Here is a 72,089-nt window from a genome sequence, read left to right on the forward strand (position 1 = left end):
GTTGTTTCTTTAATTTCTTTTTACAGATTATTTTATGTTTTCTTTTTTGTAAAAATGAAGTTTTTAATTATTTTTATGATGTTATGTTCGTTTGAAAATTGAAATGGCATTGCAGGTTTTTGAGGATTCTTGGTTGACAATACGCATCAAATTGCTGAAGTTATTTTTTTGACTGTTTTGTGAATTGAAGTTTCTATGAATGTTTATTGTAAGAGTTCAAATGGATAGGAAGTGCTTTTCAGCCAATTGGATCACCATCATTAATTGTTAATATAAAAGTATATAGTTATATAGTAGTAGAATTTGCTTTACAGTTACATTTGGATCACCACTTTTACTAGTAAAAGAAGCGGCAAAAGAATGGGCAAAACAAGTTCAAGTGGACTTGCCCCCCTAATGACCCGCTTTAATTTAAGCCTGACCCACACCCGACTCTGATCCTTTAGACCCTAACCCTGACCTGCTATGGACTATGACCGACCCTCAACTGACCCGCCCCGCTAATGACCCGCCCGACCCGGCCTGACCCATCCAATAACCAGGCCTAATGTCTACTTTACAGATTAAAAGGGCATATCGAACATCGATACCCAATCTGAAAATTTGGGTGCCCAAAATTGAAGTATATAAACTATACCGTTCAGAGTTTATGAATATATGCAGCTCTGTTATGCAGGTCGTCGAGCACATTCATCTCTCCCTTGTTGTCTTAAAGTGAGTTTGAGTGGTTTGCTGGGGGATCTTTGGAGTTGGGCCATCTTACAAGATAACTCGTTTGCGGTCTCCCTCGACTTTGGACTGTCAGTTGAAGTGTCCACATAATGGACTTCACAAATCATGGAATGTAATTCGCCCAAGTTCTAAACTAATTATCGACATTTGGGGGGTGGGTTATGGGCTTCACAAATCATCCAAGGTTATCTACATAAGCTACAGAAAAAATGGGTGCAAATTATGATGGTTAGAATTCCAGGAATAGTTTTATACTATATCACGCCCCCTCATGCAAAAGCCCATTGGGGTTGAAGTGTGGATGCATCACAAGTCTTTTTCATACCTGACGCTAAATATTTTACTTAAAAAGGAGGAGTATATGAGATTTGAACCCGCAACCTTTATGGCACGCTGGTTCTAATACCATGTCAAAGGATCAACTCAACCAATAGCATAAGCTGATGGTTAGAGTCCCAAGAATAGTCTTATACACTACTGTCAAATGACCAACTCAACCAAAAGTTAAGATGATGGTTAAAGTCGCAGTAATAGTTTTATACTATATCAAACCATATTTAATGGAGGGACCATGAGGTAAGCAATAATATCTCATTGAAGAATCCATCATTTAGGACTGAAGTTGATCCAGTCAAATTCAAATTGTTAATTTGTTTGCTAGTTTCACTAAAAAAAAATATTATTGTTTAAGTTTCTTTCTCCCTATCCATCATATTTCAATCAACCACCCTCTTGTTTTGATAATGGATACCCATCACCAGGGGCGGATCTACTAAGTAACAAGGGGTAGCATATGCTACCCCTAAAAAAAAATTTAAAAAAAAAAAAAAAAACTGGCTGGAAAAAAGAAAAAAAACAAAAAACTAATATATACAAAATCCCGCAATAAGTTAACGAAGAAATCTGCTTGCCGCAGTGGTAGGATAGTTTTACTCAGTTGTGTGAAGACACGGAGGTCTTGGGTTCGATACCCTGTGTAACGTCTTTGATGTTTTTTCTTTTTTCTTTTTTCCTCTCTTTTTTTTTTCTCTGTCTTTAATTTTCCCTATGCATTATAAGAGAATCTTTTTGGGTTTTTTTAATAAAGTATTCATGTATTTTTCCATTTTTTACATTATATTCTGAATATTTCTTTCTTTTCAAAATGTAGCATTGATTTTTTTAATTATTCTATATTGTGTTCCTCTATTAAATCAACGTTAAGTTTTTCATTAGTTTCTTATTTTTAGTTCTTCGGACTTATACATTATAAGGGAGAGAAAATTCTTCGGCTTTAAAACGGTTGGATACGATAGAGTAGTAGGGTACGTAGAGTTTTTATGGGAAGAACTCTCTCATAATGTAAATATAAAGAATATAGTATTATGAGCCATATAATATTATAAATACATCACACTCCTTTAACTTCGAACAAAAAAGGTTCAACCTTTCATACAACACATATTATAAACTATAAAGCGAATCTTCTTAGATTTTTGTTTTATAAAGTATCCATGTATTTTTCCATTTTCTACATTATATTCTTAATATTTCTTTCTTTTCAAAATGTAGCTTTGATTTATTTTTAATTATTCTATATTGTACCCCTCTATTAAATCAATGTTAAGTTTTTCATTAGTTTCTTATTTTTAGTTCTTCAGACTTACATTACAAGGGAGAGAAAATTCTTAGGCTTTAAAGCGGTTTGATGCGATAGAGTAGTAGGATACGTAGAATTTTTATGGGAAAACTCTCTAATAATGTAAGTATAATGAATATAGTATTATGAAACATATAATTACAATATAATGTCGTATTTTTAAGAGGGTTATAACTTATAAGTGTAGTTTAACGTGAATTATGTTCAAGTATTATGAACGGTTATTTGATTAGTTAACTTATGCTACCCCTGATTGAAAATCCTGGCTCCGCCACTGCCCATCACCTTGCCCGAGAAGTAGGATGCTGGGTCGCCAGTGTTGGACTCTTGGTTTTCTTTCACAACTGCCAAAAAGTGGGAGTATAACTGTATATAATTTTGAATTGGAAGAGATTGTATGGAAGAAAGAGTATCTTTTAGAACCCCAATTATAGCTGGCATAAATTGATGAAATTAAAATCGACCCAAGAATTGTACATTTAGGGTGCGTTCTGTTCAACTTAAAAAATTAAGTTTCAGGTCCAATAAGTTCAGATAAGTTCAGATAAGTTGTAATAAGGTCTAATAAGGGCAATAAGTTCCAATAAGGTCTAATAAGGTTCAATAAGTTCCAATCAGGTGCAATAAGTTCCAATCAGGTGCAATAAGTTCCAATCAGGTCTAATAAGGTCCAATAAGTTCCAATCAGGTCTAATAAGGTCCAAATAGTCAATGTTTAATAAACATTTGTATTATTGTTCATTATTTTGTTATTCATAATTTCATATCACTATTAGCTGATTATGTTATTATTAGAATTTTAATTAAAGTACCACAATGATTATATAGTATTATACTTGTATTAGTGTCTATTATTTATTATTTATTTGTATTATGTCTATTATTTTATTATTTATTTATATTATGTCTATTATTTTATTATTCATATTACTATTAACTGATTATGTTATTATTAGAATTTTTTTTATTAAAGTACCACAATGTATAGTATTATACTTGTATTATTGTCTATTATTTGATTATTCATATTGCTATTATATAATATTATAATCATGGTCAAATAATTAAGGTTAACAATAATAATAATAATTATAATTACAATATTTTGCAATTCGTCTTTAAATAACTAGAGATAACATGTTTTCGTTACTAATAACAATGAAAGATATAAAATTTTGATTTTATACTAGTGTTTTATAAAACCAAAACAAGACTATTAGATATATTAGAGGTGAAAGTTATGTATAGGCAAATATATAAATAGTATATTTTTTTGTTAAATAATTAACATAACATAAGAGATAATTAATAATCATTATTTTTTAAAGGACGAATTATAATAATTATTACTCCATAAAAAATTTTGAGGGGTAGTATTTACGTTAGTGGTAATATTTATCTATCTCAATAAGGTCAATAGTTTATAGGTCTAATAAGGTCAAATAAGTTTCAATCAGGTCCAATAAGGTCTAATAAGTTTCAATCAGGTCCAATAAGGTCTAATAAGTTTCAATAAGGTCCAATAAGGTCTAATAAGTTTCAATCAGGGCCAATAAGGTCTAATAAGTTTCAATAAGGTCAATAAGTTCCAATAAAGTCCAATAAGTTCCAATCAAGTCCAATCAGGTCCAATAAGTTGAATCAGGTCCAATCAGGTTTAATAAGTTCCAATAAGTTCAGTTCAGGTTCAATAAGTTCAGTTCAGATAAGTTCCAATAAGTTCAGGTCCAATAAGTTGAATAGAACGCACCCTTAATGCGAAGACTAGGATTGCAGCAACTGCAAATATATCATTTTGTATGCAATTAATATTAGGGCTGGCAAGACAAAGATTATGTGCTCCTGTTTCTATTCTTGAAATTGATAAGGCTTTATTTAGCATTGATGGTAACAAAGCCCCTGGGCTTGATGGGTTTAATGGGAATTTTTTTAAAGAAACTTGGCATTATATTAAACCTGACATCTACGCTGCTGTCTTAAATTTTTTTGAAACAGGCCATATGGAAGACAAAGTGAACATAGCTTCTATAACTTTGGTGCCTAAAGTCTCTAATCCTACTCATGCTAGTGATTTTAGACCCATTGCTTGTTGCACTATGATTTATAAAATTATTGCTAAAGTTCTGACTCATAGGTTGCATGATGTTATTGGTAGTATTGTTGATACTGCTCAGGCAGGCTTCATTCCAGGAAGGAGCATTACTGATAATATTCTTCTTGCTACTGACCTCATCAAAGGTTATACTAGGAAAGGTATTTCTCCTAGATGCACAGTAAAGGCAGACCTTAAAAAAGCTTATGACTCCATTGAGTGGCATTTCCTTCACAGTATGCTTATTGAATTAGGATTCCCTCAGACTTTTACTCAATGGATTATGGCCTGTGTTACTACAGTTTCATATTCTGTGTTACTTAATGGTAAACCTTGTCCTCCCTTTCATGCAAAAAAAGGTCTAAGACAGGGAGATCCTCTCTCTCCCTTCTTGTTTGCTATTGGTATGGAATACTTATCTAGATGTCTTAGTACCTTGAAAGAGAATCATAAGTTTCACTTTCATCCTAAATGCTCTAGATTTGCTATTACTCATATGATGTTTGCTGACGATTTGTTGATGTTTTGTAGAGGGACTTGACTCTATAACTGAATTAATGAATGCTTTCAATAAGTTCTCAAAAGCTTCAGGTCTTGAGGCTAATCTGCGAAAAGCAATATCTACATTGGGGAGTTAGGAATGACACTATAAAGAAATTGAAGAGGTTGTGAGATCCCTAAAGGGAATTTCCCTTCAGATACCTTGGTGTCCCCTTATCCACAAAGAAGCTTTCTTATGTTACTTGTAAACCATTGTTGAGAAAATCATGGCAGAACTAAAGTTGGGCTGCTAAACTTCTATCTTATGCGGCAGAGCTCAATTGGTGCAATCTGTTTATTAAGTATGCAGGTGTACTGGTGTCAAATTTTCCTTCTTCCTAAGAAGATTATAAAAGAAATTCAAAGCCATTGCAGATCCTTTCTTTGGACAGGTAAAGACTCTCTTTCAAGGAAGACTCTAGTTTCATGGGAACAAACATGCTTCCCTAAAACTGGAGGAGGTCTAAACTTCATCAACCTAGAGAACTGGAACAAAGCAGCCATAGCTAAACAATTTTGGGCTATAGCTTTAAAGCAGGACAAGCTATGGATCCAATGGATTCACTCTTATTATATCAAGAGTAACAATGTTTGGAACATGAGAATCCATGTTGGTATGTCTTGGGTTCTAAAAAAAAAATCATGAGTTGCAGATCTTACTTTGATGATGGTACTAAACTTCATGATTATGAACACAATGGGAAGTTCTCTATTAGCAAATTCTATAAAGCTCTTAGAGAACCTATTGCCCAAGTAAGGTGGAAGAGGCTACTATGCAACAACAAGGCTTCTCCAAGAAGCTTATTTATCACTTGGTTGGCTGTACTAGGCAGACTTGCTACCAAAAGTAGACTTGCCCAATGGAATATGATCAGTGATACCACTTGTGTTCTATGTAATGATGCAGAAGAAGATATTCAACATCTATTTTTCAACTGTCCCTTCTCTACTGATATATGGATGAAATGTTTGAATCTCTTAGGTATAGGTAGAAGACCTATGGCTTTCCTAGACGAAATCTCTACAGCAGCTATTAAGTGCAGAAAGAAGAACAATAAGAACCAGTTATATGGCATGCTGTTTGCAGAAGCAATCTACAACATTTGGATTCAAAGGAACCATCCAGTGTTTGAAGGCAATCACAAGTTACCTGATCAGACAATGGACTTAATTTTATTCAATGTAGCTTGTAGAATTCCAGATTCCATGAAAGTTCAACTATGTAGATAATCTGTTGCTTTTTTTACTAGGCTGTTAACTAGGTTTAGTCGTGCCTTCAGGGTAGCACATGAAGGGTCTACCTTACAACCCTTCCTAGAAGGTGGGTCAGGTTGGATACTGATGCTTTTATGCTCTGAAGTTGGAGAATTGGTGTTTGTACTACCCTATTTTTTTGGTTATCAATAACAATTTTGAATTTCCAAAAAATATTAGGGCTGGCAAAAGCCGACCCAATCCGATAATCCAACCCGACCCTAACTCGAAATAAGCGGGTTTGGGTTTGGATTTTTAATCTATTTAAGTTAATAGGTTGACATGATTAACCCATTTAATAAAAGGGTTAGATTCAAGTTGACATTTTCGACCTGAAAATGAACTACTTTGACCTTATTAACTTAAAGATATAGAAAATTCTCGAAAAAATATATTGATAAATCTAAAATTTGGTTTAAAAAAAAGTAAAATATTGCTAAAATGGGTAATAATCATTCCAAGAAACTCTAACACATGCATATTCTCAATAGTGAACTTGCTCATTAAGATTTTTAAGAATATAATTGTTTGTCAATATAATAATAATTATAGTTAAATGGGACAAACGGATTATATGAATAACCAGTTTATTAAATGAGTCGGGTCAGGGATGAGTTTTTCGACCTATTTATTAAATGGGATAGGTTTGAATTAAGGGATTTCTGACCCATTTATTATCGACCCGAGCACGAACCTGACCCAACCGACCTAATTGGCAACCCTAATTAATATCTTAAATTCAGCTTTATTACTCATTAATAATTAGTGTTATTAAGATTATAAACATCTGTTACACTACAATTTCATTAGGGCATTAGGTGGCTTGAGATCTTATACCACACAATTATAAATATAGATTTATGATAATTGATAATTATTGTCCACTTGCTTTCTCAATTTTCTAGAAGGGATAGTATATTGTTAAAATATATGAAAATAAATCGGTAGCAATTATCTCACTTAGTGACGATACAAATTTCTTGCAATTGGAGAAAAATAGAGTGATTTTTGAGATTCATTTTTAGAATATCTTGGATTTTTAAAAAGGATTTAGTTGTACGTGTATGATTAACAATAATTTTCGAAGATAATCTTTGAAACAAAATTTTAAAAAAAATCAAAGAAATTAAAATGAGAGAGGAAGCATAGTGTTGATATTTTTGACCAAGACATACATTTTGGCCATCTAATCGCCACATTTCAACACTAACATAATGATACTAGGACAATAGCAGTGAGCTAGTGGATGTACTATAAGGTAGAATTTTCAAACGCAACTACTACAAGTTTCCAACTACTAGGACATTCACATAAATCTTATAACAAATTCATTATCATAAATAGGCAACAGTCTCTAGCAGAGTAATCAACCAAATTAAATCTTGAAAAATAGTTGGAAAATTACTTAAGAAATATGGAGAAAAACAGTCTTTTGGTGATGGTTTTGGTGTGCCTTGCACTAGCAGTTGGCACTGCAGCACAGAGTGCAAATAATGTGAGAGCAACATACCATATCTATAATCCACAAAATTTTGGGTGGAATTATTTCACAGCAAGTGTATATTGCTCAACATATGATGGCAACAAGCCTTTGGCTTTTCGCAAAAAGTATGGTTGGACTGCCTTTTGTGGCCCTGTTGGTCCTCGTGGCCAAGAATCTTGTGGCAAGTGTCTCAGGGTAAGCATTTTCTATTCTCAATCTTTATCTAGTGACTTAGAGTAATTTCTAAAAAGTTGGGAGGTTATTCTACTTAATAATAAGAATGGCATTCTTTGACGTGGTTCCATATGTGACTTGGTATAGGGCACATTTTGGACATTTAGGTCTATATTCTTAAAGAAGAAATTGTCAATATAAATTTCTAAGTTTGGGTCATCTTTCCATATTAATTCCAAGTTTTGATTATCTTTAAACAATCCCAAGTTTGTTAATAGTCTTAAAACGTGCTTGTGCGTGCAGGTAACAAACATAGCTACAGGAGCTCAAACAACTGTGAGAATAGTTGATCAATGCAGCAATGGAGGGTTAGACCTGGATGTCAACGTATTTAACCAAATTGACACCAATGGTCAAGGTCATGCTCAAGGTCACCTTCGAGTCAATTACCAATTTATTAACTGCTAAACCAACTAGCTGAAATAATCAATAACTTATAGCCAATGAGCCTATGCTGTTTTTCTTATGTTTTAGATAAATAAGTCACTGGTTGTTGAGGGTTTACTTTGTGAACTTGCTCCAGTAGTCCAATATATGAATAAAGACCATTTATTGGTCTGTTGTCTAATTTTATTGTACTTTTTTTGTCTCAATTGCTAGACTTTTATTTTACTCTTTTTCCTATTGTTTGAATTGAGCCGAAAGATGTTGTCAAATTATTCTATCCCTCTTCTATTTATGACCCGGATAGGCTCAGTATAGTTCTTATTCATGGTAAAAAGTAACATTAGGTTGGAAATGGTTGATGATCAACCAATATATACCTTTCTTCGTTTATGCAGTAAAAGACTGAAAATCAGTATACGGAGAAACTTGACCACCTACAAAGCTACATACTACTATTAGATCAAACATAATGTTTTGACTACCAAGTTAACAATGCAGACCCAAAAGAAAGGCACAATTACTTAGTAACATCCCATTAGCCAAGAGTAACTATACTAATACACTATATACTAAAATACATAATTAGTCATTAAGTTAACTTTTCCCTGATCCTAAACATGTTTAAATTGTCAGGTAATTGGTTTGGAACTCTAACTAGATTAACCTGGTAGGAAATTGATCTAATTTTTCTATTATTAAATATGTTAGTTCACATTGTCCATTTCCATTTTGTTTTTTGTTTTTTAAGATATTATATAGTCAGATGATATTTCTTGTACAATAAGCTTATTCAAATCATATCAAATTTCAAAACTAACAACAGAGATCTAGGGATTACTAGTTTTTTAAGATATTATATAGTCAGATGATATATCTTGTACAATAAACTTATTTAAATCATATCAAATTTCAAAACTAATAATAATAGAGATTTAGGGATTACTAATGTGGTTTCCATATTTTGATAATTTTTTGAAAGTTGAACATAAAAAATGATCATAAGAAACAAGCCCTTGTTTAGTTAACATAAATTATCTAAATAACTACATTGAAAATAAGATTTGCCTTTTGAAGGAAAAAAAGAATTTTAAATAATAATAATACAATATTAGAAAAAACGAACATAAGTACATAACTCGAGTACTACCTAATAATGTTACACAAATACACAATAATACTCAAACCTTAATGTGTTGATCCTTCTATTTTTCTGTTTTGATTGTTAGATAAATCAACCCCTTCCATATTAGTTGTCGATGGGTTTCCATGATGGATTTTTATACCTCTAGTATCACGCTTAACCACGGATAACCTTACCAACTTTTTCAACTTGTTTATAGCAGTAACAGAACACCCACCATATTTAGCGACCAACTTGATTGAAAATTCCCATGTAAGAAGGAAGGTAAGGAAGGAGAGTCCACATACTAAGATAGCCAACCACAAACACTTTTTTACAGTAATCACAAACACCCCCAGTGTCAATGCCAATAGGGTGAGGTATAATGCGAACTGAAGAAGGATTATAGAGATATCCAATACCATTAGAGAGCCGTGAATTTTGCCAATACCCATTACTCAAAGGAGTAAGAAAAGGCAATGCATAGAACAACACATTGCAATGGTGTTGGCCACGACAAAAATTGTAAATGCGGGGTTTATCAAGAGAACGGGAGACCATCATGACTGTCAAATCCACCGAGAACCGGCATGATAAATTATAATAGTACTACTATAACTTCATGAGAAATTATATGTTGATATGATTCTTCGGGAACCTGCACGACAAAATTATAAGTGCCAATACCCATTCACAATAACAATTTCTCATGAAGTTATAATAGTACCACAGATCATTATAATTTCTCGCTGGGCGACTTATTCGTTTATTTTGTCGTCTGTCATTAAGAGTTTGGGGTGGGTACGGTAAATTTTAAGGTGATTGATTTGCCTATTAGTATACTTACTGGAGAGATCATAAAGTGTACCAAGTTGTTTATAGATTTACCTATGAAGATAGGATAATGTGTATTTCCTTCTGATCTAATAGAATTCAATGTTGGAGACCTAAATGTTATTCTTGAGATGATTTGGTAAGGTTGCTACAAGGCGAAAAGAGGTTGTAAAGCTTAAAAAGTAGTGTTGAGAAGCCCTTTGGGGAAGTTGACTTCATATCGATGTTTTGGAAGCCTAAGAACTTTTTGGGTTAATTCTGCAATGCAAGTGAAGAAGTTGATGAAGAAGGGGTGTGAGCTATTCTCCTGTAGCGTGCAAGATGTGAGTAAAGAGGTTGGATTGAAGATCGAGATGTTCCGATCATGAATGAGTTTATGGATATGTTTCCAAGTGAAATTTCGGGTATGCCGCTTGCAAGAGCTGTTGACTTCACCATAGACTTAGTTATTGGAACTGCACCCATATCTAAGACACGTTATAGAATGGCACCTCCTGAGATAAGTGAGTTGAAGACGCAGTTGCAAGAGCTATTGCATAAGGGTTACTGTAACAACCCGAATTTTCCCGACCAGCTTACAAAGGATTAAGCACAGTGAAAGAGACGCTAGTCGAGATAACCCAAACTATTAGCATCACACTCACCCAACTACATCGGAGAGTGTGTAACTCAATTTTCAATTCTATTTAATCAAATTAATTATTACAATACGACCTTGAATCTCAAAATCCGTTCTAATAAATTTCCATAGAAAATCTGGCACAATTTCTTTTGGAAATAGGACAACCCTAAAGCGGGAAATAATTTAAACCTGTTTACAATTTCAATTTATAAAATCCAAACTCAAAAACCTCAACATTCTAGCGGAGCAACAACCAACAAAGAATCAAGAGCACTAGCTAGCGACTCTTAAATACAGATCTATGTTATTACTAATTTAATTGCTAACTATTACAACGTCGAGCGTCCTCACTTCAATAACGACTATAACATTGCCCAGCTCATATTAGTTTCAACTTGCAAAAGATTAACTTACGACATCAACCTGAAACATTTAGGATACTGCCACCCACCAAGTGACAGGCCACAAAAATTGACAAAACAACATACACATCAGCAAAGATGAGTACCAAACCCGTAAATAACTTTAACAAATGCTTTGCTGGCTTTTACTTAAAAACGACTCAACAGTCACCATGGTCATACTATTACAACATGCATCACATCAACTCCTGTTGACCACATACTTATTATATCTTTATCTGATTATTTCTTTTGTACTACACCACCATTCACATAACAACAAATGCAACAAGACAACTTCAAGCAATCACAACAGATACATATATCATATAAAACCTGATTAGTTAATCTTTCAACATATCACGATCCCTTACAAGGAATCTGAGTTTACCAACTTTGATATAAGCAATATAGTTTACTTCCTTTAGTTAATTTCTTATCAAAAATCGAAACTTATGCTTTCATACTCTCTAAATCATTTTCTTACACTCTTATACACAAACTCTTATCAGGCAATAAATAACATAGCAACTTTCAAATACTATATTAATCATTTTGTTATACCTTTACTACCAATTCCTTATCAAGAATTAAATAACATGACAACACTCCATGACATGATTCCTTATCGAGAATCCAATACAAGATACGATTCCTTATCGGGAATCCAATACAAGATACGATTCCTTATCGGGAATCCAACATCAGTATAACTTACCATGATAATAAAGATTCATTACTTACCTGATATGATTCCTTATCGGGAATCCAATAACGAAACAACTTACCATGATACGATTCCTTATGGGGAATCTAATATCGAAATAACTTTCTTCTAACTAAAGGGAAAGAGAACGTGGCGGAGGAGACAAAGCTTACACTCCAACAGTGGGGGTCGTCACCCAACAATTCGCTTTACTTTTGGTAAATAACTGCGACTAGTCCGGAGTACATTTTTTCGGTGATTTAATCAGCCGTCCACAAGTTTCACATTACTTGATATATCGCCCAATTATCGCCTCACAGAACAATGGGCAAGTTTCCCTATGGGAACCCCCCTAATGTTCACATTCCATGGGGGTACTGTTCATGTCACTTCATCTGTCGACTCATACGAGGCTACTTTCCTCTTTAAATCACTTCTCAGTATCATTCATAACACAATCATCATTCTTGGAACTCATCCCATAATAGTAGTAATTCTTATCATCTTTTGAACAACTAACCACACTAACGAACTTTACATTAATGAACTATACTCATTTGTCATAGTACCTTCATACGCATTTCAAGTTAAATATATTTAGGCATTTAGGTTCAATCCGATTCCAGTCATAAAAATTACATCACAATTAATCCACGATCATATTCAATAGCACATCCATTACAATGACAAAAGTCTCTCAGTTAGGATTAAATAACCAGAGTTACAAAACCACTTACACACTAACTTATACTCTTGTATATAACTAGTTTATACTCTTTTATACTTCATGATTATTAATCGACATTTAACTCAACAATGATAACAACCGTTATCAAGCACCAACAACAATTACCATAGGTCTCTCTCTTAGAATTAACTAAGGAGAGTTAATAAGCCAATTCCACACAACACATGCTTATGCATATAGATAGGTTACTAGTTTTCTTTTCATATTTATAAATCCATATTCATCTCGACATTAAAATTAGTTATCAAATCCCAACAACACTTACAATATATAGATCTCTCTCTTATAAATGACCAAGGAGAGTTAACTTACACACCACACTCCAGGTACATTAATCAAAAATTGATTAAAGGAAATAATTAACTATGATTCATACCATACCATTACTTGAATTCCAAATAAAAGATTCAACAACAAACTCATTTACAAACCACCCCCATAATCATATAGACCGAGTTTATCTCATTACTAATTCAAAAACGATTTCATTAGCTAAGTGAGTGTTCTTTAAAGTATTTCACAACTTATATTTATTTATAAAGTTAAACTCACGCACTAATTTACCTTAAAGAACACTAGTCAAATAGTCCAACTTTATTATATTGTTTCATTTATAGCTTTTTGAGACACCACACTCCAGGTATATTGAATCCTTTTTGAGACACCTCGTTAATAATATAGTTATTCATTAGGTAAACAATATCAAGTACTCTTTATATTATTGACAAGGACTAGTTAATTCTCTTTCTAACTTCATGTAAGAAAAAATCTCTAAAGCCTATTCATATGATACTCAACTCATTGAACAATTTCAATCAGATTATACACTCTATTAGAAACTAACTCTTATAGTTGATCAGCACTTTTTTAGTATAAAATTTCATCTAATTAACACAACTCCATATAATTATACTCACCAATTTGGGAACATTCTAGTAATGACTCAGACATTATCTAAGGTTTAGCAAATTAACTCACATGTTACTATAATAGTTATCAATGTGAATACTATTTAGAGATTAACAACACCCTATCAACATAAGAACCAAAGGAACTTAGATTATCTCTTAGTAACTAATAATATCCTAACTCCATTAGCATGAGTCATCTTAATCAAACTCACTCTCGTTATCGATTAAACTAGTTATTAGGTCCGGGCTATGCTCAGGGTAAGAGAAATTTTCATTTATTAATATTATACTTTGAAATGATAACACTAAATATCACTTGGTCTAGTGGTTAAAACTTTAGTATATAAACTTGAAGTCATGGGATCAAATCCTACACTATACAATTTCTAATTTTATTGTTGTATGAGAATTACATGGAGTAAAATGAACTTAGGGAGAGTGCCACGTGGCACCGTTCCTTGTTTAGGAACGCCTTTTAATATATTAGTATAGATTATGATTACAATTTAACTTATAAATTAACAGAACTACCAAAACTAGTTTTAGAACTAGAGATTAGTTGATATGATACTTGTAAACATGTAAAGTTCCTTAGACTTGCCAATAAACAATATTCACATATTGATATTTATTATAAGTTAACCTATAACCAATTTCTTAACGTTAATTAATAATAAATATTCCTCATCTTAAGAATTGCTCAATTACTTCCTTTTAAATATAAGTCTCCTTATTCTAATTGAGATTCTGGATTAGGAGTCAACTACTAACAAATTTAATTCCATAATATAATTACTTTCCATTCTATAACTCCATTCCATGATTCAGCTCACAAACGTTTAATAATTATCAATCACCATTCCACAATTAATATCCGTTTAGGTAAAACTGACATAACTAACTTTCTTAATATAATACGCAATCCCACTAATTCAAACAACAGTAATTAGTGGAAAAAAGCCCATCTGATGCGGTCAAAATTGTGCTTACTGATGCGGCTTTGGTCCGCATCAGCTGGGCTTGCAGCAGATTAGATCCATTTATTTACCGATCCCATCCAAATCCGGATCAGTAAATGATTAGAACCGCATCAGTTAATCTATTAACTACTACGATTTTGACCGAAAACATCAACGGTAAATGATTAACTGCTGCGGTTTTGGGTCAAAACCGCAATGGTTGACCACCTCAAAAACACAATTTATTTTTTTTGCATTCTTTCATTATTAATCAAATACAAAATGAATAATATATATCAATAATCATTTTATTAAGCATATTATGCTCAATTGAAGCATAAACATAAATAATTAGATACATTTCAATATTTACTATATTTTTAGTATCATACTCAACTATAACTATATACATAAGTATTCCACAAAAAGAAGTATGCCAAACCATTATTGAAGAGGTCTCAAAGACATATACACTTGAAAAATCTGTATGGGTAATGGCTCCATTATGATTTTCTTTTTAAACATTCTATTCGAAACCTGCTGACGAAAACATATCTTGCAGCATGATTCACAGTGTCATGAGGAGTCATGAGGAGCTGTGGCTGCTACCGATCGAAGCCATCATGTAGATGTGCTATCGTGTAAAATACCTTGTTGTTGTACTTGAGATTGCAGATCCTCAATAGAGGCAAGCAACTACTACAATAAGATTCTAATTGAAACATAAACATGCAAGGAAAACACATCTGGCCAGATACTGCTACGACTGTCGCACATATACAGTTCTGAATTGTATGATGATCGGAGTGTCAACTCAAACACATGTATATGATGTTGCTCATCTTTATATTGGGAAAACAAAACAAACTAGTGCATATAAATGTGCAATATAGCCATATTATGTGAGATGGAATTGTATAACTTCAATATTAACAATAAGTTACTCCTTGTTTAAACGCCATAGTTGCCAATATAAAGTTTGCTTTTGATTCCGCCTAATAACCACAAAAGGAGATGAAAAACTAAATTCATAAATTCAGATGACCCAAAATAACCATCAACATACATACTAAGCCACTAGGCATCATATTGCACAACAAATGAGATGAGATGGCGATAATGAAAGCTTACTTGATGGCAACCTTAATGTCATCATAGCTAGCACCCTTCTCAAGTCTGACAGGAAGACTCTCAACAATGCCAAACTTGTCGTTGATAACCTAAACCATATATCAAGAATATTTTAGAAATGGAGAATCATATGAAATCGAGAAGATAATACTCAAACTTAGAACAAAATGTTGCGAAGCCCAGTGAATTAGGACAAATTACACAAGAACAGGTATTAAATAGCATCCATAACATATGATACTGCCCGAGCTACCTGTATAAACCACAAAAACTCTATGCAATATAATATCAACACATCTTATTACCATCAGCTGTTATAACGATTTTAGAGAGGAACATGAAAAGATTGGGTCAGAGATTAGGAATTTTTAGCTCTTAGAACGAGAACGTGATCTTGACCTTGAACGAGAGCGTGAACCTGATTTAAGATAAGATATAGCCCTAGAATGAGATCAAGAACTACGTTTGTGCCTGTCCTCTCTGTCTTCATCATAATCCCGCCGTCTAAATTAGAAAAACACATCTCAAACTCATCAGGAAAACAAGGGAGGAATCTTATACTTTTTCACAGAAACCAACAAAAATCAATGTCTAAATTCCATTCTCTCACTCCTTTCTCTATATGGGGAGCTATGACAATCACGTTCTCTATCCCTATGCATATCCCTGTCCCCACTCATTTCTTTGTCTCTATCTCTGTTCCTACTCTTTTCTCTAAGATCACTAAGATCAATTCAACTGGAGCCAAGATCAATATCCCAAAGAATAGTGCATAAACTGGCTAACAAGAACAAGAGGAGTTCAAATGATGAAATCTAAGAATAATCCATACAATGAACTAGAGCTAGCATATGTAGCTCAAATTTGTTTTACTAAGGAAGCGCTCAACTGGAAAGTTGTCAACAAAAAGGAAACTATACAAGAGCTCTCATGATTCATCAATGTAAATATACTGATACCTATATACATAATTGAAACTCATCATAGTTTAAAACCATCCAAAACACATCACTAACAATACAAATTGCAACAAAGGAAGAAAAAACACTCATAATTTAAAAAATCAGTGAATATTAGTAAAATTACATTAACCTTCATACAACCCAACAAAAATGGAATTAATATGCTCAAATTCAACAACCCAACATACCCAAGTTCTAAATTATCAATCCTTTTAACTCACAATTAACAGAATTTGAACTTAATTTTCCATTCTACAATTGAGCAAATGCAACTACAAATGAAGCAAAAAAACACAAAAATCAAGAAATAATGAGAGACTAACAAAGAAACTAACCAACACCGAGTGAAGAAGAAAACACTGGCATTAATAGAGAAGATGGGTCTACGAAAATTCCAAAAATTCCGAAGATGGGGTTTCGTGCTGGGTCTGTGAAAATTCCGACCACTTCGCTCCACCACAATCTTCTCTTCCAATCTTCAACTTCAATCAAACCTCCACAATCGAAACAACAAAATAAAAATCAATACGCGAAATCAAAACCCTCGATTTCCCCTTTTTTTCTAGCAATTTCTCACCGAAATTCAATTCTTTGAGGACAAAATTTGAAAATGAAAAGATAAATAAAGAAGGTTGAATTAGGTAAAAGAAGATTGGAAATTATAGGAGAGAGAAAGGCATATCTCGATAATTTAGGGGAAGAAAGTGAGAGCGAATTGAGAGGAGTGAAGTGAGATAGGTGAATTGAGAGTGGCGAAGTAAAGGCTGGAATAAGATGAATGATGTGAGGGAAGGGCCTTGTCCTTTTGGCCACTTAAAACATTTAAAGACCCGCGTTTTGGGTATTGTTATCCGGGTTTGTTTGGAGAAAAAAAGGTGATCAACTGATGTAGTCATATGAACCGGATCAGTTAATAGAAAATCGTATCTGTTTCTAAAATCTGATGCGGTCCTTTCAGATTGTCCTCCCAGCTTTCCTTCCAATTTTTTATATTGATTTTCGAATGCGGTTTTATAAAAATCGAATCTGCTACTAACTGACAGATAATTTTTTCCACTACTGAATTTATAATTCAGAAAATTAATTTAATAAGATAAATAACTATTTGATATATAGGTCATTAATTGTTCTCAACTATAAGCAAACACAAATATGAACTTATTCCATAGTATAATGACATGTGTGGTTAGAATTAGTGCTGTCAGTTTGGTTAAAAACCGATGGTTAAACTGCAAAATGTTGATCAACTGAACTGAATAAACTGAATTGAATTGACCCATAACTGAAAAGTTAAAAACCGATAAGTCAATCAGATTAAAGTAAACTGCAATTAACTGAATTGAAACTGAACTGAAACTCAACCGAAAACATACCAAACTGAAATTAACTGAACAAAAAATCGATTTAAACTGAACTGAACTGAACTGAAAATGAACTGAATTTAACTGAAAACTGTTTCAAACTGTTTTTAACTGAACTGAATCAAACTGAATAAAACTATTTTTAACTGAACTGAATCTAACTGTTTTTTAACTGAACGGCATAAAATTGAATAAAACTGTTTTAAACTAAACCGAATCAAACTGAATAAAACAGTATTAAACTGTACATAAATTGATCTAATTAATTTCAATAAATCAAAAACATCATTTTTCACAAGACAATAACAAGAAATGTTATTATTCTTCAAATATAATTCATGGAATTCATACTTGTTAAATGTTAATATTACACCCCCACTTTGTTGCAAAACAAATGAAATTCACTGGTTTTGAAGCCAGTGAGCAAAGACAATATGAGATTTGAGACAAGGGAATTATTGTATATATCAATTGATACACAAAATTAGGAAAGTTAATAGACGGTTTCAACTTTGAATATCATGTACTTGTTTTAAGATATTTTTAAGAAAACATTATATTTTATGTTTTTTTAACATATGTTATATGTAATTGTTTACAATTTTATAAACTGAACTAAAATATGTACTAAAATCAAGTGAGAAGTTATATAATGCAAAAGAAATAAAAAATTTACGATATTGAATAAAACAGTAGTACTTAACAATATATTAATCTCCAACTAATAATAAAAGGATAATACACATATAAATAAATTACAAAATCTATTGTACTTTCATTAATGTTAAGTATATACAAAATAAAGATATTGTGTATTAGACAAAGTTAACTCAAGTAGTACATATTTCCCAAAAAGTTTAAATAAAGAAAATTCTAAACCACAACATCTACTGCATTGCTTATTATCCAGACAAGCATATCTGAAAAGAATCTCAATCCACCTTGATGATACAGCCTAAGTCCTTCCCAAATCCCAAGCATATCTGAAAATAATAAACCACATTACGGAGAGATCAGCAACTTGAACTTCTTCCCTGTACTTTACATAGACATTACACACCTGCCAAAGATTGGATATAACAGCATAACTAAGATCAATAACAATTTCTGACTATGGCCATAAGAAATGTTAATTTAAAAGGAAATAGTACTTTCTCCATATTTGCAGAGCTCCTCTACCATATCTTCATAAAAATCATGGGAGTTCACCCCAAAACAATAATTAAGTCAAAACCAAAATGAAAATAAAAAGACAACATAAAAACTAAAAAGAACACTATAAAAAAAACTAAAAAGAACCGAAAAAACGAAGAACGGAAACAAAAATAAAAGAGCAAACATGAACGAATCCAAAAATTGAAAAATCTAATTTTCATTCTCGTAAAAAGAACCCAAAATTATAAATTCTAACATAAATTATATATCCACACATGTTCACATATATATCAGAAATTTCATAAAATTGTAAGCGAAAAATGACAAGCAAATCATAAAACTGAATAGAACCGATAAATTGAAAAAGGAAAATGCAAGAACAAACATAAAAAAACCCCAAACAATTGAAAAAAACAGAAAAACTTGAAAAACAAAATAAAAAATGAATGAACAAAGATAAACGCACCTGAATAATGTTAGGGTTTCATAAATGAGAGGGAGGTGAATCAACGACACTAAGAGAGGAAAAGAGATTTTCTGTTTTCAAGCACCGGAGAGATATGGCAAAGAGTAGAGGAGGAGAGGTGATAATCGAAAAAACTGCAGAATGAAGAAAGATGTGGAAGACATACACTTGTTCTATATCTAGCAATGTTAGGGTTTTTAACTTTAATCTCGTCCGTTGGATGAAAATCATCAACGGATGAGATTGGATCCATCTTTTTTTTCCTCTTTTATGTTACAATACACATTAAGGGTTAGATTTTAATCCTTCTTAGATCAATGGTTCTAATTCATAATCCATGATATCATTCTTTAGCCAATAGAAAAATAGAATAACCTAGGACATGGATTGATGACCTAGCACATGGATTGATAATCTTATAATCTTATATTCTTATAACTAGTATTATGACCCGTGCATAACGCACGGGAGTATTTATTGTTTTATTACATGTGTAAAGAAAGTCACATAATAACATTGACTTAACTTCTCATATTATTACACAAAATCATAAAACATAAAGTATGAGTGGTGATGAACAAAAATTACAAATGAAATTCCCAAATCAATTTATATATATGTTTGCGAACACTTCCTTGTAAATTACATTTGGCGTATTTGCACGCAAACAATGTTTTTCATCCAACAAAAGGATCTTGAGACCCTTTTTGCTTGTAACTCTAGAAACGACAATATAAAATTGTCCATGGCTGAAAACAGGTATCCAAAGATACAGGCCTACATGAGACAGAGTTTGTCCTTGACTTTTATTTTTGGTCATAGTAAAAAAAAATCATTAATTAAAGGAAATTGTCATCTCTGATAACTGATAGAAAATTTAGCGAAGTCAAACGGGATTAGTGTCATTCTTGGGATAAATATTATTTTCTCCGGCATTGCTTCCGAAATAATAGTAACTTCCCGTGCATCGTGCATACTGCACGGGAAATATTTTTTCTTATAAATTGAAAATTTTAAGAAGTTTCTCCTAAAGTCATGGTGGGGAATATTAACTTGTGATTTAAGATTTCATAATCATGTATTGAGATTATTTTAGAAACTGACTTATAACCCGTGTCTTTAGGCTGATGTATTAATGCCATAGTGGATCACATGGCCCACCTTTTTTTTAAAAAAAAGTTGATAGAAATAGTATTTGCTCTGTCTATTGCTTCCCATAGAGTCTAAGATAAAATCACAATTTGCACCACCAATAACACTCAGCCATACGCCGGTTTCAACAACCACTTATGAAAGTCTTATTCTACCTCTTGCGCCATAGATGCATCATATTTGGCCACCCACTTGTAGTTGCCCACTTAGTCATGATTTTAAATTTTTACAGGTGCAACTGCATGGGAATTTTTTTATTTTTATAAATTTAAGATTTTATGTTATTTCCCCTAAAATCAGAGTGAAAATATTTAACTCGTTCATCTATCAAATAGATGATATAAAAGTTAGTTACGAATGAAAAATAAGTATATACATAAATTTTAATTTTAATTTGCTATTAGACCTATGCAAATTGTACGGGAAATTTTGTTCCAAAAATTTAAGATTTTATGTTGTTTTTCCTAAATCATTGTAGAAATAGTATCTTGTGATTTAAAGTTTTATAATCATGTATTATTTACCTTGAAAATGGCTTATGACCCATGTGTTTAGCAGTTGATGTAGTTAATATCATTGTGGATCACGTGACCCATTATTAATCTTATAAAAAAAATTGATTGATTTTTTTCGCTTATGGCCTACTCCCTCAGTTTCCTAAAGATCTTCATTTTTACTGTTCATACATATACCAAGGAGGATCCACTTGTGTGGGGTGTGGGGTGGGTAAAGTATGAGAGAGAAAAGGGTTAAGATAAATAAACAAATAAAAATGGGTTAAAGTAGGAGGGAGAAAGGAAGTAAAATTGGATTAATAATGTAATGGTGGACCATATGATAGGGATATGAGAGGGTAAAAAGGAGAAAAAAATTCCAAATAAGGAATAAAGTAAAAAAGGGAAGATCTTTTGGAAACGACTTAAACGGAAAGAGGGAATATCTTTAGGAAATGGAGGGAGTACTACTTTATCTAAAGGATAGATTAGATCACACAATTTGACCATATCTCGTACTCAACCATTAAGCCACTTTTGTTCCCGTTACCTACAATCCCTCTCACCTCCATATCTTGCTGCCTTGCACCACCATTGCATTAGGCCATCCATTGGACACCATTGTTTGCAATAATCTGCATTTGCCTTTTTTCCATTCACTTTGCATACATTTTTTTCTGTTGATTTTGAAATTTGTTGATGGGTTTTTGTTAATTTGCAAGGAGGTAATGTATTCTACTAAGATTTAATTGATAAAATTAGAAAAGTTATGGAACAATGTACCCATTGGCTTGAAATTAGCTAATCTGTAGTTTTATATTTGAAAACTCGTGTTTTGAGTATCTTGTATTAGTCCGACTTTAATTTTATTATGGTTTTTTAAATAAAAACACATTTTTTTTATGAATATGGTTTAAATCTCGAAAAAAAGGATCGGGGTATTACTTATAGAGTGAACCTTTTTATGAAGTTTTGAATTCATGTATTGATTATTAATTGACATTTTGTTGTGGACGGTGGTGATTCACCAGCTGTAAAATCCTGGATCCGCCACTAAATGTGTTATACGATTTTGAGTTATGACTTATTTCGAATAATAAGTATAATACTCTCTCATATTATTTTCTTAATATATACTTATTTAACTGATCACCTAATTAGCTCCTAACTTTATTTAGCTTAATTGTTGCGTATATTTTCTCTTGTTGAGATTCCAAGAGTTTCCTAATAATATTGTTTAACTGACATGCCATATATGTGGCAAAAAATCAAGCTGCATAAAGAATGTCTTTTTTGTTTTTTTGGCAAAATGGCTCGTGACCACGTATCAACATATGATAGATCCTTATAAGTTTTAATTCCGGTAAATGAATTATTCAGAAAGTATAAGTTATATTTTCAAAAATAAATGTTGATATGTAAACCTCAACTCCCTAAAACACATACATAAATTATATTATCTTACTGATTATTTTCTTTTTAGTCAATAAGCAATACGTGAATTATATCATGTATGCAAATTATTTCCTTGATTGATAGGAGCTGCATAAGCAAGTTATGATTATTATTTTTTGCATAATTTGGAACTTGGCTTTTCTCAATAAACGAAGTTCAATCTATATGATAATACATCCTTCCTTGGCTTTGTTCATTGTATCATATAGATTGAACTTCGTATATACATCCTTCTAGAGTTGAATTCTCCCATTAAGTAGTATATTTTGATTTTCGAACATTATTGTAAAATTTATTATTAACTAATATGTTACGTTCCAATCATCATATAAATTATAACATAATTTTGGATAATATAAAATCCTTGGTACTAAAAAGGCAAGATCGCGTGTGCAATAATATAATCATAATTATAATTTTTGTTAGATTTAGTTTATAATCACATAAGTAGGAAGTTATATGCTTTCCTAATGCCTCATATGGATAAAGGCCAATTTATTATCAATTTTGCTCCTAATTTTAAAATATTATTATACTTTATTTATGAAAAAATGATAAATATCATAGAATATCGTATAGAATGTACCGATTAAATTATACTCAATTGTTTTTACATTATTTTATCATGACTTCAAAATAATTATTTTGAGTTCATATGTAATACAAATAATTTATCCAAATGATCTCTTTAGTCTCTCTTACTTTATCTACAGTTTCTGCCAATCTCTATAACTATACGAAACACATAGAATATCTGTACGAAAACTGACATATATGTGGTAAATTGTTCCTTCCTTGCTGTCAATCAAAGAAATCTGAAAACCTTTCACGTTATTTTGTCAATATAAGCTTCCTTTTTTCCTAGTATGACGTTGAGATATTTATTTTGACAATACCTCATTTATTTCTACACATAATGCTGCAAGAAGAGAAAAGTTTATGGTTAATATTATGTCGAACCATTTGTTAGATTCTCTAACACTATAGTTCAACCTATCTAATGAAAAAATACTGGCTTAACCCATTGCTTCATTAAGAGTTGAGGACTGAGGTTTAGATAAAATGACAACTTGCACTATTACATGCACTCAATCTTAATCGAATTTATTTGAACAAAATTATCCGAATTGATTAGACCTTATTTTATGATTACGTCAAACTTTATTTTTTACTTATTTTTGCTGAACTTACCCAGACTTATTAATTTTTATTAGATTTTATGTGAACTTATATGAATTTGACTGAATTTATTAATTTTTTTTGTTATTAATAAGCAATAAAAAAAATAGAATGGTACCCTATAGTATAGTGTACCACTTTGGTTGTTCTTTTATTTAATTTTGTAGAATCATTTATTAGATTCTCTAAAATATAATTCAACCTATATATCTAATGAAAAAATATTCGCTTAAACTCATTGCTTCATTCAAAGGTTCAGATAAAATGACAATTTTCACTACTACTGGCACTCCTTCATGCAACCATTTCTGCTCTTGAATTTCTATTATTACTCAACCCCTCTCTTTTATGATATAGCATCAATTAACTCATCTAATGTTGGTGATACTTAATTGATTGAACACCGTGCGAGTTATCTAAAATAAAAGATATTCTTGAAAATTAATTTTTGTTGAACTAACACTTATAGCTTTTGCAATCCCTGTTGTATTATAACTTTATAAATCTAATTATTATATTTAAGGAAATTCAACACATCAAGTTTGGAATTTGGGCCCAAAAAAATATCAATTTATGAACACCAGCCTAAGAACAATAAGTAAATCAATACTTATTGGCTATTGCATTGCTTACTAATTAAAATGTCTTCACTAATATCACTTGATGTGATTCTCAGAATGCTCAAAGCTCTTTACTTGTAGGTCGTTTTTGACGGTTTGAAAGCAATTTTTCAGTTTAATTTTATTCAAGTTTTTTGCTTAACTAATTATTTATGGTGTAATTACATCACCTTATATAATAGATTGAACAACAAAAAATTCTAGAAGGTTTAAACCCTTGTAAGGTAAAGCATAGTACATAGTTTAGGTAATTTAAACCTAAAAAAATAATGTAAAAATAAAAATTTAAAATCTATACAAATCAATTAATTTCTTTTACATATTTACCGTAACCAAAAAATTTGTACATAAGCAAGATATACAAAGAAAATACTATGAAAAGTCTCTAACACTATAGTTCAACCTATCCAATGAAAAAGTATTCACTTAACACATCGCTTCATTTAGATGTTCAAATAAAATGATATTCATATTATGCACTATTACTGTCACTCCTTCATGCAACTATTTCCACTCCCAAATTTTATAGTCTCACTCAACCCCTCTCCTTTGTGATGTAGCAAATTAATTATTCCATATGGTGTTGGTGTACACTTCATTGATTGAACATCACGCGTGTTATCTAAATAGAAGATATTCCTGATAATTAATTGTTATTGAACTAACACTTAGAGGGTGTTTGGTTGGGATATTTTTAATGGAATGGAATGGAATGAAATCCATTATATTGTTTGTTGGGGCATATTTAGGGTAGAGTCTCATACCCAAGGGTATCTATCTCCACCACATCCCCCTAGAATCTCAATCTCTCCCCCTCCTAAGTTTGTAACTTCATTCCCCTCAAGTTTCAAACCCTAATTAGGAGAGAAAAGAAAGAAAAGCTTTCAAACGTAGTCGTCTTCCTTTTGTATTTTCTGGTGATATTGGACTACCTTGTCATCTTTTAGCAGACTTGATTTCTCTCATTCATCTTCTCGTCATTTTTGCTTTTGGTTGTTTTATGTTGATAAAATTGGTTTTCTAGTATTTATTTATTTATTTAAAAACGGTTTTTTTTACAGATTTTGTTTCCCAGATTTTTCTTTTTGAAAATATATTCTTTTTACAGATTTTGTTTCCCATATTTTGCTTCAAAGGTTAATATAGTTTTTTTATTTCATTGTTTTTTTATTAGTTTACACGTAATTTATTTCATTGTTTTTTTGTATTATTTACACATAACAACCTTTAAAAAAATTACATATACCAAAATTTTTAAAAGAGGATAAAAAGTTGCAATTGTTCTATAATTCAAAAGATATTTGTATAAAATATAAGTAATCAAATATCAAAACTTAACCTATAATGATGTAATCTATTCCAAAAGTGAACCAAACAACATAAATGAATATAGTATCCATTCCAAAATTGAACCAAACAATTTTACATTGGTATGGGGATTTCAATCCATACCACTTGGTATGAATATCCATACCATTCCCAACTTAACGAACCAAATTAAACAGGCCCTTATACCTTTTGCAATCTTATTGTATTATAACTTTGTAAATCTATGGAGGCAAAACTAACTACATCTATGTTTACAAATCTATATACAACAAACATTTATCTGATGATTATTTTTCATATTATCAACTTATAATGACATTATTATCTATGTGACACATGACATTTTCAAATATGACACATTTCGAATGTATTTACTTTAAGTAAATAGATAAAAAATTTGATATGAGAATAGGAATAATAAAAATTTCATCATTTTCTTTTTAGAATATCAAGAAAAAAATTCAAGAACAATTTATATTAGCTATAAAAAACTTTAAAAAAGTAAATAGAAGTTAAGAAAAGTTTCACGATTGCTGGTGGTTTTCTCCCCCACTGCTCCTCCTCTATCCGTCGTGTTTGGTTGTGTTAATAGTGAATTCTTTAGCTGCTATTTGTGTTGCATGTTGCTATTATTTAGCATGCTTTAGATTTCTCATTCTACTCATTTTTTATTTTAGCATTCTTGGTGCTAATGAAGGTATAAAGCAGACTTCAATCTATTACTGAAAAAGAATTTAGATCAGTTGTGAGCTAAGTTGATTGTGGTATTATCATTTAATCAATGACTTCAATTCACTTTGAAACCAAGTATGAGTTTTGTTTAAATAATTAGTTAACTGTTAAAAGAAATTTTGAATATATAGACTTAAACAACTTTCTCTTACAAAAATTTATTGAGTTATTGAATAACGATATAATTAGTAATAGATTTTTTAAATCTTCAAATTCATATAAAATTTAGAACAATATCTTAAAATAGATATCCTTAATAATGCACCTATATAAAAAGATTACAAAATTTGAAAAATTTTCTATAACTTATTTGACAATTCCTTTTTTTTTAAAAGAATGAATATGGGCTTAAATGACTTTGAATTTTAAAATCTATTAAGTTATTTAGGCCTAGATTTAGTAAGTAATATATTTATCTTAACATACATACAGTAATTCACCCATATACATAAGAAGATTGCAAATAGGAAAAAAATTCTATAATTTATTTGACAATTTCGATTTTTATATTTTCGATAAGTTTTTACATAAAAGATTACACTAACTCACCCATACCCATATATTTTTCGATTTTTACAGATAGTAAAACTAAATCATAAGTTTTGGAACACTTCCTTATATACAACATTAATCGTGATATTATATGTTCTAGAATGATGAGGCCCGTCTATTTGTTACTCTAGAAATGACTACATAAAACTCACCCTCAATGAAAACTGATCTAGAGAGATACATGATTAACATAACAGATCTAATTTTCATCACAAACTTAGGAAAATAAAAGCAGCACCATCACAGATCCTTATAAATAGAGTTGCAGATCGTGCATCTCCTTACAACACCACATGAGTAAAGCCCAAAGTCTTAGCCAAATGTCAAACAATATCATATTGTTATTTGTATCTTAATAATAGTTGTACTGATCTTGTTCAGTAGATTAGTTAGATATCTCAGCGCATATATCTTCTTAGTTTATCTTCTCATAGTTGACTTTCATCCTTTTGTAAACTATATCCTCTTTTTTTATGGGAAACTATATCCTTTGTTGTATACTACTCCTACTGATATACTATATAAGTTGTGGCAATCAATGACGATATGTAACTCTCCAAACTCTTTCATTATGCATTGTTGATTCACAAAACTAACTAACTTTCCTTGACCCTAAAACATAAAAAAAAAAAAATGAGATTGTGTTTGACGTGAGCTAAAAGCCTATAACATACCAGAATAGTTTGGAATTAATGGTGATTATCATCTTCTTTGCTATTCTCTTTCTCGTTCATCCTCTCTCTTCAACTCTTCTCTCAGTTTAATCACAATTATAGTAAACATCAAAACTTTAAACTGTAGAATTGATATTAAATATCAATAAAATGATACCTCATCAGTATAGCTTCTAATCAATTATCATGTGTTCTATTCTCCTCTACTCCTTGTTACTCCCTTATTTCTTTGCCACCTCTATATATCTCATATCATTCTATTTCATCAATCAAAACAATAAAAAAAACTTACACAAAACTAAACAATCAAAGCAAATAGACAGAAATCTCTTCAACTATTCACGCAACTTTTGAACTTACACGTGAAACTTTTTGTTTAATTTAAAATATTTTAATTTAACAATATTGAATACATACACATATTTCTGATTTCGTCAAAAGTTGATAAACTATAAGATAATGAATCATATATTGAATGTTTTCCATTTGCTTTGTTTGTCCTAGTTGTAACTTTTGCCCAAGAAAAAACATGATCATCTTTATGCGGCAAGTTGAATTCTCACATTTTGGTAACCAATTTTCCAATGTAGAGCCATAAGTTTCAGTTAAACTAAATTAACCCTCACGTTTTGTTCAACATTTAATATTCACCCCATGTTTTTAAAAGACTTAGGCTATGTTTGCAGAAGCATTTCATGTGACTTAAATGATAAGGTGCTACTATTTTAAGTCACCTTATATGATTAGTAGTGTTTGATGGAGGAACTTAAATAAAATTTAAGTCCAAAATTTGACTAAAATTGAGTTGGAGTAAAATATAGCTTCTGAGAACAGGTGCTGAATTTTTTTATTATTATTATTTCTTTTTATCTTTTTAAGCCTAAAAAGATATTTTATTTTTATTTTTTTAAGTCTAAAAAGATATTTCAGCTACAGTCATAAATTATATCACCAAACAGGTTACGCAATCAGCTAGCTTATCAGTTTCAACACCTTAATAGTTTCAGCTGCTACCTAATCAGTTTCAGCCACCTTATCAATTTCAGCTCCATTTCAGTCAGTTTTGCCAAACATAGCCTTAAAGATATTTTTAAAATAATAATTTTAATCATATAATTTTATAGCATTTACCTATAATTTTATAGCTTGTCCAATATGTTTCAATAGTCATCAATTTACCGCATAAAATACTTGTCTGAAGATTACTTATTGACTTAAAAATACCAATATTAACCTAAAAGTGACCTATATTGACTTAAAAGTGATCCATTTTGACTTAAAGTGAATATTTCTACTAATAATAATTTATTATACATCAGATGCATCCAATACTAATTGTAATTTTATAATATACTTGACAAAATTAAGGTTCACTGAAATCTGACTGAAATTTGTGGGTAATGACTATATATTTAGCAGATTTTTTGAGATACACTGTACTAAACTAAATGTTCTCGTATATAGTTGTAATTTCTCTCAACATGTCCTTGAAATCATGTTGTCAAAGACAAACAATGGAAATGCTTCACAAATTTGAACGTTCACTTATCATTCGAATCATTTGATTTGTAATAACTTGAGTTCGTCATGTAGTGAACATATTTGAAAATACTTCTAAAATCTGCACGGTTTTGTTTAATAGTATAAGATAGATATACTAACTCTTGAAGTGTTTTCTCTCTCCAAATATTAACTCTTGAAGTGAAAATTATATGGACATCTTTCATGATATTTTTCATGATTTTCGTGAATTATAATATACTACCTCCGGTCATTATTAGTTTACCCGTATTCTTTTTTGGACGTCTCTTATTAGTTTACCTATTTCTTTTGTTTCTATTTTCGGAATGAACCAGTTACTTTCCATCACACATACATTCAACTTTAACATAAAATAATAGATTCTCTTTCTTTCTATGTCCTACAACATTGTTAGTTTTTCCTAAAACTTTGTGCAAAAAAAACCGGTCAACTAATAAAGACCGGAGGGAGATAACACCACATAAAACGTGTATTTATAATTAATATTCACCGGTCCTTTTGATTTTGAATTTGAAAACTTGCTTGAATTACTTCCCTAATTTATGCAAAGTTTGATATATATATGATATCAATCACGTGATTATTGTCCTAGATTGATTATGTAATTGTAAACAAATATCATTAATTGATAATTTCCATATTAAAGCTTGATTGAATCAATCCCTAAAATCACGTAATTCAATTTAGGAATGATTTTGATTTAGGTGATCAACTTGCACATGATTTAGGTGATTGTTAAGAATTTCGGATACTATCAATTTAAATTAAGTGATTGATTGAAAACTATCATTAACATTGGCAATAATTAAGATTGATTGATAATTTAAATCCATTGCCATCTAATTACAATCTCTTAGGAGTAATTCACCGAAAAGATATCTTACTAATAGAACTTAAAAGGATGTAAGTACTTTTTTTTACTTAGGTAGCGATACTGAAGTCACACTTGAATAAGCGTAAAACAATAGCAAGTTTTTATTGTTATTAATTTTTGTTACTGATAAGAAAAAAAAAAAGACAGCCTAAGAGTTATATACAAAATATAGTTTTGGATACTTATCATGAAAAATTATATAAATTTTGTTCCTAATAATTATTACTCAAATACTCACTTAATTGATGGGTAAGATAAGCAACATCCCCAATATTTAACTTAATCCTTTTAACTTCTTTATATTTCACCTAGCAAACAATGATATAAAGTCATATCTTAATAACATCACCCGTCATATAGGCCAATTCACACCAAGATCTTGTATAACTCCAATTTCATGGACATTTTTGTGTTTAGTTTCTCGACATAGAAGGGACACATAAACAAAATTAATTAAGTTTCAAATTTCATGTTATTTTTTTCAATATTAATATGTGTAATTTGTGATATGGAACATGGTGTCTTTTATGTATGTGTAGGTGTATGTATAAGTGGTTTAGTGATCGAAATTGGAAATTGATGGATAGATTCTAGAAGTAATGTTTCTTGAATTTACATTAGATGGCAAATGATGCTAAAATTCATGTTGACAACCTATACGATTGATAGCAATAATTCTCTTAACATTAGTTAGTAGTTTTAACTCAAAGATATCCACCTCAATACAGAACCATAGATCAATACTTCTCACAAAATTACTTGTAAACTATATGCATATTCATAATATGGACGGATCATATAAATCAGGCAATTATATCTCTAAAGAAACTCTAATACATCAATTAATGAACTAAATACTCTATTTGTAGAGGATAATGAACCAACAATATACCCTCTTCTTTTTTACAACAATTTTGGGAATGTAATAATAATAAAAAATTGTAAATTCCTTAGCTTCCTAGTATGTCGTTTACATTATTTCATACAAATTAACTATGACCATAATATCTTTGCAAAAAATAAAACTATGACCATAATATATTTTATATATATAAAAAAAATGATATAGAGTAAACTAATGAAACTAATGACAAATTGTGTTACAATCACGACAAAAATAAAGATGACAAATAATATTAAACATTGTTACAAAAAACTCTAATGCAATCCCATGCAAAAATGTTAAGCAATGACGTGACATATGATACAATAGTTCATTCACGCAAGCCATAAATAACGAATTGATCTTCCCATTTGATGTTGCGAGTGAATTGATCATCTTCTACAGAAAATTGGATGTTGTTGCAAACCGTGAATGATGTTTGTCATATTTTTTTCTCAAATGATGTATGAAAACGTGTTTAGGGATTATGAATTTTTGATGTTGTAGTGAAATGCAAATATGATTAGGGTATTTATAGTGCAAATTAAAGGTTGTTTTTTACTCGATTTTTTATAAGAAAATTAATAAAATATCATTAAATTACGAATTTCCATAATAAAGCTTGATTGAATCAATCCCTAAAATCATGTCATCCAAATTAGGAATGATTTTGATTTAGGCGATCAACTTGCACATGATTGAAGATTGTAATTGCTTGTTTCCATGTGGAGTGAATCAATCCCTAAAATCACGTAATCCAAAATTATTGTTGATTGACAATTAGAATAAATATTGATTGATTGATTGATAACTTAATTTTATTACCATGTTAATAATTTTTTAAGAATTTCGGATAATATCAATTTAAATTAACTGATTGGTTGACAATTACAATTAAGGAAGACAATAATTAAGATTGATTGATAATTTAAATTACTTCCCGTATTTAGCTGGTTAGTAAAATTTTCGTAAATACCCAATATGGCAATTAAAATTTTCGGCCAACCTAATATTAATTTGAATTACGTAATTGTACCCATAATTAACATCAATCACATTAATATATAAATGGAATATCCTTGATTTCTGGAAATCTCATATGATATCATGAAATTACTTGCCTAACTTAAAAAACCAATCAACTTAAATTTCGATTTCTTTTGCATTTTTCATTAAAATTTCGGCCATTATATTCCGAAATGCCACGTGGACACTCTTATTGAGAGTTTTAGTTTGAGAAGCTCTAGAATTGCTCGGTTAATGTGAGCTTGACACGTCAGCTTTTTTCTTCTGCTTTAGATAATAGTATAGATCTTAGTAGTTGTTATCTTGGTTTAACAACTTAAAATCTTTAGTAATTAGTCAATTATTATTTTAGTAGTAGTAGTAGTAGTAGTAGTTGTTGTTGTTGTTGTTGTTGTTGTAGTAGTAGTAGTTGTTGTTGTAGTAGTAGTAGTTGTTGTAGTAGTAGTAGTTGTTGTTGTTGTTGTTGTTGTTGTTGTAGTTGTAGTAGTAGTAGTAGTAGTAGTAGTAGCAGCAGTAGCAGCAGTAGTAGGAGTAGTAGTAGTAGTAGTAGTAGTAGTAGTAGTAGTAGGAGTAGTAGTAGTAGTAGTAGTAGTAGTAGTAGTAGTAGTAGTTGTTGTTGTTGTTGTTGATAGTTACACATTGGAAAACTATAGAATAATGAAGAATTTGAAATTGAATTTTTCAATATCAGCCAAATGTTGAACATTTAATAAAATAATTTTACAGAAAATATGGCAACTTCAAAATGCCCTTTCGTAGACAAATATATATACGTCTCTTGGTGCCATTGTTGTGTTCGACAAGTTTAACGACCTTTAACCTATGTGATAAAAGTCCAACTGAATTGGAATTTCCTGCAATGAATAACGGATTGACCCGAAGCGAGGCCCGAAACACACGTCATAACCGATATCAACTTTCACCCGAGTCAATGCGGGTTTCCTTAAAAAACTGAAAATAACTGAATCCGAACCGAAAATAACTGTTTAACTGATAGTAATACGTAAAAAGCCAACTGTTTAAACCAAAACTGTACGGGTCAAACCAAAAGAGAATTGTAAACTGAACTGAACTTAACTGAAAATTGAATTAACTGTATGGATTGAAACTGAAACCGAAAAAGTTTAAACTGAATCAATTAAGTTTGGAAAAATAAACTGAATTTACTGAACTGAAGTCAACTGAACTGTTTGGTTTAAACCAGAACTGAACTGGTTAACTGAATTGACACCACTAGTTAGAATCTAAAAACATCAACAACAATAAGCACACAACAAGAGCAATAACTCCACACAGCTACCACAACTTCAATGAACATAACAACAACGCAACATCAACAAAAAAAACTGCAACAACAACAATAGTAGCAACACTATTAGACAACAACAACGAACAATAGCAACAATACATGAGGATAGGTACCTTTAGTACTCTACAAACCACCAACACACGTCAGCGGTGAAGCCGGCAAGCGCAAGGCAACAACAACAGCAACGAACAAGAACAGGGGAGGGGAAACTAAGACAGTAGCAACAACAGCTCCACGACGATCACCTTTCACCGGCGAGCAACAACAACAACCGCGGCAACATCGGCCGCGAACAGCCAGAGATTGACGAGGAGATAAAGAGAGACTTTTGAGGGAGGAGGGAGAGAACTCGAACAACTGCAGCGCTAGCGAGCGAAGAGCAAGCTCCGACGAGCAGCAAGGGGGTAGGAAATTCCGGCGGACTGAAAGAGGAGGAGATGTGCGAGAGAGAGACGAGGGTTTTAGGGAGGAAGGAGTTACAATGTGAGAGGAAACACGGGGAGGGAGAAGGAGTTATGGGTTGGGGTTCTTATTTTTGGGTTTTAGAAATGACGAGATGGAAATGGGTAAGGGTGGAGTTTTGTTTCTTCATTAAGCCCACAAGGGTGTGCACTTTGAGGTTTCCAAAATTAGTAGGAAGATGTGTTAGAAGCGAAATCAACTCTAGTTTCCTATTTGATCAAATACTGTTCAATAAATGCGCAAGAAACCCAACATATATTATAATAATATTAATAAGAACTTTATACAATTAAGTAAATACATTACAAACAAGATAAAAAGAAACACTCATACTCTTAATCTCAAATAATATAAGATTTTTCAAAAGATAATAAACTCAATAAATATAATTAGCACTTAATAAATCCTTTTAAAAACAAACCTGTTACAGTTACATTAGACCTAGTGCGTCACCTTGGGGAGCTCCTATGTTGTATGTGAAGAAGAAATATGGGAGTATGAGATTGTGCATCGACTATACAATGTAACAATCAAGAACAAGTATCCTTTGTTTATGAGAGATGCCCTATTTGACCAGCTGAATGGAGCGAGCATGTTCTTGAAGATTGATTTGTGTTCAGGTATCACTAGTTAAATGGAGCGAGCATGTTCTCGAAGATTGATTTGTGTTCAGGTATCACGAGTTGAGGGAAGTTAAGAAGGATAAACCTAATACTACGTTTAGGACGCGTCATGGTCATTATGAGGTCATTGTAATGTCGTTTGGACTAACTAATGCTCCGACCATATTTATGGTTTTGATGAATAGAATATTCCATGAGTTCTGAGATATGTTTGTTGTAGTATTTATTGATGATATTCTGATTTATTCGAAGAGTGAAGACGAGTAGGATGAGCACTTGAGGATAATATTGGAGACGTTTAGGAAGAATCATTTGTATGCCAAGTTCTCTAAGTGTGAATTTGGTTTGGAGAAAGTACCATTTTTGGGTTATTATATGTCAAAAGAAGGATTCTTTTAGATCCTGCTAAGATTCAAGTTGTTAGTGAGTGACCTACTCCAAAGAACGTGTCACATCTCAGGAGTTTTCTAGGTTTACCTGACTATTATAGGAGATTTGTGAGAGATTCTCGAAGATAGCAAGGCTGATGATCAATTTGGTGAAGAAAGAGTCAAAATTCGACTGGAGTAAAAAGTGTGAGGAAGCTTTCCATATTTTAAAGGACCATTTAATCTCTGCACCCGTTTCAACCCTGCATGATGCAAATGAGGGATTTGAGGTATATAGTGATGCTTCAAAGAATGGATAGGGATGTGCAGCAGAATGGGAAGGTGTTTGAGTATGCATCGGTCAATTGAAACCGTATAGGCGAATTACCCTACCCATGATTTCGAGTTAGCTGCTATCGTGTTTGCCTTGAAAATTTGGAGACAATACCTTTATAGGGGCAACCTGTAAGATCTCTACCGACCATAAGATCTTCACCCAGAAAGAGCTCAATATGAGACGAAGGAGATGGTTAGAGTTGATCAAGGATTATGACCTAAACATCAAGTATCATTAGGGGAAGGCAAATGTAGTTGATGATGATTTGAGTAGGAAGCCAAGCCATAGCATGAACGCCTTGGTAGTTCCTGAGGAATTTTTTCGTGATATGCAAAGGCTTAGCCTAGAAACTTGAATGATGGGGATATCGAGGCAAGATTCAATGCTTTGTAATAGGGGTTGTCGGTTTTCGACGAGATAAAAAAGGGTCAAGTTGGAGATGAGCACCTAAATAAGATTAAGGAGAAGATGAAGCAAGGTAAGGGAGTCGACTTTAAGATTTATTATGATGGAAGTCTAAGGTTCAAGGAAAGGTGATGTCTACCACAAAAATGTAATGAGGTTAAGATCGAGAAGACTTATGGATGAAGGGCATAATACTCCATATTTTGTGCACCCCGAGGGTGATAAGTTGTATAAGGATCTTAATATAAGGAGAGATATTGGTGGCCAATTATGAAGCGTGATATCGTTGAATTCGTGTCTAAATGTCTAACTTGTCATAAAGTGAAAATAGATCATAAGAGACCAATGGAGAAGGTTCGATCCTATGGAAGTGCGATTCTATCTCAATGGATTTTGTGACTGCTTTGTCAAAGACGAGAAACGACAATGATACTATTTGGGTTATTGTGGATTGTCTGACAAAGTTTGTCGTGTTCATTCCAATCAAAGCGATGTGTGCCAATATGATGCTTGGAGAAATGCCGATGTTTTTTACCTCGAAATGCATACAAGAGTATTTTTGTAATTTGTTGTGCTAAATATATGCTTGAAAATGATTTTTAATCCCCCGGGAGAATTATGGTAATTTCTTGACTTCAAAATGTTAGGTGGAAATTTGCCACGCAAGACCGGTCTTTTATACTTTGAAGTTTGAACTTCCATCGTCGTGGCTCCCGCGCGGGTCACGCGCCTGACACGGGGACTCTGCTTTCAACGCAACTACTTATACTCCTTCCATAACAAAATATATGTTACACTTTCTAAATATGCTAGTAACAAAATAAAAGTTACACTTTCTTTTTAGACAACAATCTTTCTCTATCTGTCTCCTATCACATGGATTTCCTTTTTTCTCTCTCTATCCCTCTCCTCTTTAATAAATATCCTTGAAAAGTGGGTTGTGAAAAGTACAATATCTATTTTGTTACGGAGGAAGTATGAGGCTTGTGCGTCTAACGGATGACGCATTGCAGTCGATGCAACCTTCTACTCTCAAATGGCGAAAAAGATTCATTTCGAACTGCTACTCTAAAAAACTCTCCCAAATCAGACATACTTGGAAATAATAATCCTTGAATCTTCCCATCAAGTTCTCTTGCATTAATCAAATAATTTTGCTTCTTTTTTGCTCATAATTCGCTTGAATTTGTCGAATTTTCGCACGAAAAACCCTAGAAAAGGCGAATTGGGCTTTTTTGATTTCGTGATTTTTTTATTGGAATTGATGCTTGTTTTGGCTTTTATTATGCATTTATATGATCCTAGGTGCTTTAGAAAAAATTGTACTTGATTTGAGCAAGTTTGAACTTATTATGCCCAAGAATTCGAAAATAATGCCCAAAATGAAATAATTGCCTGTTCTTGCTTATTTACTAGCTTTGATGCTTCAAATGGACTATGTTATACCCTGTTAACATGATTCTAGTAGTTTTGGAGCCAATGAACTATTTTGCATAGGTTTGGTACTTCTTAGTAGCTAAGGAAAGCCCTAATGGTTAAACCGTGCCTCCGCTTGCTTCAGAACTTGTTCAAGACTTGAAGTTATGCTCACTTATGCTTGAAATGTTTCTTCATTGTTAATTAGAACTCATTTAGGTCGATTGGAAGCTTGTTTAAATTGAAATCTTGAATTTGCAAAAGCATAGACTTGTGACGCTTCCAAGGCTTGAAACTAACTCCTACATGACCCTTGAGGCTCATAGAAACTTCTTAGGGCAATTTAGAACTCGATTCTTAGAACTTTTAACGACCATTAGAGGCAAGTTTCAATCAAATTAGGCACAAAACTTGAAAAATCAAACATCGAAGCTCATGAAGAGTTCTAATTACATTAAACAACATCTTAGCTTGAATCGACCTTAGACAGGACCCATAAGCCATATTGACTTGCATTTAGCTCAATCTACATCTGGATAAGGATCTTCACCCTCCTTTTCACCTCTACTTTAGGCGACTCTTTTAATGAATAAAGTGTTAATCATAGTATGCAACAAGACTGATGTGCAGTCATGTGATAGAATTTCTTTGAGTCGGAATAGGTTTTTGTAGGGAAGAATGCGACTTGTCATAGGTTGTTAGATCAGAGGGTTAAACTAAAAATGATTCTGTTATCTGGCAGCAACACCACCTTTTGATGGGGGACAACGTCCTCAGTGGTACCCGCATTACGGCATTATATGCCACCTTCTGGTGGGGGATGAATATCCTCGGTGGCTTTGCCTTCTGTTACGATCTATGGCATTATATGCCACCTTCTGATGGGGGATGAATATCCTCGGTGGCTTTGCCTTCTGTTATGATCTATGCCATTATATGCCACCTTCTGATGGGGGATGAATATCCTCGGAGGCTTTGCCTTCTGTTATGATCTATGCCATTATATGCCACCTTCTGATGGGGGATGAATATCCTCGGAGGCTTTGCCTTCTATTACGATCTATGGCATTATATGCCACCTTCTAATGGGGGATGAATATCCGTGGTGGCTTTGCCTTATGTTACGATTTATGGCATTATATGCCACCTTCTAATGGGGGATATATGTCCTCGGTGGCTATGTCTTCTTTTATACTCGCCAAGTAACGAAAGGAAGTTTTCTGATAATGAAATGTTATAATGGAGATTAAATTAATGAAAATGACTTTTAAATTCCTGATTCGAAGTGTATGTTTATGAAATGATTTTACTATATTCTCTTCTCCATGTTTGAAAATAAAATGAACTGAAATGAATTTACGTTGTTAGAGTAGTAGCCTCGGCTCATGACATTTTGTTTTCTGTTTTAGGTATGCATACGAGGACGGGATGACGTACCAGTGAGGAATTATTTACTTTAATTCATGCAACTATGACGGTTATATGATCCAAGTTTATGATTACTAAATTACGTAACATTAGCTATGCTTAAGCTATCTATATATATTTCTAGAATTACTAACTATTATAGAGGTCTAGTTATATGAAAGAATGTTGCCTTGTACTTTTCCGGTTGGACAGTACGACAGTGACGCACCGACTAAGCTAGGAAGATCTTCCGCTGCTAACCTTTGTAATTAATTAACATAATAATGATGCTTAGAAGTCGGGGCGTTACATCAATCAAACAAGCTAAGATCTTAATTATATGTTGTGTAAAAAATTAAACTATAGTATTTTATGGAAGCGTTTGCATTATGCAAAGCAACAAGAGTATTAATAAAACGACATTTAGGCACTAAGAAACTAATAGCTAAAAAGGGATCAAATAATCTCATCAACAGTTAAAACACTATGACATGTACTGAAATTACATCAAAATTTTAAGTAAGCTAGAAAATTCTTAATTTACTACGTATATACATACATGTTGTGACTTGTGAGCTAGACTCTATGATATTTAACATATTTAAATGATTTTGTAGATATAAAAAAATTGAATTTTAGTAATATCTGGTTGAGTACGGTCAGGTTCGGGTTTGAATGCAGGTCTATATATCTGGTCAGGTCAAGATATAATCTTGTTGGGTGTAGGTCAGGTTTGGATAATCCCAGGTTAGGTTTTGGTCAGGTGTGGGGACTGACCTCACAGGTCGAACCAGGTTCAAGTCAGGTCAGTATCAACTTGACCCAAGGGTCAGATATGTTTCTGACACCACTAACAATAGCATAAGCAATTTATAATTACTAGTACCATTATTTTTATACTAATGTTATCATTATATACTATATATTATATATTATATATTATATATTATATATGTATTATTTTATGCTATTATCACATTAATCAAATTATGAATAGTTTATAGGTAATAATTTGCAATTATAAGTAGTATGTCTTTGTTAATTATCATTATTAACATGTTATTTATAACAAACTAATAATAATTATATCATAAGTTACTTTGAATACTTTATTTGTAGTAATTATGTTATTACTACATCACAATTTTGATCAAATAAGGTTCAACAAGCCTAAATCAGGTTCTATTAGGTCCAATAAATTCCAATAATGTTCAATCAAGTTCAATGAGTTTAAATACGTCCAATTCAGATAAGTTCATGGTTCAGGTGATCAAATGGTTGGTCGTGCCACATGCAAAAAAACTGCCCACCATGTCGAGCTAGGTCGGGGTAATATTTTGTGCCCAAAAGGCCAAAATATGGTATTTCTAGCAAAAAATACCAGGCTTTTCAAGTCAAAATTAGACCGAGCCAAATTTTAAACTAAAATATTATTTTGAGCTATCCAAACCCGTCCCAAAGTAAATTAAAATTCAGACCAAAACTTCTAACCAAAATTGGGCATTTTTATATTCGGACCCACATGTAAAGAAAACGCACCTTAATGTCAAACATTTTGCATCCACAAGAGAAAAACATTAAGGTCTTAAGAGTACAATATGAAAGATATAGAATTTATTCATTGCTCTTATAAAATGTTTTTCCTTTTCTATGTTATTTGATAGAGAATATATTTTGGATATTGTCTCAATGTATTTAGGGATATATTTCTGTATACAATTAGGATTATATTTTGTATAGATTATCCTTGTCTCTCTAAAGTTTACTAAAGTTCTAGTTAAGATTAACATTTTTGTAACCCGTATTCTGTAAGCACTATTCTCAAGAAGTAATTTAGGGTAATGAGTAACTATTTCATTTTAAGTTTCTGATTTAAAAATATATGTACTTAACTAGAACTATGTACTTCCAAAATATTTATTAATCTACACATTTGTCATTTTTTTTGTTTTAAATGGACAAAATATAAAATGTGGCAACTTAGTGAGAAAGATAACTAAGTGCTCCAGGGAGTATTATGACAGGTTTGTTTTTCTTCCACATAGGGAAACCATGCCCAAGAGAACGTTGAAGAGAGAGGCTAAATTTGAAATTTAATAATGGTAATAAATTTGAGGAAAATATCTTTTATTTTGAAGTAGTCAAGTAAATTTCCTTTTGGTTTTAGAATATCTTTCATCCGACTAGAATAAGAAAAGAATTGAGCTTATGTTTTGTAAATACCATACTTTGGACTAGAATAAACAAAGTTTTAAGAAGGTGGTTCTTAAACCCTGTTTTTAATTTGGACTAGAATAAGCAAAGTATTAAGGATATGGTTCTTAAACCTTTTGTTTATTTTGGACTAGAATAAGCAAAGAATTATTATTCGGACTTTCGGAGAGAGGCATCTTGACATACTAATCAAAGCAATTATTTGAGTAAGTTGGGGAGCAAAGAATGTTCCATACTTTGTGCATAGTAAATTTTCAGACAAGTTGTTTAGCGGTTTAGCTCATTACCCTTGCGGTGCCTTGCTCTTATATAAAAGAATTGGGCTTATGTTTTGTAAATACCATACTTTGGGCATGCCTTCTCTAAACACCACACTTTGGACAAGAATAAGAAAAGAATTGAGCACATGAAATTCGTGAAATGCCATACTTTGACAAACATAAGCAAAGAATTGAGCATGTGATTCGTGAAATGCATACTTTGAACTATAATAAGCAAAGAATTAAGAATGTGGTTCCTAAACCATATACTTTAATCCGGAATAGAATAAGCAAATAATTACCGCAATTGTTTGAGTGATTTGATGAACAAATTAAAGAATGTTCCATACTTTTTAAGGTAGTAAAATTTTCAGACAAGCTGTTTAACCCAGTGGTGCCCTATTCTTATATATAAGTATATGCATGCATGGTTGAAATCACATCAGTCCATCAAACCCTCTTTTGCTATATATTAGAACCTTAACCCCAAAAAAAACTCAAAACTACGTAATGGCAGACACTATGCTGAGCTTTGCTTTGGAGAAACTTTCAACACTCATAACTGCAGAGGCAGAATTGCTAGGTAGCCTCTCAGATGATGTTAGAAAGTTGCAATATGAATTAGATAGCATCAAAGAAGTTCTCAAGGATGCTGAAAAGAAAGCTGAGGTAGATAATGGCGTCCGCGTGTGGCTGACTCAACTAAGAGAAAGCGCTTACCACATTGAGGATGTCATTGATCAATATCTCATGCTCAAGCAGCAGCAGCAACAACAACAACAACAACAACATTCGCTGCAATCCGACTATAGTAATAGTCTGAAAAATCAGTTCTTACTGATAATAAACAAAATCAGTAAGTGGGTGAAGAGCGCAGTTGCTTGCATCACACAGCTGAAACCTAAACATGAATTAAGCTCTGAGATTAAAAAGATTCTAGCTGGTATTGTTGAGATAAACAACAGAAGAGAAAGGTATAAACTCATTACCACAACAGATGACTCTAGTGAAAATGAACAGAATTGGCAAGACCCACGAATTTCCTCCCTCTTCAAGGATGAGTCTGAGCTTTTCGATTTTACTCGTAAGAAGACGCAAATCTTTAGCTGGTTGAACTTGGAGCAGCAAAATGATCAAGATTGTACGAAGATACAAGGTCCTCGTGCTGTCATAGCCGTGGTTGGTATGGGAGGATTAGGCAAAACAACGCTTGTTCGGAAAGTGTATGAAGATAAGAAGGTCAAAGAAGGCTTCTCTGTTTATGCCTGGGTGACAGTCTCACAATCTTACAGATGGAGGGATTTGCTAAATAGCATATTTAAGCAAGTTCAGGTGGAGCCTTCTTTACAATTAGATGCATCTGATGAACACACCATTATCAGTAAATTAAGGAACCACCTTCAGGAAAAGAGGTATTTTACACCTTAAAACTTTTTTAGATTTCAAAACTTTCTATTTTATCTTGTGTGATGCATAATAGAATCCTTCAGGAAAAGAGGTATATATATGTGTCCCCTCCTCACTTAATCAACCAAATCCTTCCAATGTTCCATCCACCGTTGCTATCCAAATATATTGTAAGCTAACAATTTCTAAAACTAAGGTAAGTGCTACCTAGAACATGGAAGACATTGCCCACATACAAGACCATGATAGAATAGAACTACCCACTAACCATTCATTCCTAAATATTAGGATTCATGAACAAAAATCCATGCTTTTTTAAATTTTCTCTAGATTTAGTCAAAATTTTAATTACATCTCACTTCTCACCCAAATTATGACCTCTTTCCACCATAACTTGACTATATTTATCAACAATTCAGTCAAAGCCAAGTAGTGTAAAAGTTAATGTTATTGATTCAAAGTGAATTAATAGGGTCTTAATTGTTATATTGATACTAAAGTGTACTTCCTCCGTTCTAAATTAAACGAAACATTTATCATTTTAGGTTGTTTAAAATAAATGAAATGTTACTATATTAGGTACTCACTTCTCTCTATTTATCTCTTCATCACATGAGTCCCTATTTTTCTTTCTCTCTATCTCTCTCTTCTCCTAAATCCCCGTGGTTATGCCCTACGTTTCATTTTAAAACAAACCGGAGGAAGTATAAATTAATAATATGAAAAAATAAATAAAGATGAAAGGAATATAAATTTCGGTACATCTTTTTTATACTATTCATATCCTTTTAATATTATTTATAGGTACATAGTCGTGTTCGACGATGTTTGGGATTCAAAGCTGTGGGTATATGTTGAAAATGCTTTACCCAATAACAAAAAATGCAGCAGGATAATGATGACAACGCGAGAAGTAGACGTGGGTGGTGCTTGGAATGATCCATCAGGTGGTCATCATCTCTATAAATTGGAACCTCTAAGTTCAGAAGCATCATGGGATCTTTTTTGTCATAAGACATTTGGTAATGCAAATTGTCCTTCTCAACTGGAAAAATTGTCACAAGAAATGGTGGGGAAATGTGAAGGATTACCACTTGCGATTGTAGCGATTGCGGGGCTTTTGTCCACAAAAGAAAAGATTCTTTCCGAGTGGAACAATTTGTACAATAGTTTTGGTTTTGAGATTGGAAGTAATCCTCACTTCTCTAATACCACCAAAATACTATTGTTCAGCTATTATAAGTTGCCATACTATCTTAAGCCTTGCTTCTTGTACTTCGGTATGTTCCCCGAAGATTACATCATTAGCAGCAACAGACTAGTTCGGTTGTGGATTGCTGAGAATTTTATACAAAATCAACGAGGCAAAATGCTTGAAGAGGTAGCGAAAGAATATTTGAGCGAGCTTGTCAATAGAAGTTTGATTCAAGTTCATGAGATAGATAACCCAACTGAGAGACCACAATCAAGATTTCGAGTTCATGATATCCTCCGTGAGATTATAATTCTTCCAAAGTTAGACTACTTATGCTTTGGTCAAGTTTTATCAGAGAACAATTCACTCACGGCCAATAAAAAATTGCGACGATTCTCCATTTGTATAGATGGTTTCAACAATAGTATGGTTTTAGAGGTTTTTAATAACAACACTATCTTTAATAGTACCCGTTCTCTTCTTTGGTTTAGCAACTTGTCAGAACCTTACATGAGCTTTCTTGAAAGTTGCTCGCCTTTTGAAAGTTCTAGATCTTGAAGGTGCTCCTATTATCCATATCCCCGAAGAATTGGGAAATCTGCATCACTTGCAATATTTGAGCTTGAGAAACACAAAAGTCAAAATTCTTCCAAGGAGAATTGGGGAGCTTTGGAACTTACAAACACTAGACCTTAAGCAATGTTTGATAGCTGAGCTTCCTAGAGAAATTGGTAATTGTCACAAGTTACGCCATCTTATTGCTTATGTAGAGGAGCACATACACATACGTTTAGGTGATAACTTCACCATATTCTGGCGTCAAAAGTTAAGGAAGAAAGGAGTAAAGATACTAGAAGGCATATTGCAAAATTTTCCAGAGCTCCAAAAATTAGCACGTATAGATGTAGCAAATAAACCTAGTTTAATGGTTGAGTTACAACATTTAAATCAATTGAGAAGGCTAGAGATCACAAATCTTCATAAAGAGTATGGAAAGGATTTGTGTTGTGCAATAGAGAAGATGAAACATCTTCAGTCATTGAGTGTCCGATCAAAGTTAAAAGAAGGCGACATCGAAGACAAAGATTATGAAGTTCTTGATTTAGAATACACATTCACACCTCCTCCTTTACTGAAGCATATATACTTGGGAGGACCATTTATATTGGAGAGGTTACCAATGTGGATATTGATACTCCCCGACTTAGCCAAATTGGACTTGGCATATTCAAGGCTCAAGGAAGTTGGGTTATATATGCTTAATTTTGTACCTAATCTAGTAGACCTTACTCTGAATGAAGCCTTTGATGGTGAGTGTCTGTTCTTGAAACATGGTAAGCTTAAGGTTCTAATACTCTATAGGCTACCCTATCTGGAAAAAGTATACATTTTCACTCATTTTGATGGTAGTCCCAACCAGTTTGATGTGTGCGTAAAAGATGAAAGGGGTTTCAGGCAAATGGGTAGTGGTGTCTGCTGCCCTTTTACGATTTGGCAATCGAGTTCAAACTCACTAACTTACACCACTACAAAAAAGCCTTAGGAAACCGGTTAAAAATTACCTTGCAACCAGATGACAATTGATTTACATCTCACATGTCTCGTAAATTAGGAGAGGGTTTATAATGCCCAATTTCTTTTATTTATATGAGAAACTAGTTGATAGCTAAAACTAATCTCTTAGACAAGCGTATATATAAAATGTAAAAAGGAGACTAGTTGATAGCTAAAACCGGTCTCCTCACTTATTCATCCTTTGAAATCAATTGTTGACCATAACTGGTTTCTTTAGTTTATTACACATATTTTGATACTATAATAAATTACAGTATAGATACATTATCCTACAACAACTTCCATATTTGCGCTTTGAGAAACCTCTTATATATACGCTACTTCATTTTTCTTTCTGATGAAACAATAAATAGTACAACAATATTATTAAATAGAAGTTTCTGCATGGTTTATTCATCATGTCAAAAAAAAGAGACTTGTTGATTTTATTTGTATCTAAAACCATCTCCCAAAGAGGTTTCTACAATATAATGATATCTAGTAAAATTAAAATTTAAAAATCTAATAATATGTATAATTAATTCGTTGTCTTTAATTTCAATTGCCTTGTGCTTGTTTGTTTAAATATGTCACACACATATCTCTTAACTCGTCAATTATCTTTTGAGAATAACGTACTACAAGATAACTTCAAATAATTATAATAAAAACTAGGACAAATTTTTAAGTTTATTATGCACAAACTTATAAATAACTAATCGATATAGAATCATGCATTACCAAAAATTATAATTAGATGTCAGACTCAAATGCAACTGACTTAAAACATGTATAAAGCAACAACCATCCTAGACCCTATACATATTCACCAAATCCTGAGGAAAATATGCTCTTTGGTACAAATAAACCCCTCTATCAACTTTTCCAACTTATCTAAAATAAAATAAAAAAATCAGAGAAGAATATAAACAAGAATACGAATTTTTTTAAGATCTACATCATGAAAAGTATATTGTTAGTATAATAACATAAATAAACTGGAATTGACCCTCAGATATTATACCTTATCGCTTGGATCTTGATAATAATTCACACGTTGAGTGGTGTTGAAACTTGAACGGAGATTGAATACATTTAATTATTGAAAAGGCTACACATACATTCGGTGTATATGGGCCAAACATACACCTGTGATGTGGCAGCTTTTTATTGGTGTTTGGGTTTGGCTTTCAAATACGTGTTTTTAGAATTTTTATGTGAATTTCAAATGAAAATTGAATTTCAAATTTCAAATCTGATTTGTATTTTCAAGGAATAATTAGTACTCTTAATTTTTCAACTAACCAATTCTCTCTCCTCTCATTTTTTGGCAATAATTTCTTGTAACACCCGACCACTAATTCACTATTTAAGACGACCTACTCCCTCCGTTTCCTAAAGATCTCCCCTCTTTCCATTTAAGTGCGTTTCCAAAAGATCTTCTCTCTTTTACTTTATTCCCTCTCATCTCCACTTTTCCGTTTATCAAAATTTTCTTCGTACGGAATGGATGATCTAAAGGAAGCCATGTACAATAATGCAGGTAGACATTCTTCCCATAATGATGTAACCACTTATCAATCATATTCTCATCACAAATAGGCGTGCCTTTGCTCCTTTAACTGTATACCTTGACAAATTCCCATGAGCCGGGAAATCATTAATCGTGCAAAATATCATGGCATGCAATGTGAAGTCAGTTTTCCCATACGCATCGAACATCAAAACACCTTCATCCCACAAAATTTTCAGATCTTGAAGGAGTGGGTCAAGATACACATCTATGTCGTTTCCGGGTTGCTTAGGACCAGAAATAAGAAGCGATAGCATAATAAATTTACGCTTCATACATAACCAGGGGGAGATTATAAATTTCAGTGAACCGGCCAAGTTCTATGTTGGTACCTAGTTAATGGTTCATCCCATCTGTATAAGTCCAAGCCTAAGATTTCGAGGTTCTTTACCAAAATCGGGAAACTTTCGGTCGATATTTCTCCATTGCGGAGAATCGGCCGGATGTCTAAGCATCCCATCTTTCTTCCTCTCGTCCGCATGCCACCTTAATAATTTAGCATTTTTCGAAAATAAACGCCTAAATCTCGGAATGATTGGAGATACCAAAGAACTTCGCCGAGTTTCTTTCTTTCTCATCCTCTCATCATTATTCTCCTTTACCTTGTATCGAGACTTTCCACACCTAGGACACTCACGCAAATCCCGGTACTCGTTTTAATACAACCTGGCATGCATGTATCTTCTCATATACCATACCTAAGTGACAACAGTTTCTTTGCCTCGGTTTCATTCCCTTCAGGTAGCAATTCTTGTAAAAAAGTGAACAACTCACTTAGACTTTATCTTATTTTTATTTGAACAATGTGAGGATGCCAGAAAGTTTAGTGAAATTCTACACCCCGGATACATAGGTTTTTCCGCTGCACTTAAAATACTATCATACATATGCGGACGATCGGTTCTTTCATCCTCCAAATTGTGCAACATCTCATCTACCTATCATTTCATCATCTACCATATCATTTTCATCATCTACCCTATCTTTTATTCCTTCAACCTCAACCTCATCAACATGCAAATCATCACAAGCTAGTGGAGCTCATACCCAATCATAAAACTCTCCATGCCATGTCCACCTAGTATAGTTACTCTTAAACCCACGACGAATCAAATGATCTTTAATTTGATCCATATCACGATACCCCCTTGAGTTATTGCAATCACAACAAGGACACAAGACTAACTTTGACCCATTCTCCGATTGATGTTCTAACGCAACTCTGATAAATTCATTAACCCCTTGTAGAAATGTCGTCGAAATTCGATTACCATACATCCAGTTTCGATCCATATTCATCTGACACCAAATAAGAACACAACTCTATATTCAAAGTAGTTTATCAAATGCAGTCATGACCATTTGGGTCCTTATCACTCCAACCTAACCCATCCTTGAGTTTCTCATCACTAGTGAATGAACATTTGGTTTTCAATTCTAAGAAAAATCCGGTACTTCCCTACAGTTCTCCAAGTACACGAAGAAGATAGTAGTTAAACTATAAACATATGTACCTAGAGAACGCTTACGGCCCGTTTGGTAGTCGTTAATAAATTGCGGTAATGGGAATGAATTTTATGTGTAATTTTATTAGGGAAGCACCATTAAAATCTCCATGGGGAAGCATTTTTTCTCCATGGACAAGCAATCTCACCCTTAAACTTGCTTTTGTCTCCAAGGGAAGCAATTTTCATTACCACTCTTACCACCCTACAAGGTGGTATTGGATGGGAATGAAAATTCAAGAAGGAAAGTGGACACTTTAGGATAAATTAGCATTACCATGGTAATGGACAATGATATTTTTCACAAATTTACACACAAATTCATTCCCATTACCACCATTTATGACCAACTACCAAACGGACCGTTAGGGAAATGAGCGAGATCTTTCTTAGAATCGAAAACCAGACATTCATTCACATCCTAAGTGAGATAAGAAACTCAAAGAAAGTCCCAAACCGGGGACTATTCAAGACTTACTCCTAATGAGTAAGCCTCGAACGGGTATCTAGGCAAATGATGCACATTGCAATAAAACAACACAAACCAATCCATTCCTTAGATTTCCCTCCCCGCCCCCATTAAGGTATGTCCATATAGGTTTAGTTATGATTCTACTTATACTTCCCCAATCACATAATAATCAAACAATTCACATATATACATTCCCAATCATATAACCAAACAATTTCAAAAACAAAATGTATAATACATACCTCTGCTCTCAAGGAGCAGCGAAGACAAGCACTCTGACGTGAGCTTGGAGAAAAGTCAAATCGCAACTGAAGTACAACGTAAACGAGTGGCAAAGTGAGAGAATGCATGATTATTAATGTAGATTAATACATAAAAAATTCAAAAACAACACAAAAACTACATACATTATTGCCGGCGAGAATGTGAGAGAGCACCGGTGAGTGTGCGGCGAGTAAGAATTCGGTGAGTCGGCACCGGCGGCGAGAATGAGAGAGAGCACCAGTGCGGCAAAGGGGCGGCAGCCGAGAAAAAATAGGACCGACTGAGACGCCGAGAAGAAATAGGGCCTAGAGGTCGAGTGTGCAGCGAGAGTAGCGAGTGTGCAGCGAGTGTGCAGCGAGAGTAGCGAGCGCCGGCAAGTTGTGCGGCAGCCGGCGACACTGGCGGCAAGTAATTTTCGAGTGTTGAGGGAGGGTGAGAAATAGCCGGAATGAGAGAGCGTAAAGGAGAGTGCAACGAATGTGCGTCGAGTGCACGGCAGCCGGTGGCACTGGCCGCGAGTTGTGCGGCAGCTGGCGGTGAGTAATTGTCGAGTGTTGAGGGAGGGTGAGCGAGTAATTGTCGCAGGAGAGAGAGAAAGGGAGAGTGCAGTTTGTTTTGAGTTAGGGCTCGAAAAAATAATGCCGTTAGTAAAAAATAATACCTTGGGCCTATGTGATTTGCGTCGGACCGACCTCTGGGTCCGACAACGCTTCCCCCATATGATGCGACGTAGATTGAGAGAAAGGTTTTCCCACCAGGTACGAGCGAAGTGCGTCGCACCCTTGCAATGTGCGACACACATTACTCATTTGCAACGCTCCCCCATAAAGTGCGACGCAAATAAGGCGAAAGGTTTTCCCACCAGGTACGAGCGATGTGTGTCGCACCCTTGTTATGAGCGACACAAATCCTCCATATGCGTCGAACGTTGCCAGTGTGCGATATATAGCTCATACTGGTGCTTGGGCGTTGCTCTTTTGCATCGCACCTTGGAGGATATGCGACGCAAATAGTTTTTATGCGTCGTTTCCTTTACTGTGCGACGCACTTGAGGGGACGCAAATCGCCCTTTTTCTACTAGTGTTCGGTTAAGAAGGTGCAAAGCTACAATCATATAACATATTTAAACATTGTGAGATATAATAGCAATAACTTAAACATCTTATATTATATTAAAGCAGATAATGTTAACGTTACTTTTTTTTTTTTTGGTAAGTAAGTAAGTTTATATTCACCAAAATCACCCATACAAACTTCACTAGTTCTAAGCATCTTTAGAACCAGTAAACAACAAGACCAAAATTGGACTTTACACTACACAACCATCAAAGATGGTTTATCCACTCAATATCTACACTACTACTCTTATGTGGAATACAAAACTTTACTCTATGCTTTACATTGTATTTTATCAAATCTATACTCTTCTTTATACTACTTACATGAGCCTGCCAATAAGCATCATTTCTCACTTTCCAGACTTGGTATGTTGTTGCTGCAAGAGTTGTACAAATCACCATCTTCCTAGTTTTTGTGCCTTTATAGGCTCTATACACCCAGATGATCCATTGAAGAATATTCCTCCTTCGAAAAGTAATTCCAATCCATTCCATCACACTCCTCAAGAGCTGTTGACTGTAGCAACAGTTAAAGAATAGGTGGTCATGGGATTCCACCTCCTGTCCACAGATGCAGCATTGTGTATCTGTACATATTCCATATTGGAACATTTTTTCCTTTGTTTTCAGTCTATTCTGAACACTCAGCCAAAGAATGAATCTATGTTTTGGCAATGACATTCTATTCCAGACTCCTTTTGCCCAGGCAACAGGTCTTGAGTCTTCTTCAGTTAACTTCTTATACACCTTAGCAATATGGTATGAATTCCCAGTCCAGTCTATGGCATTGTTGTTCCTCAGAACATCCTTGACCTGACAGAGATATTTCATAACCCAGCTGGCAGTTGTAGGTGCTTTGAAGTCTATCCAATTTTGCTCCTTGATGTATACAGCATGTACCCATTTAACCCAAAGATCATCTTTATTTGTTCCTATATGCCAAACAAGCTTGCCAATAGCTGCTGTATTCCACTTTTGAATTTGTCTGAAACCCAAACCTCCTTCTTTTTTTGGTTTACAGACATTTTCCCACTTAACATACCCTCCTTTAATCTCCTTCGCTTTCCCACTCCATAAGAAGGCCCTGCATACTTCTTCAATCTTTTTTATGGCTGCCTTAGGTATTATGAACACCTGTGCCCAGTAGCTATGGATACTAAGCAATACTGCATTTACTAGTTGAGCTCTACCAGCAAATGAAAGGTGTCTTGTACTCCAACCATGAATTCTTGCTGTCATCTTGTCTACTAACACTTCATAATCAGTTGCCTTAAGTCTGCTAGCTGAAATTGACACTCCAAGATACTTAAAAGGCAGTGTACCTCTTATAAATCCAGAGAACTGTGTCATTCTTGTTGCTTCACTCTCTTCCACACCATGGCAATAAATTGCAGATTTACCTCTGTTAGCTTGCAACCCTGACACCTCAGAGAAAAGATGAAGGCCTTGCAGCATTACATAAACAGAAGGAGCCTCCCCTTTACAAAACAACATTAAATCATCTGCAAAACACAGATGATTTAGATTGAGAGATCTACATCCCTGAAAGTACTTGAACAGAGCCATGTTGCTGATGTATGCCATTATCCTTGAAAGATAATCCATACATATGGTAAATAAGAGGGGAGACATAGGATCTCCTTGTCTCAAACCTCTTTTTGCTTGGAAAAATCCTTCTGTACTTCCATTCAGCAATAAAGTAAACTTGACTGTCTTGATACAGGCCATAATACACTTAATAAAGTGTGAAGGAAATTCTAAGGCAGTTAACAAATCTTCCACAAACCTCCATTCTACTGAGTCGTATGCTTTTTTTAGATCAATCTTCATGATGACTCCTGGTGTTTTACTACTTCTGTTGTTGAATCTTTTAACAAGATCTTGGCAGAGCAAAATGTTACTGATAATACTCCTCCCCTTGATGAAAGCTCCCTGATTAGGAGCAACCAAGTCAGGCAACACCTTCCCTAGTTGTGAACAAGTCAGTTAACAAAATGTTAACGTTACTTGATATAACAACGATGACTTATATTAAAGTATATGGTCTTACATTGTAGTTAAGTAACCTTACAAGTTAGTAGCACTACTACTAGATGATTTAATAAGGTGGGAATCCTTGTCACTACCCAGTACCATCATCCCCAGTAGTACCTAACATAAATACAAAATGTTATGAGCCGAGGCTCAGTAACAAGCTACTCTAGCAACGTAAATTCATTTTAATTTGTTTTATTTGTAAACAGAGGGAAAGAATATTTCAAACATTTATGAAAACAACATATATTTAATATCACCTCTATCATCCACTAATCCTTTCACCCATTTTTACCTGGTTGCTGCAAAATCAGTCAGCTCTGGGACGTCTCCCAGCCATGTGTATGCACCACTATGCAAGGGCATGTGCCCCCGGTTGTAATCCCCCGTAAATTAAATTTATGGATTTTATAAATATATTTTAGTATTTATATATTTATATTTAAACATAATTTAGTTTTAAATGATTTATTCATTTAAAGAAGGTTGACAATTTTAAAAATCAAAGAAATTATTTTATCTTCCTAGGTGAAGGCATGTTTAGTTAGACAACTCGGTCCAATAATTATTCCATTAAAGTAATAAAATTATGGTTAAAGTTTAGTTCAATATAAGTTATCTGCAGAATATTAGATTGTTATATCATTATTTATCCCTGCTTATTAATTATTAGTGTCATATTAGAAATGTTATGTATTATTATGTAGTACTCAACTTTGCTGATTACGTGCTTTGTTTGTGTATGTTGATCATGGCTTTCCCTTTTTAATCCCGTGATGATCCATTTTGGTGAGCAGATTCTTTAGAGCATTAACATCTATAGGTTTGCAGATGTTGCATCATGGGGATTTGGAAATAAAGAGCTTGTGTAACAGATTGTTTTATCTATTACTTTACTAGGAACATATTATATTAAGTTTGGTTTGATGTTAACATTTATAGTGTGTTGATTTTAAGTACTTTTTTTATTTATTATATTTAAAGTTTGAAATTTAGTTATATGTTTTCCGCTGCAAAATTCTGAATAAGCCGATACGTTATCACACGGGCGATAATGTTTTGGTAATTCTCTATGTTTTATATTGAAAAGGTATTTTTGAAAAGAGATAATCATCGGAGTGTTACACGGGTGTTTCCCTACACTAATAAAGGGTCAGTGCCCTAGTAATAAGTGACGGGCTAGTGCCCTAATAAACAGCTCGGTTCGTGCATGACCGCCAATCACCTCAGCAAACCAGTTCCTTCACTTTATTTTATCATGTTTCATAACTTTTAATATTTATAGGTGATAATCATCATTCATTCATCTCATCTCTACCTCAATAATTAAGGTAGCAAAACTATTTCATATCATATCATCTTAACAATAGCTCATGATTGTCCATCTAGTTTATAGAACTTATAAAAAGTATTTACAAATAATTAAATCATAATAATCATCCCGCAACTCAAGAATAATCTAATTGATAAACTTTTACTAAATCACATTGTCCTCATATTTCATAAAGATATTTAAAGGGAATTGCCGATAATAACAGTAGATGTTACCTTGATTGCAGAATAATAACCCTCTTCTTATGTCCTTGATATCGTCCTTACTAAGCTCCGAGGAACGAGTTCTTTTAAGTTTCAATACTAGTATTTTATAAGTTAGTAATCAATAAAAGACATTAGTATTAGTGCTCTTTAAGTACGATTCTTAGTTTACAATATATAATATATATAAGTTATATAGTTGTGACTTATTTAAAGTTCACGTGACTAATTGTTTATATATATACTTGACATAATAGTTCATAGGAATCCTTTATATACTTATTCATAGACATAACTTTGAAATCAAATTAAAAGTATTATATATCATCTAGTCATATTACCATATTATATGTTTAGAATCATCAATTAATCTTATATAAGTGAATTGTTATGACTGTTAAACTAAATTAGGAATATATGTTAAACATGTTATAACTTAGATATTTTGAAGCTTGCATTATAAACTAACTATAACTAAGATTTGCTAAACTTAGGTTAACTATAATTGATAAGTAATTTTATTTAACTAGGTATAAGCATGTATTAGTCTTATTGTTATTACTTAGCATTTTAGGAGTATAAGTATGTATAATTCATTTTGGGAATTGGTAAAACTAACATACAAAGTGTCCCACATTACAAAAGGAAGAACCAGACTTACCCAAACAGAACACAAACACGCATGCAGAGGAGGGAGAAACGTGGGTCTATGAAGCAGCGACGAGACCCGTGGATGGGCAACGATTTCGGACGGCGAAGGGTGAGAGAAGGGCGACGAGCAGAAAGGCAGGTGCTGGTGTCCAGTGGTGTGTGTGGCTCGCAAGAGAGGAGAGAGAGTGGGCGTGAAGGGAGGTTCGAAGGAGATGAGAGAGCCGCAATTGGGGAGGGGAGATGGTGGATGCTAATGGCGGGGCTGGGTGTGGGCTCGCCAAGGGTGGTCAGAATGTGGGGTGGTGGCTGCTGTGGTGGTAGTTGCTTGGTGGTCGAACCAAAAGAAGAAAACAGAGAAATTAAAGATTGTAATTTTGGTTTCCAAATTCTTTCTATTGATTGTAATTTCTGTATTTTGTTTGTGATTTGTGATGAAATTTCGAACTCCAACTCCTCTATTTATAGAGGAAGGTTCATCTATATAGCAATTTCCTTCAATTAAATATTTCAAAACCATGGGAAATTCATGGAATTCAAAGAATCAGAGAACCAAAATCAAAGGCTTTTAGCTAAATTCGGTGGGTATGGTTCAAATGTGAGAATAAAAGTATAATTAGAAAATGTTTGATAGTTTTGTAATACAAGGGAAGATGAAGAAATCCATGGTTTCGGAGTTTGTGGCTTGCACGCCATTGACAAAGGAGGAAGATGGTTTTCCTCTTTTTCCTTTATTTTGTTTATTGATGTTTGGTTTGATGTTGGGTTCATTTTCTGATTTTGGGTTTCTTTTGCTTGTTTGGGCTCATGAACTTAGGCAAAGGGGTCATCAGAATTTGTTATTAACATTAAGTCTTATACCCAAATTACTTACTAAGTTAATTACAAGATTTTAGTAGTTTAGTTTATAAACTTCATTATCCCTAAATTATGAAACAAAATATTTAATAACTTAAAAATAGTTAACTAAGTGATTTTTATTTACTAAAATTGGTTCATTTTTAGTTTAATAATTAAGATTACTTATTAATTAAAGAAAATCAAAACTTGGGATTTTGCATTTTTTTTTTTGGGTTTGTCTTTCTCTCTTCTCTCTCTTCTAATATTTTCATCTTCATGTTCATGAATTCAATTATTTTTCTACAATGTATATTTTTTTATTATGTTCGAAAAATCTAATTTTGTTATTATTTTTCTCTACACCGTAAATTTTCGTTTTGTATTATATGTATATTATCTTTAAAGATATTGTTTATTCATGATTTGCTTAAAAAATTATTTTTTTACGTAAATTCATATGAATTATATAATTTTTGAGAGATAATTTTGTTTTTAATTATTTGTTCTTTGTCTTTGTTTCAAAGATCTGTTTTATTAAGTTTTCTTTGTTTTGATCTGTAGTAATCTTTTATTTAAAACTAAAAAAAAGAATTCTAATTTTTCTTCAGATTGTTCTTATATTACCTTTATCTTATTCATCTTCACCATCTTGTACTATGAATCCTCAGTTTTATTCATATGTTTTGAAAACTCCATCTTATTCATAATGTTATGTATTAGTAACATAATATGGACATTATTGGATTAATCACAATAACATGACAGTAACAGATTAGTGAGAAATTAAGCTTCTTGTTTAGAACCAAAAATCATTCCAATCCAAAAAAAAGTTTGGAGTCCATTAAAATTTAAGTTAAAACATATTATATATATATAACAAAATTTTGAACCATAAATTTGAACGTTTGTAAGTTTGTAATTTCTATTAACACGACACATTAAAATAGTATAATTCGCAAATAACGGTGGTGTTTCCTATAAGCATTTAATTTATCCACTTGTTATCACGGTTGAATATAGCGTCAACTTGGTTGCAACTGCAAACTTGGAAGTGCATTTATGGATGTGACGTCTCGAGTTCGAATCTCATGCTTGTATTACTTCCACACACCCCCGCCCCATTTTTTTGTTTTTATATTTTATTTTGTAGTAGCACTTTTAGTATTTGTATATAACAAGATTAATAATTGTGGTGCCTTATAATAAACAATAAATAAAGTATTTAAACTATTAAGTGTTATTATAAAAATGTTATAAAACTTCTGCTTAAATTGCATTTGGATTTGTTAATTTGACAAAATATTGTATTTATTAGTAACAGATTAGTAAGAATTTAAGCTTCCGGCTTGGAACCTATAAAATTTGAAAAGATTGTAAGTTTTTGATTTTTCTAGTAACACGAAATATTATAATAGTAAACATGACCTATATTATTGTTTGCAAATAACAGTGATGTTTACTATAACAATTTAATTTATCCACTTGTTATCACGGTTGAATATACCGTCAACTTGGTTACAATTGCATATTTGAAAGTGCTTTTATGGTTGTAAGGTCTCGAGTTCGAATCCCATGCTTCTATTACTTCCACATTTTCTCCCCCTCCCCCATTCTTTTGTTTTATTATTTTATATTTTATTATCACTTTTTGTATTTGTAAATAATAAGAGTAATAATTGTGGTGCCTTATAATAAACAATCAACAAAGTATTTAAACTATTAAGAGTTATTATAAACTGTTATAAACTTTTGCTTAGATTGCATTTATTTGTATTTGTTAATTTTGAAATGATGTATTTATTAGTATCGTATTAGTATGAATTTAAGCTTTCGGGTTTAGAACTTAACCTGTTTAGTTAAATTATATCCGTGCAATTGATATACTCTCTCCGTCCTTAGTACTCTTTTACCATACATTACAAAAACCTTTAAAATACTGCATATTTGTTGTTCTAACCCATTAATTATAGAAATTCTATATGGTGACCCTCAACTTTTTAAAATTCTATTTGGTAAACAATTTTTATTTTTCTTCTATTTGGTAACCCTCTACTCTATTTTTTTTATTTTCTTTAACCTTATTTTATTTTAAAATCATTTTTTAACTAAAAAACTGATTATCAATTACAAAAAACTGATTTTGAAATTAAATAAAAACCCAAACCCTCCCCCACCATAACCACCTATCCCACCCTCCTTCCCCTTTTCGTTCCCGGCCACCCCACCCCTTCCTGTTCCCAAACCCCCCTGTCTCCGTTGCCGATTTTGGCCCCCCGCCCTTCTCCGTCCTCGATTACGACCCCAACTCCCTACCCTGTCCCCCATTTCGACCCCTTCCCCTTCACGCAAGCTCCATCCTTTCCGCGATTCCGATAGGTTAGGGTTTCAGGGAAATGGGTTTTGTAGCGGTAGGGGAGGAGAGTTGGTTTCTGGGAGGGGGTTGTTTTCGGTAGGGGTAGAGGTCGGAAATGGAGAAGGGAAGGGGAGGGGGTGCCGGAAACAAGGATGGGAAGGGGGGCAGGGTGTGGGGGGTTTGTCGAAGGGTCAAAGGGGGGGGGGAGAGTTGCCTGGTGAGGGGGTGGCTAGGGGAGGAGAGGGGGTGATAGGATGGTTGGTTATGGTAGGGGGATTTTGAGTTTTTTTTTTCATTTTAAAACGAATTTTTTGTAATTAAAAATTCAGTTTTTATTTAAAAATAATAATTTTAAAATGTAATAAGGTCAAAGAAAATCGAAAAAATAAAGTAGAGGGTTACCAAATAGAGGAAAGATAAAAGTTGTCTACCAAATAGAATATTAAAAAATTGAGGGTCACCATATAGAATTTCCGTTAATTATAACTATCTTAAAGTACTTTTTTTCATTAAATATGTCATATTCATTTTAACAACTTATAATATAATCTTTCAATAGTAAAAAACAATTGATAACATATTTTAACACGTGACTATATGCTCATAAACAAAACATATATTTGTCATAGGTTTATGCTGCAACATTTTAAAACAAAATTCTAATGAATGAATGATTTAAAGTACATAATTAATGAATAAGTTATTGTAAGGCCTATTAAAAGATTCTTTATATAGTTTATCATCAACTTGTAGTGATTTACTAACAACAAGTTCAAGAGAAGTAATTTTTTCATACAAAAGTCTCACGAAGTTAACGTGCGAAAATCATTACAAGTTGAAAAGAAGAAATTTGGCTTATGGATGTTCTTTTACATATATTATTGGTTTAAAATTGAAAGTAAAACATATTATTTAATAAATAATATCAATTATATTAATAACAAAAGAAGCTCAAACGATTGTAAGTTTGTGATTTGCCTAGTAACACGATACATTTAAAAAGTAAACAAGGCATATATTATAGTTTGCAAATAATGGTGGTGTTTAATACAACTACTTGATGTATCCAATTATTAACACCATTGAATATCCCGTCAACTTGGTTACATCTGCAAACTTGAAAGCGCATTTATGGCTGTGAAGTCTCGAGTTCGAATCCCATGCTTGCTATCACTTCCACACCCCCATTCTTTTATTTTTTTATTTTATAGTACCAATTTTAATTTGTAATTTGTAACATTTTTCCCCCATTAAAATGATTTTTTTTTAACATGAAGAAATATTAAATTTGTACTTGTAACTTACCAATATTTGTTTATATAAACTATAAAGTCAAGTCATTATGTCGTTAGATGATTCAATTCGAATTGCGTTAGAGGATTCAATGGGAATAAAACGGACTAGTGATGATGCACATGGATGGTGTGATCAATCAACGCGAAAGTGTATTGGGGTCGTAGGCTATGTCCAAAGGAACACAACGAAAGACATCTTAAAAAGAGTGTACAACCCGTAGATAATGGCATGAAGGACCCTATCAACAAAGATATACTGGCAGGGGCAGCAATACTAGAAATCCCAATCCATCAGAGAAGAATGCAAAGTCGAAGGAAAAACATAAAGCAACACCAGATGAAATTGCCACGAAGGAGGTAACCTCATGATTTATTTTTTCTAGTCGTTATTTCAAATGACGTTATATGTTTTACAATTATTTGGTAACAATCAGGTTTTTCGTATAACATGTTCCAATATTAATCAATTTGTTACTATAATATAGGTTTTGATTACTATTATAATTTTTAGTGTTACTAATAACATTACCAACTTATAGAGGAAATTTGATGTTCACATTAAGTTGAGAAATGTTTATTTATCTTTGATGTTTGAATATATGAAGGAAATTAAAAGAAACACGTTTGGTTCAATGGGCGGGAGGTGGCAATTACAACATCAGAACCATGATGTTGCTGGTGGTAGCAACAATGTCCACACGGGTCTTCATCAAGTACCAAGGCATCCAGGTTTATGACAAAGAGTCACTACTACAAATATGTGCAAAAGTATTACCTATGAAAGGCCTCCTTAATGACATAAATGATTATTCAGCAAAAAAAACCTAATTTGTTCGAAAGGTAGTGGTCTGTTATAACATGATAAAGGATACCTCTTTTTTTAAAAGGTGGTTTTTTAAACCTTATCAAAAGTTTCCAATATTAAAGAAACCACTTATTCTTATGAAGTAATGACTTTGATTTTATATCTTTTTTTAAAAAAAAATCCATATATACATTTACATGTTTTCAGGTAGTCAATAATAATTGTATTACTAATTGTTAATTAAAAATAAATCAACACACAAATCTATAATCCACTAGCAATTAATTACCTCTTATATCTCTATTGTAAAAAGGTAAAACCCTAAATATACTATTCTTTAATTACTTAATTTTACTTTTACTATACTTACTCCATAATTAACAAATTAAAGCCAATGCAAGCCTATAGTAGTTCTTAACTTCTTGATTACCATCTTCCCTCAAACACGCACTACCCGAGCAAAAAAAAAAAAACTGCACATATACCCGTCTGAATTTTGCACCACAATTCAATCGCCAGCAACCGTCGGATTTACCTCGCTGGCGAATTCGTCTGCCAGTGGAGTCGTCTTTTCTGTCGTCCAATTACCCGATAGAACAAAAGTCGTCTTTGTTCGCTAGTGTTCCATTACCACCACCACGCCACAGCGACGCCAATTCGTCCGCCAGTATTCTGGTAATAAACTATTCATTCCCAATTTATCTTGCCTTCCAAGTTCCAATTTGTTTTATTAGGGTAATTGAATTATATATATTTTTATCGGAATTCTTGTTTGTTTGCAGATGTTCATTAAAAAAAGTAGTGTCATGAAATTAAATATTTTTGAAACTTGTTAGAGTATGATGGTAGATGAATTGTGAAAATCACTTGAAAATTTATGCCAGGACATGTTCCCGTTAGTTTCCTAGTCGAAAATTTATACAATATTCAATTTGCAATATGAAAGTACTCTGATTAGATTCATCTCAACAAATGATTTGGGAAAAGAAAAAAGATTATGTATGTAACAATTATAGAGTTATCAATAAAACTAATGAAAATAAACAGGATAGTCTTTGATAAAAGTCAAATGTGGCTTACATTTTGGGAAATGCCGGTCTGCAATTGTAAAAGTATGATAACATTGTACTCGATCTTCGCTAATAAACCTTAAGCCATCTGCTTCATGTAAACTTGTCAAATCCCTGTTTGCAGTTTTGTGGATTGTGGCAGCCTAAGAGACTCCGAGGCACAATTATGATCCATGCTGGCAGGCGGCAGCCTAAGGGACCCTTGTGATTTTGTTCTTGATTCTTTTGGTCCTTTTCTAAAGTGGTGTGAGCATGTCCAAATTTTACTGTTCGAGTGGGTTCTTTATGTGCCTAGTTTATTGTTTCACCGCCGCGTAGGTAATCGAGCTATGACAGATTAATCTTTGCTTTGTTGTTGTAGTTGGTTGCCTTTAGCTAGAATTGTCTTGACAATTGATGTGTATAACTTTATGGTTTTTGTTAGATATAACCCCTAAGGATATACATAGTCATCAAATACATAGTCTAATCTCTAACTAGTCTGGGGAATAGTAGATAAAATAATTTGAAAATTAACAAAGAAAGATAGGGGATTTGATCCAAAACTAGAGATTTTCTTCTCTATATAGCTCATGATATTACCAGCACATAATATTTACCTTTTGTTGAAATTGTCCACAGATGCATGTTGATGCGTTAATCCAAGTGAAGATGGAAGCTTAGGAGGAGTAGTAGTATTTGCAACAGGACTGTGCTAATCGTACACTGAGCATTTTGGACTTTGCAATCACATACACATAGCAAAACTCTGGTGCACATTTTGTCACATGGCTTGGCACGCCAGGCTTTTTAAATGTTCTGTTAATACCAACAATGTAGTTTTAGGAAAGGAATACTTTTCAACATTATTAAGAGACGAGATAATGCAGCTTACTTCACAAAGAGCGTTTCTTGACCATGCGCCGATAACAATGTTAGTCATGAAGTTGTTGTTAACATAGTCCAAAATAGCCTTCGGTACGTTAGTATCTTCAAGAACTACCTCTTTCAATTGAACCTGATGGTAATATTGCCAAGCGAAAATAATGTTTGATTTGCTTTGATGTGGACATTAAGATTTCAGAAACTAACAAGACTCTCTTTTATACAAGCAAGTATGTAATTAAATTCATGTATACTCTTTCCTTCTGCCTCACATAGACTAGTCCCATCTCTGACTACCCCAATGCATGCATTTTTAGATTATGATAGAGATAAACTATAGAGTGAAAGCTGCAAAGAATTGTCTACTTGAGATATATAAACTGATAAAAGTTTATATCAGTTTATATACCTCAAGTAGAAGGGGGGGTGATGAGATTTCTTAACATGTGTTGTCTATGATTTATCATGTTTAGATTTTCGCCCTTTTCCTGCAATGTGGGGTCTCTTTAGGCACGGAGTTAATAAGATTTTGATAGTTAGTTAAGTTTTTTTTCTTTCATGAAGGTAACTTTTTGGATACATTAGTGTAACTATCTAAACGGTTGGCTTCTGATTGAAAGGGGAAAATATTAATAGCAAATGGTGAAGTTCTCAGTTGTTTATTATGTGATCCCTCTCCCCAATGGGTAAATCATGGTCTCTTTAACTCGTGGTAGCTTATAACTTGAAAATGTTGAAGTAGGTTTTGGACTAAAGACTGGTGATTCATGTTTCTATTACGTTATTTTTTGTAAATTTTATATTGTGATTGGTGCACGACAAGGTATATGTTTGTATTGGTTTTTCTTTCTCATTAGAGGAGCTGCATAATATCTTTCACATGTTATGCCATAGAGGTTTTATGCCTTCCCTCCATCTATTTTCCAATTTTTCATGTCTGGGTTGGGTTAATGGGGGTTGTGCGATGGTGATGACACTGCCATTAATTTGATAAAATGTTAGGTTAACTTTTTTTTACTCTTTATTGATTATTTAAGTATATATTTTTGGTCTCTTACAATAAGTAGCAAGGTATTGTCTAAGCTGATTATTGTGGCTAATTTCACTCTAGATATTTTCAATCATTTATATGAAATTATTCTCTCTGTTAAGTAATAAACTTCATGGTTGACTTGGCAGGTGTTTTCATAATATAGTTGTTGACAATAAATAAATTAATTAGAAGTGGATGGAGAGAGGAAAAGGAAGATAATTGTTATGATAGAAGGAAAAAACGGATTATATGATGGTAAGATAAAAGGGCAACGTAATATTTTTACTTCCAAAGAAAGACAATTCTTTTACAGGCTATCAAAATACAACAATGTGGAGGTTTTTTCTGGGACGCAGGTCGGAGAGTACTGGTCATAACTTCATTTGCACTTTTTTTAATGAACTTTAAGGTTTTGAGGGGGGATTTATGTTTTCGTATTCAGTCTCCTTGTCATTTTTAGGTTTCTCTCTTTCTATGTGTTCTATTGGAGTGTTCATCTATAATATTTGTGATTCTTCATTTAAATTGGAGTGAAAATCTATACAAACAACTACCACATGATTTTGATTTGCTTCTAAAATGAAATATAATGTAGAGAATAATGTGAGAATTAGTTGGCTATACATACTGTGACTTTATTTACTTTTGTGTTGATGGTGTGTCTACTCTATTCTAATGGTTCTCTATATTAATTATAATTAATGCATTAGCAGCAAGTTTTTTGACAAGTAATTAGTGTTGGTGATTATAAGAATATTGTAATGAAATTAACCTACAATTTACTTTATTCTGCACAACGTAATGTATGAGTGCGACTCTTTGAATATAGGAATTCTGGGTGAATATTAAACACACTAGAAACCAACACTTTTGGATTCATCATAAGGTATTTCATTTCCTGCAACTAATATATTTTATGGCTTTCTATCAAGAAGTAATAATGTCAAAGAAAATTCAAATTATAGTATTGCAAGTATGTTGTATCTCACTCAAATTAAATATGTTTGCCGAACATTATTTGGTAGAATATTTAAGAACTCTATTTGCCCAAATTTGAGTTAGTCTGATACCTAATTAGTTTTTGGTCTTTGGTAATGCCCCATAATATTACATGAAAAAACATATTTATCATTATGTAGGAAAATCATGATTAAACTAGAACTCTTTGTTTTCTATAGACTTGAGAGGCTTGTAAATTATTACTCATGACACTGGTTAAAATGTAAAAAACAATTTTTTTGTTTGTCGTTAGAAGTTGTTTTGAAGTCCAGAAGTGTTCCTCAAAATGGATGGTGAATTGTGTCTGTGAGTCATTGTTAGGACAGATGTGAATCTTCTGGGCTACTTTACTTGAACTGACCCTTCTTGCAATTCTAGCTTCAGTTGCCTTTTGGTTTAAAAGTTTGCTTCTAGGGTGTTCATAGTTGCATCAACACATCGTGTTACCACCAAATTATAGGTCCCTCAAACCTTGTATGAGCCATTAAGTTGATGTTTTGATTAATAATGTGCTTTAGTTGATAATGGAAGTTTAAGTGTCCTAGTAAGCTAAACTTGAGCAGCTACAGTTCTATGTATATTTGAATATTGGTTGGGGGGAAAGAATCATTTGGTAGTCCTTAGGGTTTATAAACACAAAAAACTCTAGATCTTCCTGCCTTTATTTGTGATTGAGAAAGACTAAAGATATGGATTCTTGAGTGCAACTTGTTATTTCTTAATCATGTAAATACATGCTTATGTGAACTTGTGATATGTAGAAATGGATCCTAGTTGAATTACCACGAAAAAACCTGGTGACCCGAGGTATATTGCTGGAGTGAAGGAATTTATAAATTTTGCTGTGAAGAATGATGGAGGAAATGATAGATTGCCTTGTCCTTGTTTTATGTGCCATAATTTGTTGTATAAGAGAGTTGATGAGATACTAAATCGTTTGAGTAGATGGACCTTTGATAGAACATACACCTGTTGAATTTTTCATGGTGAAGCTAAGGAAAAAATTCTATTTATGTATGATGTTAGTGAAGGTTATGATAGTAATGATGGTGATAGGTTGGAGGAATTGATACATGTTGTTGAGAATTTTTTTGATGGTAATCCTGCTATGTTTGAGACCTTGTTAAGTGATTCTGAGAAGCCTTTGTACAACGGTTGCACCAAGTACACAAGATTGTCATCTGTACTCAAGTTGTATAACTTGAAATTAGGTGGTGGTTGGAGTGATACAAGTTTTACTCTGTTACTTGAAGCGGTGAAAGACATGCTTCTAGAGGATAATGTTCTTTCAGGTTGTACTTATGAGGAAAAAAATATATTATCTACTATTGGGTTGCGCTACGAGAAGATCCATGCTTGCCCTAATGATTGCATTCTATATCGTAATGAGTATAAATCATTAGACGATTGTCCTGTGTGCAATACATCACGAGATAAGAAAAAGGTAGGAATACCGGCTAAGGTTTTATGGTATTTCCCAATAATACCAAGGTTTCAACGTATGTTTTCAAATCCAGGGGATGTAGAGAACTTGACATGGCATCATAATGGTCGTACTAAGGATGGGTTAATGAGACACCCGGCTGATTCCCCGCAGTAGTGGAGGTTTATTGATGAAACGTTTCCTCATTTTAAGAAAGATGAACATAACCTAGGCCTTGCACTATCTACGGATGGTATGAACCCATTCGACTCCCTTAGTAGCACGTCTAGTACTCTGCAAGTTATTTTGGTTACTTATAACTTATCTCCTTCCTTGTGCACGAAAAAAAAGTACATGATGTTATCATTGCTAATTTTTGAACCAAAATAGCCTGGAAATGACATTAACATTTACTTGCAACCTCTTATCGAAGATTGAAGATTATGTGGGAGAGAGGTGTTAAGGTTTTTGATGCACATCGCCAGGAAAAGTTTAATTTGATGGCAATGTTATTCTGCACTATTCAAGATTATCCAGCATATGGAAATCTTTCAGGGTATACTGTGAAAAAGGGAAGGCACCTTTTCCCCTATGCGAGGATGGTTTCAAGGGAATACGACTAAAAGCATAAAAAAATAATGTTCTTCTTAGACATTATCCCTTCTTGCCATGTGATCATATTTATCGATGGAGAAAGAAGGCATTTGATGGGAAACAAATGTTTGAAAGACGTCCAAAGGTGTCAACGAGTGAAGATGTGTTTACAAACATAAAAGATCTGCGTATCCCATTTGGGAAAGGAAACAAAAAAGATCTGTCAGCATATGGCTATAAGAAGTGTTCTAATTTGTGGAGCTTGCCTTATTGGAGACTCTTGTTTGTTACATATTCTTTAGATATAATGCATATCGAAAATAATGTATGCGACAGTCTTATTGGTACCTTACTGAACATCCCTTGAAAGACAAAGGACGGCCCTAATGCTAGAGATGACTTGAAGGAAATGAATATTAGAACTGAACTTCATCCCACTTTGAAAGGATCTAGAAATTTTTTACCCCCCAGCTGCTTATACACTGTCAAGAAAGGAGAAAATTCAGTTATGTAAGTGTTTGGCTGGAGTGAAAGTGTCGCAGGGTTACTCTTCGAACTTCAGTACGTAGTCTTGTTTCTATGCAAAACTTGAAACTTATGGGCCTAAAATCTCATGATTGCCATGTTTTAATGCAACAATTGTTACGAGTGGCAACTCGTGGTATTCTGCCTAAAAATGTTCGAGTTGTCATAACTAGGTTACGTTCTTTTTTTTAATGCAATCTACAACAAAGTCATTAACCCTAAAGACTTGGATGATTTAGAAAGTCAAATTGTTGTGATTTTGTGCCAATTGGAAATGTACTTCCCTCCATCATTTTTTGATGTCATGATTCATCTGACCGTACATGTAGTGAGAGAAGTTATATTTTGTGGGCCAGTATATTTAAGAAATTAATACCCTTTGGAGAGACAAATGAAAACATATAAGGGGTATGTGAAGAATCATAGGCGGTCCGAAGGTTGTATAGCTGAACGAGTCCTATATGAGAATGTTATGGCATTTTGTAGTGAGTACCTAGGAAATGTGAAGATAATAGGGCTTCCCACATCTCGTCATAGTGATAGAATGGACGGAAAGGGCACGATTGGTCATAAACCAGTTGCCTTATCTTATGACAAGTGGATTTCGGCACACACCTATGTTCTGCATAATGTGGAAGATGTTGCACCTTATGTTAAGCAATACATGACTTACTTAGTTACTTGAGACAACAAAATCGAAAGGCCCATGAGAAGTCTCTAGCAAATGAACATAAGAATTCATTTAGTGCTTGGTTCATGAAACAAGTAATGGAAGAACTCAAAAATTCAAAAAAAGACATTTCTGATCGACTTAAGAGTTTAGTCTATGGACCGAATTTCAATACCTCTTTATACTCTGGCTTTGCCATTAATTGTTGTACATTCTACACAAGAGATCAAGATGAACATAGCACCATGCAGAATAGTGGAGTAACTTTGGAAGCCGAAGCATTCCATGTTGCTAGTGTTAAAGATAAGCATCCCGTCTATTATAAAATGCATTATAATGGTGTCTTATTGATGACATAGGATTTACTGTAGTCAATCTTGACAAAATTGGCCATAAGGAAGATCCTTTCGTATTAGCTAGTCAAGCTAAACAAGTGTTTTATGTGACTGATCCATCTGATAAGAGAAATTCCGTAGTTATATCACCACGTTCTTGACATACAATTGATGACTATGAAGGAGATATTGTAATGGAGGACGGGTCTTTCATGAATAAGGTACAATTTAAGACTGATAACAATGGTGAATTTTCGACTTATGTATGAAATGACCACGACGAATGGATGTATGCAGACGAAAACATTGATGAGGAGATCTCGCGGAAGCGTCGTCGTAAAACAAAGTCTTTGACATATATGAGGTGTGGTTTTGTCAAATATGTTAATAATATAGAAAGTATGTATTAGATTTTGCATTTCCTATGGAGTTACTTCTTATGTAATGTTAAGTTGTTGATTACATTATTGCTTTTACATATATTATTATCTGCATATGTTCATAGAATACAGTTGTGCTTTATTTTGAACACTTTCTACTATGATTCTTTTAGCATACAGTTATACTTTTAGATTTCTAGAATTGTTTATTCTCTTATATTCTGTGAACCCACATCTATTTATTGCATTTTTAGATTTATTTATAGAAAACAGTTTTGCCTTTTAGCATAATTATGAATTAGCCAACGAGATATTCTTCTGTGATTCTCTTAATGTGGGTCTTGTTGTGTTGCTCTTGCGTTTTATAGGTAATGGCCAAAAAAAGAAAGGAAATAAGCCCATTCGAAGACACCTTAGCCTCGGATCCAGAGGATGAAGCAACTGGTGCTGAAAAGATTAGATGTGAAAATGAGAGAGGTCGCATTGTACTTGCAAAGCTGGGAAAGGCAATTCAATATTAAACCAAAATCCCGGTTGAATCACATCCTATACATAAAGTACCAAGAGGGCAAAATCACATTCCTCTTTCCACTTATATTGGTGTAATGGTTCGAGAACGTGTAGGCATAAATTACAGGAAGTGGAGTGATGTTCCAAAGGAATTGAAGAATGAGGTGTACGAGTTCATCACGGTGAGAAAATTTTAACTTAAACTAATGCTACCTGAAAACTATTTGACTATGAGCTTATGTGTATATGTTGTACTAATAAAATAAATATGTAGAAAGGATTTGAAATACCAAAGAAACGTAAAGCATGGATCTTAGGGGGTACCTCTAATCGATGGAGAGCTTTCAAGACTAGAATGAGAAAAGTGTGGCTGTACAAATCATCAGGAAAGTTAAGGCAAACAAGACCATGGAAATATCCTTGGATAACTCAAGATGATTGGGAGAATTTCACAAAATATTGTACTAGTCCCGAGTTTCAGGTAGTATTATACTATTTTAGCCGTTTTTATAAATTAATAAATGTCTATACTAATAAAGAAAGAGGAATGTCATATGAAGGAGCAAAGTAAAAAGAATCAAGAGAATTCATTGAAAAAGAATATGAGCTATCGAGGAGGACAACGAGGATATATATATATATATATATATATATATATATTTTGAAGAAGTGGTCGGTCCTAAATGTACCTTAAAATACCGCAAGTGTACGAGTCAATTAAAGTTAATATAGGGTAAGCAAGATATCGTTTCCCACAAGGAGGTATAATCAATTACCAAATTAAGAGACACTAATATTATCTAGACGATCCGGAAATAGTTATTGGTGGTGATAAACTAAACTACTAAAGTAATATGAACTACCAATTCGAACACTAAAAAGTCGGACAATAGGTAAGAATCAAATATGGGAGAGATAGTTCTAGGCTTCGGGTTTCACCTTTTACTTCCTATAATGAGATTAAACTAGTTGTTGGGTTGAAATAATATTGGGTTGCAATGATCGAACTTCCTACGATATATTATCTCCTCTTCCAAGGTAGAAAACGTGTATTTATACTAATCTTACGCTTACTTCCGTGGTTATAACAATTAATATAAACCCATTATGAACAAGAAATTCATATAAAAGACCACCCCAAGCGCATAACTATTCTTAAATTATACTACTTGACGTTTAATAATCCCACAAACTAATATTGAAATTTCACTTCCGCTAATAATCCAATATAACATATAATCAATTGGCCAAATCAATTATATGAAAACAAACCAAGATTACCAAATTGCAATTATAATAAATCAAAGCCAAACAACAAATTCAATTCATTGATAGAAATATAAAAGACTACATCCCTAACCTAGAACATATAATTTAGCAAGACATAATAAGTAAATCAATCCAATTGAATAACCATGGGCAATCAGAATTTCACATGATAAATGGAAGAGAGAGAAAAGGAGAGAGAGAGAAAACCCCACAAAAAACCCCAACCCCCCCTGTACCGTCCTCACGACACTACTCCAACCGCCATGCCAGCTCACCGCCAGTTCCCTAGAGGATGCAGAGATACCGGAACCCCAAGTTGAGCAGAAACATCTTCAGTAAGTGAACAGGCTGAAATATCAACCATAAATTGCTGGAAAGAGAATGTCATAAATGAAGCTACATTTATGAAGGCTTTGGTGACTGAATCCACCTGTAATGCTGGGAATTTAATACCCCAAACATTACCTTTAAATAACCTACCTTGTCCTTTTGCACTCACACCCCCCTCATGTATTCAAGAAAATGAGGTATTCATCCCCATCTCGAAAGAAGACTATGAAGAACTCTCTAAACCCTGGGAAAATGCTTTAATTTGTAAAGTATTAGGTAGGACTTTCTCCCAAGATTTCCTGCAAACATAGCTGGAAAAAATATGGAAATGGGAAGGACCTATAGATATAATATCCTTGGGGAAAGGGTTCTTTACTGTGAAATGTCCCAATGGCCATAAGAGGACATCCATCCTCGTCGGAGGACCGTGGTTCGTTCTGAATCACCTTGTTATTGTACAACAATGGAGGTCGGGTTTCCAACCTTCGGCCGCAAACATTAATCACTATCCAGTATGGATACATTTACCAGAGCTTCCCATGGAACTCCATACAAGGAACATCCTGGAGAAAATTGGGAACAATATAGGCCAAACCGTAAAAATTGATTCCCACTCCATTCAAGGTGAGAGAAGAAAGTTTGCTGCATTATGTGTACTCCTTGATGAACGGATTCCGCCGCCGGTGAGAGTGAGACTTGGGGGGATCATCCAAAAACTCTTATATGTGGAAGGTCCATGGTGGTGCAGTCTATGTTGTAGAGTGGGACATGCCACTCAAAATTGCCAAAATAAGACACATGAGAAGAAGGAGATGGAAAACCACGGTGGAGCAGCGGGTGTTGAAAAGAGGGGCATTCCAAAAATTAATTCAGGTACAACAGGAGAGTATGGGTGGCTGCCGGCAAAAACCCACAAGCATGGTGGTAGCAAGGGTCAAAAACCGAACAGCCAGGAAGAGACAAAAGGAAGGGCGGAAGGCACGGCGACAAGATGGACTCCCAAAAAAGTTGACATAAGTCAACCTGCAAAGAAAGGGGCGCAAAGTCCAAGTGAAAAAGAAAATTCCTCAGTTAAGGAAACTTCTTCTACTGTGGTTGGGATTAGGGGCACAGGAAATGCTTTTTCTGTTCTCCAAAATCTTGACGAGTCAGACCCAATATCTCTCCCTTCCCAGTGTCAGACCCAACCCAAGGAAAATGTGAAACGTACCCCCTCTAGCTTCCCTAAAAATTCAGCTAAACTCCCAACCCCATCAAATCAGCCATGCAGCTCATTACCCTCCCCCCCCCCTTTAAAAACCCATGTCCCTCCAAAAATCTTAAAAATCTTAAAACCTTCTTCAAATATATCTCCCCCCAGAAAACACATACTAAGCACCGAAAATGGAACCCGAGAGCAGAGAAGTCTCACCCACATCATCCCCTCCTCAACTATCCCCCCTTCTCCCCCCCTACCACCTCGTGTTCAAATAGCGAGGGACTGCAGCTCCCTTCGGTTTGCACGGCCAGTGAGACCGACCACCCCGGAACTGAACCCGGGTTATGTAGACCTCCTTCTACCGGACAACCTCCAATCACCGACCGAATATTACACGGATATCTCCCTCCAGGAGGTAAAAACACTCATTCTCAACCCACACATGGAACCGGAGAAATATCAGCATCTCCTTCTGTATGCCAACTCGGAGGTGATGACACCACACTTACCCCAATTCCAAATGATGGCACACCTGCCAAAAATCATGAAAATATTTATGGAGTGGTTCTTGAAAAAGGAGGTGCAAGACGAAATGGAAGAGAGGAATTTGATGATGAACATGGGGCCATGGCTAGACTCGTCACCCCTGTTGCCGATGGTCCAAACTGTTATATTACTGAAAACAATGTCACTGAGGCTGGAGATGTTGAGCAATACCGATGGGCTGCTTATAGTCAAGCTCCAACGACCAACGAAACAAGTGAATGTGACAGTAGCATGGGCAGGGGGAAAAGGGAGAAACGACCCACGCGAGGCCGAACTGAATTTGTGGCCCCATCGACGGTTGTGGACGTGTTGCAAAACCGGCAACGAAGTAGATCCTTGGGCACCCGGAAATGAGGAGGTGCTAAGGAGGATCATGGGAATGCCTAATTTGTTTAAAGGGATGAACATTCTCTTTTGGAATGTGAGAGGAATGGGGCGTCCCTCATTCTTTACTAATTTTAAAATGTTGGTGCATCATCATATGCCTTCTCTTGTTGTGCTTGTGGAAACTTGAGTCTCTCGTGCTAGGACTACTGAGATTGTGGCTAGTCTTGGTTGGGACTCTTGGTATCTCGTGGAGCCTATAAGTTTTACTGGGGGCATCCTTCTCTTGTGGAACTCCAACACTATAGGGTTCCAAGCCCTAGGAGAATGAGCTCAAGGTGTGCATGGCGTGGTTGAGGTACGTAACCGA

General features: G+C 33.4%; 3 protein-coding genes and 3 long non-coding RNA genes across 6 annotated transcripts; 4 read left to right on the top strand and 2 right to left on the bottom strand.

Annotated features, from left to right (window-relative positions):
* Positions 1-5,645: 5,645 nt before the first annotated feature.
* Positions 5,646-6,233, top strand: LOC125496719 (uncharacterized). The gene has a single exon (XM_048642262.1). It carries the CDS (start codon positions 5,646-5,648, stop codon positions 6,231-6,233), a length of 588 nt encoding a protein of 195 aa, XP_048498219.1.
* A 1,327-nt stretch (positions 6,234-7,560) lies between these two features.
* On the top strand, positions 7,561-8,542 carry LOC104890933 (pathogenesis-related protein PR-4). Its single transcript, XM_010676552.4, has 2 exons — positions 7,561-7,935; positions 8,218-8,542. Exons 1-2 carry the CDS (start codon positions 7,672-7,674, stop codon positions 8,380-8,382), a joined length of 429 nt encoding a protein of 142 aa, XP_010674854.2. The 5' UTR covers positions 7,561-7,671; the 3' UTR covers positions 8,383-8,542.
* A 2,541-nt stretch (positions 8,543-11,083) lies between these two features.
* LOC125497004 (uncharacterized) lies at positions 11,084-34,150 on the bottom strand. The gene is made up of 4 exons (XR_007273509.2): positions 33,804-34,150; positions 17,091-17,249; positions 15,794-15,882; positions 11,084-11,377 (listed from the first exon to the last, which is right to left on the bottom strand). It is a non-coding gene; the product is annotated as an uncharacterized LOC125497004 (long non-coding RNA).
* LOC125497003 (uncharacterized) lies at positions 18,797-19,950 on the bottom strand. Its single transcript, XR_007273508.2, has 2 exons — positions 19,738-19,950; positions 18,797-19,176 (listed from the first exon to the last, which is right to left on the bottom strand). It is a non-coding gene; the product is annotated as an uncharacterized LOC125497003 (long non-coding RNA).
* Positions 34,151-41,476: 7,326 nt separating the features above from the next.
* LOC104890954 (disease resistance protein RPM1) lies at positions 41,477-45,000 on the top strand. Its single transcript, XM_048643214.2, has 2 exons — positions 41,477-42,462; positions 43,262-45,000. The coding sequence occupies exons 1-2, from the start codon at positions 41,561-41,563 to the stop codon at positions 44,208-44,210; spliced, it is 1,851 nt and encodes a 616-aa protein (XP_048499171.2). The 5' UTR covers positions 41,477-41,560; the 3' UTR covers positions 44,211-45,000.
* A 14,579-nt stretch (positions 45,001-59,579) lies between these two features.
* LOC125497005 (uncharacterized) lies at positions 59,580-64,868 on the top strand. The gene is made up of 3 exons (XR_008969081.1): positions 59,580-60,324; positions 61,341-63,502; positions 64,377-64,868. It is a non-coding gene; the product is annotated as an uncharacterized LOC125497005 (long non-coding RNA).
* Positions 64,869-72,089: the final 7,221 nt, after the last annotated feature.

Source organism: Beta vulgaris, chromosome 4, assembly GCF_026745355.1.
Source record: "Beta vulgaris subsp. vulgaris cultivar EL10 chromosome 4, EL10.2, whole genome shotgun sequence".
In the NCBI taxonomy this organism is placed as follows: Eukaryota; Viridiplantae; Streptophyta; class Magnoliopsida; order Caryophyllales; family Amaranthaceae; genus Beta; species Beta vulgaris.

Bases quoted from the DNA above. Each gene is read 5' to 3' on its own strand.
- LOC104890933 (XM_010676552.4), top strand. From the start codon at position 7,672: ATGGAGAAAAACAGTCTTTTGGTGATGGTTTTGGTGTGCCTTGCACTA. The intron at 7,936-8,217 runs GTAAGCATTTTC...TTGTGCGTGCAG, and splicing joins CTTGTGGCAAGTGTCTCAGG to GTAACAAACATAGCTACAGG.
- LOC104890954 (XM_048643214.2), top strand. From the start codon at position 41,561: ATGGCAGACACTATGCTGAGCTTTGCTTTGGAGAAACTTTCAACACTC. The intron at 42,463-43,261 runs GTATTTTACACC...TATTATTTATAG, and splicing joins AACCACCTTCAGGAAAAGAG to GTACATAGTCGTGTTCGACG.
- LOC125496719 (XM_048642262.1), top strand. From the start codon at position 5,646: ATGAGTTGCAGATCTTACTTTGATGATGGTACTAAACTTCATGATTAT.